This window comes from Bos grunniens, chromosome X, assembly GCF_055505025.1.
Source record: "Bos grunniens cultivar Pamir isolate PY7600 chromosome X, Bosgru_T2T1.0, whole genome shotgun sequence".
Classification (NCBI taxonomy): domain Eukaryota; kingdom Metazoa; phylum Chordata; class Mammalia; order Artiodactyla; family Bovidae; genus Bos; species Bos grunniens.
In genome coordinates, this window is record NC_141194.1 from 120655777 (window position 1) to 120727865 (window position 72089).

A 72089-nucleotide genomic window follows, 5' to 3' on the forward strand; every position below is an offset into this window, starting at 1 on the left:
TTTGAGATGCTATCTGGACCAGTTAATTGAATTTCAGAGATTCATTCAAAACATCTAAGTCCCAGTACTCAATATTTCTCCCATTAACCTACCCTATTGTCACTGCACATCAAGTATCTTAATGTAGTTAGCTTAAATTAAACCTGTTAAGTTACACAGACTAGTGTTTCTAATTTTTTTTTTTCATCTCCCCCAAACACACTATTTTAGTAGCCTGAAGACAGAAAGTCAATTGTGGCAATCCAGCTGTTCCAATGAATCAATAATCCACTTGGCATCTGGCTGTCAAATATCAAACCAACCATCATCAGAAAATATGGGGCCAAATTCTCTAGCCTGCCACTAACTAACTGAGTGGGTCATTTTTCCTTAGCAGTGGTGACAGTCCCTTCCAAGCAATGGTAGGCATGAAAGTAGTATGGGACCAGCACGCAGACAGGGGACTTACTTGAAGGTATTACAGACAGTTTCAGACTTCGGAAAAGTTTGTGAGAATGTATAACACCAAATTTAAGTAATAGAGTATTCACAGTTTTGAAAACACTAAGCACTTGTCAAAACAGCAGAGTTAATTTCTTTTAGAATTAAATGAAGGAACAATAATTAGGTGTGTAATTATCCATAACAATGTTTGTAAGATTTGTAATTATAGTTAATTGCTATAAAATGTGTTGATTTTAAAAGCTGTTAACGAAATTGAAAATAAAGTAATGGCACTGTAGATGCACATTTCCTTACGTTCGTCCAGGCACATGGGCTAGGGGAAAGCCTCAAATGACGTTGCAGCCCAGCTCACTGTAGTAGCTGCTCGGCTGGCTATATGTTCAGCTTCCCTTACTTTTGTTGCACTGCTCTTTTTGCTTTCTCACTTTGTCTCTGCACATGTAACAGGTTCTATTATTCTCTGCTCCCTTTCCCCATTCCATAGAGCTCCTGTGAAGGAGATACCAAGAGAAACTGATCCATGGATTAAGAAAAAATAAAATGAAGTCATGGAGGTGATCTGGCTTTAAAGTTGGAATACCATTGGATTGGGTTTCCCTGGTGGCTCAGATGGTAAAGAATCTGCCTGCAATGCGGGAGACCGGGTTTGATCCCTCTGTTGGGAAGATCCTCTGGAGAAGGAAATGGCTACCCACTCCAGTATTCTTGCCTGCAGAGTCCCATGGACACAGGATTCTGGCAGGCTACAGTCTACGGGGTCACAGAGTTGGACACGACTGAGTGACTAAGAGTTTCACCATGGGATTATTAATGCCAGGGTTAACTCTCTCTACACTTGACCTGATGGCAAAGCACATCACTTTTATTCTCTGCAGCCACAACTATATCTTAACACAAAAGGTTTCCAATTTCACCCTTTCTGATGTTTTGTTCAAATGTGATTTGGGTTATAATTATAGTATAAAGATGGACTTTCAGGGGGAAAAAAAAGCATGATGTTATCTTTTCAAACTTCACCTTACATTAAAAAATCTAAATTCACGGCTCTGCAATATCTCTTTGTTAAGTTAAATCACCACCCTCTTATGGGCTGTCCTTAAAAAGAAAAAGTTGGGTACTTATTACTTGTTTGTTCTGTTTTTAGTGGGGAGAAATTTTATAAGCAGTTCAGAGAATTATTTTTTCATCAAGCACTTAAAGGTTCATGTTTCAATAATATATAGTTACTAATCACCATTCTAACTATTGCTTGTCCATTTTAATAGCTCTTTACTTAGTAACATTTACTTACATTGGGCTATAAATCACCTGCATTTAACATTTTTCATATTTGAGAACAATTTGATCCCTTAAAATATCTCTGCAACATTAAACGTATACTCTGGACACTGTGAGACTCAAAGCCAACTGGCAAAAGATGCTATCTTTAGCTTTCCATCTATGTCTAGTATATCTTTTGTGAAAATACATGGGGAGTGAAGATACCCTGAGTCTAAATATTTGATTAACTAATTAGCCTTTAGCAATTTGCTCCCAATAAAACCCCAGCACTTTCAGATTGATTTGAAAAAGTGGAAAATTTCACTGCAATATTTACATTCAATAATTCATTCATCTATTCATCCCACAGACCTTTCCTCAGCTGCTATTCTGGGCACAGCATCACCGTTTAAGGTGCTGGAGATATGTAGAGTAATTCATCGCATGTCCTGACAAAGGTATGAGGTAGGTCCTACTGTGATTCCTATTTCACAAGTGGAGCTTTAAGAAGTTACTGGCCCAATGTCACATAGCTAGTAAGCAACAGAGCCACTCCATAATAACTCAGACAACATGACATCTTTTACTGAATTTTTCACTCAGGGAAGTAGTATTTAACCAAAAATCCTAGACAGAGGATTGGAAAAGCCTCAGGACACTGTGGACACCAAGGACTATTTACTGGAAAAAAATGTTAGTCACTCATTTGTGTGAGACTTTTTGTGACCCCAGAGACTGTCAGGCTCCTCTGTCCATGGGACTTTCCAGGCAAGAATACTGGAGTGGGTTGCCGTGCCCTTCTCCAAGGGATCTTCCTGACTCTGGGATTGAAGTCAGGTCTCCTGCATTGCAGGCAAATTCCTTACGGTCTGAGCAACCAGGGAAGCCCCTATTTACTGGAACTTTCCCCTTAACTCTCTACTGCCTTGACAAGACATTATCACCACTGTAAAGTGAAGTGAAGAAGTGAAGTGAAGTCGCTCAGTTGCGTCCAACTCTTCGTGACTCCATGGACTATAGCCCACCAGGCTCCTCCATCCATGGAATTTTCCAGGCAAGAGTACTTGAGTGGGTTGCCATTTCCTTCTCCAGGGGATCTTCCCCAACCCAGGGATCGAACCTGGGTCTCCTGCATTGCAGGCAGACACTTTACCATCTGAGCCACCAGGGAAGCTCCTATCACCACTGTAGGTGGCACCAAATTTGGCCATTCATGATCACAATAACTCAGCACCTCTTTTTCAAGCAGCCCTACAGTGAGAAAGTGCTTAGACTTCCCAGGATCCCAAGATACAATTCAGTAGGATCTGATTTAAAAGCCTAGAGTTTTTTGTTATTTTGCCAATCTATTCTGAACTCACACCAGGTCACCAGCCTTAGTCATCCATAGAGACTGAGCAGCCACCCAGAGCTCTATGAACTAATAGGACCTTGGAGGTGCCTCCCAAAATTTGAGGGTCAGGTTAGGAGATGCAGCCTGTGCTACTAGGAATCAATGTGAACTCAATGACTGCTCGTTCCAAAATAGAGGATGGTCCAGTTCCAATCAAGCTGCCTTTTCTATGTTACCTTCCTTAGACCCCTTACAAGTCCCCTTCAAAAAAATCCCCCCACTAAAACAAAAGCCAATGGCACCCTACTCCAGTACTCTTGCCTGGAAAATCCCACGGACGGAGGAGCCTGGTGAGCTGCAGTCCATGGGGTCGCTAAGAGTCGGACACGACTGAGCAACTTCACTTTCACTTTTCACTTTCATGCATTTGAGAAGGAAATGGCAACCCACTCCAGAGTTCTTGCCTGGAGAATCCAGGGAAGGCAGAGCCTGGTGGGCTGCCGTCTATGGGGTCTCACAGAGTCAGTCCTGACTGAAGTGACTTAGCAGCAGCAGCAGCAGAACAAAAGCCAAACAAAGTAACACAAATTTGGCAGAAGGAATTCTCTTAACCAAACAGATGGTCACACTCTTTGACCCCATGTTCCTCTCTGAAAACAGAGCAAGTAATACTAAGTATCTCCCTGGGAGGCCAAATGGAATGCAGTAAGCTGATTTTCAGAAGTAGCAGCTAAGACAGAATTAATTTAAGTTAGTGTTTCCTGTATGTTTTCTTGATTTTAACAACAGAAGAGCTAAGAAGAGGGTCCGTTCATCCTGGAAAATTAGTTGAGGGTCTGAACTAAGTCTGTTTGAATATTGCATGCCCCCTTCATCCAGCAGCTGGCCAACCTGGAGATATACATGTTTCTGGCATTCATGTCACAGAGTCCTGTATCATTATGATCACACCATCTACAGCCTTTTGGAAGGAATTCAGAGCACAGAAGAAATTATCACTATGAGTTGCATTAGGTGAATCAAAATCATTAGGAGGAATCAAGTGTTTGTGATTCCCCATGCGATTCTAAAGTGCTTCCAGGGCTGAGAACTGCAAGTTTAGATGGTTTCAACTTTGAGAGGTTTCCAAGTAACTGGAACTCAAATCACATGCAAAAGGAGTTACTCTCTAGACCAGGACTATCCAATTAAGATATAACATAGTTCATGGGTAAAATTTTTAAATTTGCAGATAACACATGTATAAAAGTGAAAAGCAACAGGTAAGTTAATTTTATAACACATTTTATATAACCAAATATATCCAAAATATTAGACACAAACATAGATCCACACTGACACTTAAACACTGATTCTGTCTTTTGTGCATATTCAGTCATTGACTGGCCACCCCCCGGCAGGCACTGTGCTAGATGCTGCAAGGTACACACAAGTCAAGGCGATTTTCATTATAGGGGACTGGAATGCAAAAGTAGGAAGTCAAGAAACACCTGGAGTAATAGGCAAATTTGGCCTTACAGTACAAAATGAAGCAGGGCAAAGGTTAACAGAGTTTTGCCAAAAGAACGCACTGGTCATAGCAAACGCCCTCTTCCAACAACACAAGAGAAGACTCTACACATGGACATCACCTGATGGTCAACACCGAAATCAGATTGATTATATTCTCTGCAGCCAAAGATGGAGAAGCTCTATACAGTCAGCAAAAACAAGACAGGGAGCTGACTGTGGATCAGATCATGGACTCCTTATTGCCAAATTCAGACTTAAAGAAAGGAGGGGAAACCACTAGACCATTCAGATATGACCTAAATCAAATCCCTTATGATTATACAGTGGAAGTGAGACATAGATTCAAGGGATTAGATCTGATAGACAGAGTGCCTCAAGAACTATGGATGGAAGTTTGTGACATTGTACAGGAGGCAGTGATAAAGACCATCCCCAAGAAAAAGAAATGCAAAAAGGCAAAATGGTTGTTTGAGGAGGCCTTACAAATAGCTGTGAAAAGAAGAGAAGTGAAAGGCAAAGGAGAAAAGGAAAGATATACCCATTTTAATGCAGAGTTCCAAAGAATAGCAAGGAGAGATAAGAAAGCCTTCCTCAGTGATCAATGAAAAGAAATAGAGGAAAACAATAGAATGGGGAAGACTAGCAATCTCTTCAAGAAAATTAGAGATACCAAGGGAACATTTCATGCAAAGATGGGCACAATAAAGGACAGAAATGGTATGGACCTAACAGAAGCAGAAGATATTAAGAAGAGGTGGCAAGAATACACAGAACTATACAAAAAAGATCTTCACGACCCAGATAATCACAATGGTGTGATCACTCACCTAGAGCCAGACATCCTGGAATGTGAAGTCAAGTGGGCCTTAGGAAGCATCACTACGAATAAAGCTAGTGGAGGTGATGGAATTCCAGTTGAGCTATTTCAAATCCTGAAAGATGATGCTGTGAAAGTGCTGCACTCAGTATGCCAGCAAATTTGGAAAACTCAGCAGTGGCCACAGGACTGGAAAAGGTCAGTCTTCATTCCAGTCCCAAAGAAAGGCAATACCAAAGAATGCTCAAACTACCGCACAATTGCACTCATCTCACACATTAGCAAAGTGATGCTCAAAATTCTCCAAGCCAGGCTTCAACAGTACATGAACCATGAACTTCCAGATGTTCAAGCTGGATTTAGAAAAGGCAGAGGAACCAGAGATCAAATTGCCAACATCCGTTGGATCATTGAAAAAACAAGAGAGTTCCAGAAAAACATCTACTTCTGCTTTATTGACTGTGCCAAAGCCTTTGACTGTGTGGATCACAACAAACTTCAAGAGGTGGGAATACCAGACTACCTGACCTGCCTCCTGAGACATCTGTATGCAGGTCAAGAAGCAACAGCTAGAACTGGACATAGAACAACAGACTGGTTTCATATCAGGAAAGGAGTACCTTAAAGCTATATATTGTCACCCTGCTTATTTAACTTATATGCAGAGTACATCATGAGAAATGCTGGACTGGATGAAGTACAAGCTGGAATCAAGATTGCCAGCAGAAATATAAAAAACCTCAGATATGCAGATGACACCACCCTTATGGCAGAAAGTGAAGAAGAACTAAAGAGCCTCTTGATGAAAGTCAAAGAGGAGAGTGAAAAAGTTGGCTTAAAACTCAACATTCAGAAAACTAAGATCATGGTATCTGGTCCCATCACTTCATGGGAAATAGATGGGAAAACAGTGGAAACAGTGACAGACTTTATTTTGGGGGGCTCCAAAATCACTGCAGATGATGACTGCAGCCATGAAATTAAAAGACGCTTGCTCCTTGGAAGAAAAGCTATGACCAACCTAGACAGCATATTAAAAAGCAGAGACATTACTTTGCCAACAAAGGTCCATCTAGTCAAAGCTTTGGTTTTTCCAGTAGTCATGTATGGATGTGAAAGTTGGACTATAAAGAAAGTTGAACACCAAAGAATTGATGCTTTTGAACTATGGTGTTGGAGAAAACTCCTGAGAGTCCCTTGGATAGCAAGGAGATCCAACCAGTCCATCCTAAAGGAAATCAGTCCTGAATATTCATTGGAAGGACTGATGCTGAGGCTGGAACTCCAATACTTGGTCACCTGATGTGAAGAACTGACTCATCTGAAAAGACCCTGATGCTGGTAAAGATTGAAGGCAGGAGGAGAAGGGGCCAACAGAGGACGAGATGGTTGGATGTCATCAGTGACTCAATGGACATGAGTTTAAGTAAGCTCTGGGAGTTGGTGATGAATAGGGAAGCCTGGCACACTGCAGTCCATGGGGTGGCAAAGATTCGGGCACGACTGAGTGACTGAACTGAACTGATCCTTAGGATGTATAAGGGAACATACAACCAGCTGACATACAACCCCCAAACCTAAGTGTGCAGAGACATGCATATGCAACACTATGAGAAGTGCATCTTTTTACTGCTTCCGACATGTATGATTTTGTCTAGCTCATTTTAACCTGATCAGGGTAAGAAAAGGACACAGAGATGAGATGGGGAGAAGAGAGAAACAGTCTCGAGAAACACCAGCACTTGAAATCTGGGCTTGAGGATCAAAGCTACAGTCTTAGTTTTTTCTGTTTTAATCACACAGTGGTGAGAAGATCACCATTTACCCAGAAAAGTCATGCATTCTTGCTTGTCCAGCTTTGCATTACCCCCAAGGAGGTGGGTGTGAATTTTTACCAAAAATGTGAAAGACAGCCTTCCCAATCAAAGATATATTTATAAGACATGAACCTATTTGCCCAGAAGAAGCAAGAGAATCTTCACTATGAGGCTTGTGCAGAGCTCAGTTAATCTGGCAGTGTTCACGAGCCTTATTGGGAAGATACAAGCCAACGGCCAGCCCTGGCCATTGGAGCAATAAACACAGTGCAAGACGGCTGATGTTAGCATCAGAGAAGCCTTTCCCCACAAGAAAGTCTAGGGCCTTGCTCTCTCCACCTCCTTCTCTTGACCTTGGAGCTGATAAGATTTTTAGGTTTTGCCATAGAGTGTGCTGAGTGGGACTACCAGAGGTCACTCAAGATTGGATTTCCTGTTTGAGGTGTAAGGGACAATAGCAATGCATTTGAGATGAGCCTTAAAGGATGGGGTGAGTTTGAACAGGCAAACTGAGGAAGAGAAACACTCTAAGTGAAGGCAGTGGCATGCAAAGGGAGAGAGGGAGAAGAGCCTAAAGAACCAAGATGAGCCAGAGTGAGGCGACCCTACACTTCCAGATCACGAATTCCTACAAGTCCATGAAAGAGGCTGAATCAAAGTTCTCTGCTGGGGCTAAATCTAATGCCATGTCCCTAGAAGCATCATCACCCAGCAATCTGGGATACGGGTGAGAGGATGACATGGAAAAAGTGGATGAACAGTTGCAAACATCTCTCTTCCCCGGGCCAAGCTCCTCTCTCTCCCAAAGCCGTTTCAACACCTCTGTCTTTCTTAAGCCCCCGTGTAATAATGAGGACTCGGGAGTTAAATGTGCAGAGGGCTTTCTGAGCTCCTACAGGGAACTCAATAATAGAGCTTTACAAACAAGGGGCTTTCAAAGTCCTTAATCCCAAGAAATTTAATAATATTCACAAACACAAGTTTAAATGAAAACCTTGAAAAGCAAAAAATGTCTGCTACATTAATACAGCATTAGTGGACTGTAATAGGGTTTTGATTTAATCTCTTTAGAAAGCCCTTAATACTCTGCATCAAATACAAAGCTAATCTTCTTGTTTCCTCTGAAACTCTACCTCAGCAAATTGTTCATCCAGCCATGGCAAAAAATTGGAGCCTCTTCAAACTTTATTCTGCTCATGGGCAAACCAGTGGAGATTTCCAGGCCTTATTTTATACCACATGCATCTCACTTTCGACTTACAGTGTATTCTGTAGATTAGACAATCCTCTATCAATAGTTATGTTTTTAAGTTGCAAAGCTTAAAAATACTTTCCAAGTAGTTGCACACAGAAAGGACTTTTCATCCTCCTTCAGTCATTCTTTTTTTCTCCTGGTGATCTGTCTTATGTCAATTTAATTATTAGACTGGCCCAAAGAACTCAAGAAGGATTAAAAGGAAACTTCCCCCTCCCGACACTGCTCAACATGCCAGTAAATAGGGATGCGGTAAACTCTAATTATCTGGCATGCCATAATAAGATGTTTCATTGCCTGGATCAACTAGATAAAATTTACAACAGGGAACTGACCCTTAACTGATTGGGTTGAGGGAAGCAAAAGAGATTGACTAACGCAGAGAAAGAGAGCTGTACCCCTCCCGGATCAAGTGTCCAAGGCTGCCATTAAACTGAAACTCAATGAAATACCTTTGCTGCCTCATGGTTTCATTTCCTCTACCCAAGAAGCAGTTTCCTGAATATTTCAATTAAATTTGAAGCTCATAACTTTAATAAAGTTTTATGAAAATGAACAGTGAGATGGTTTCTTCTAGAGTGGAGGTTAATACTTTACATTATCTCAATTCTTCATCTGTAAAGGAACACGGGGTGCCTTTAACTGTATAAGGCGTTAGCATCCATCACACACTCTGCTCCTTATTAACAGACTGCTGGCTTGGGAGAGGGAGAACAAAGTTTTGCTGCCCCTGGCCCAGTTCTGCTCTTTGTGAAGGCAGTTGGGCACAGGATCCCTTCCAACTGCCAGCTGAAAGGGGACCAGAGATTCAAGTCAGGACACCTGGCTTCGTGAGCTCACAATGACTGCAGTCCAGAGTTCCAAACTTTGAAAAAAAAACACAAAACCCAGTGCATCCCACCCTCTACCTAAATAAATTTTTAAAATTTTAATATTGCATTTCTTATTTTTCCTACTAATAAAACTCCTATGCATTTATGGTGGACATTTTTGAAAATGGATTAATTTTTTGTTTTTCAAATGAATTCAGCTTTGCATTTGAAACTTCATGATGTTTTCTGCAGAAACTAAAGGCAGGGCAAAGGCAAGGAGCCAGATTTGAAACCGTGGGAACTCCAGCCCCAAGAAGAGAGATGGGAAGAGCAACAAATATAGTAAATGCCAAGAGTAAGAGGCATTAGAATACTTAATCATGAACACATTGCAATGCAAGCAAAGTCTTCACCCACGTGACTTTTCTTTCCAGAACATTCCCAGCACCTCAGTCTGTTCTATCTCTATAGCTACATGTACAGCAATCACCCTTCTTGCCCTAATTTTGAGTTTAACTCTTGCATGGAGTGTTCATTACATAATTTTAAATGAGTCATCATTGTGATGTGTGCTGGTTACATAAACCCATCAGGAATGTGAACATTCTCATAGATGTAGTATCACACTGCATTATGAATCCACCACATCATGTCTTCTTTACATTCTACTGGGGATTATTATTTAGTTAATTATATATGGAATATATAATACTTTTCAGCCCATGTAGTAAATAAACCTTTTAGCTAAAATCTAGAGGAAGAAACAGATTAGATTGCTATATTTTTACGTGACCAAGTCCTCTTTTCCTCTCCTTGCAGATGATGTTGTATATTCCTGAGGCTGTGGTGGAGGAGGGGACATGAAGAAAGAAATTTTCAGCTTACTCCCACTTCACTGTGAGCAATGCACATGATGAATGTAATTCCTCAATCCTATCTAAGGTTCACTTTTCCGTAATTTCTCAGGCTCCCAGAGTCCATATGAAATGATATTTAAATAAACTAAGGATATGCAGAAGAAAAATAGATAACACAGCTTTCAACAGAAGATAAACTTCTACCCTCCATTTCTGTTCCCCCCTGTACCACCATAAGGCTTCCCAGGTGGCTCAGTGGGTATAGGATCTGCCTGCAGTGCAGGAGATGCAGGAGACATGGATTCGATCCCTGGGTTAGGAAGATCGCCTCGAGAAGGGCATGGCAGCCCACTCCAGTATTCTTGCCTGGAGAGTCCCATGGACAGAGGAGCCTGGTGGGTTATAGCCCATAGGGTCGCAAAGAGTGAGACACAACTGAAGCAACTGAGCACGCACGCACGTGCCACCATGACTTAACTTTCAGTGAGTAAAATACTTTGGGTTAGAAGCTTTGGTTATCCCTGGGGTTCTTAGTGAAGCAGGTTTAAGGCACCTTTCAGATGCATTTAGACTGTCTGGAGACTTTGGGTGGCCCAACACTGCAATCTGATCATAAATGTCATGCACTCAATAGACGAATGATATTCAGCTTAAGGAACAAATGGTCCAACTGCACCAGGAATACTGTCCAAACTTTGGGATCCTGGGGACCTGGACTCTCAGGAGGAAGAAAACAAGGGTAAGGATAACACTGGCTAAACTGTCAAATGGAGAACGGCAGACAGAGACTAAGCTAGGCAAAGAGAAGAGTTAAATGTCTTCAGTGACCAAAAGTGCCACATGTCAGCAGGATATAACTTGTCCCAGAGTTCAGAATGTGCCTCCCAGGGAGGCAGACCTCAGTCCAGTACAAAGCAGAACTACTGAAGATGGCCAGAGGCTGAATGGACTGCCTCAGGAAACACTGAGCTTCTCATTTCTGGAGGAAAAAAACCATTTATTGGAGGTTTCAAAATTAAGATATAATGATTGCACTAAATAGCCTTGAAGGGTTCTTTGCAACTCTATAATGATATTATCATCTTCCTATAAGTGAGGTCATCACTGAGTCCCCAACCTGCCTTCATCAACAGGTGTGGCCTCTCTTGGTTGGTGTGGGAACACACAGTAGGGATTTCAGGCAGTGCTGGAGGCAGCTCAAGAAAGCTCTGATTCCAACCTGAGCAGGGCCTTACCTAAGTCAGGTACAGGCACCTGCACAGATGGCCCCTTTCCATCTGGTTCATGAAGTCCCCCAGAGCACCTTCCCCACACCTCATCCTCTTACCTACAGGCATCGTTATGCCTGTACCAACCTTTGTGTGCAACAGCCAACTTCCCTTTACAGGCTGTCTTGTGATGAAAGTCTCTCAAAATACATGTGCCCAGTGGCAAGCTCATTAGCACATAGACAGCTGCCTAATCACCATCTTTATCCCCCATCTCCAATCCTGATCTAGGCTGTCAGGCACCCTCCCCAAGCCAAGTTGCTAGGCAGCTGGCAGTCTCAGATCTGGATCAATCACAGACCAGATGTTGGCTGCTTGTTATAGGTTTACCAGATCTGCAGCCTTTGTGGCAGACTGAAGCTGGAGTGCAAACTCTAATGCAAAAACATTAAAATAATGCTCATATCTCCTGGCTATTTCATCCCCTGCATGGGAACACAACATAGTCCCCTCCTGTTTTCTAGTAGATGCTTGCAACCAAACACACTGCATCGTCTTAGGCAGGAGATAAATAGTTTCTTCTTGGACATTCATTCCTATAAAACTACACCCCATCCTCACTTTTGCCACACACAAGAAACAAAAAGTCTTATACCTGATATGTGAACTAAAGGAAACTGTCAATCACCACACCCCATTAGTGACAGAAGACATTACCAAGATATTTCCAATGGCATTTTCTGTGACCTCCACTGCATCATAACAAAACCCTGCAGTTGTTTAAATAAGGCTGGCAGGATGTACCACAAAGTCACTATGGGCATTCTTGCATACTTCCCCACCCCACTTCCAGGAAAATGAGTTCCTTCACATGATGGAAACAAAAGTCTACTTTTCTTACTGAGATAATGGCAACTCTGAATACAGCTCCATTTTGAGAAATAAGAAAGCTCCTGTGGCCATCTGAAGTGGCTAGTACCTATGGCTGGGTCCTCCTTAACCCCAGATATAGCCCACGGGCTTCCCAAGTGGTGCAAGTGGTAAAGAACCCACCTGCCAGGTTCTGGCATAAGAACTCCTTATGCCAGGAGACATAAGAGACACAGGTTCAATCCTTGTGTTGGGAAGATCCCATGGAGGAGGGCATGGCACCCACTCCAGTATTCTTGCCTGGAGAATCCGCATGGACAGAGGGGCCTGGCAGGCTACAGTCCATAGGATTGCACAGAGTTGGACACAACTGAAGTGACTTAGCATGCATGCATGCCCTAGAAAAAGTTCTCAGGACTAGGTCCCAGGGACGCAAAGGATCTTTCCTGTCCACACTTCCTCCCATGTCTTTTCAGCCCTCTAGCCCTGTCCACATAGCAGTGATTTCCAGCCAGGAGCCTTGACCCAGTCATCTAGGCAGCAGTGTGATGTGCCTCAGCAGGCTCTTGACACGGCAGGGGTGCTGACTGTCTGGCTCTAGGACCCCCTTGGATATCTGCTATACAGTCATGGGGCAGAGTGGCCTCACTGCTGAGTGCAACTCAGGCACCAGGACCCCAGCAGATAGGTGCCGCCCAGACTCCATGCCAGGGAAGGGGCATAAATCATCTTCTGTATCTGCTTCAACCTTTAGAGATCACAAGTACTTCCATGGGCATTTCAATCTAATTCTAACAATTAACCTTATCTGGGGTTAAGGTGAAATGTCACTGCCATTTAACAGATCACAAAAGAGAAACACAGAAGATGCCCCAGGTCCTATGAATCAGTGGGGAAGGCCATACAAAGTACTGTTGAGTGATACTACCATTCCTGTGATGTACTTCTACACCTATTATTCCTAACAACAATAGTAGCTTACGAATACTGTATTTACAAGTACTGACAGAAAGGATTCAGGACAGAACATTAGAAAAGCAATGCTTCTAATTTAATGTGGCAACTTCAGTTCATTATTCTCTGGCAAGTGTCTCCTTTTGAACAACATTAGCTATATAATTTGTGGGGTTCAGGGCAAAATGAAAATGTGGGATTTCCTTTTTAAAAAGGTATTAAGGATTTCTAGACCATGACAGCACAGCATTAAAGCAAGCATGGAGCCCTTCTAAGCTCAGGGCCCAATGAGGCTGCACTGGTCACAAGCTGGGCCCTCCTTCTGAGCTTTCAAGAGACACTTATGGCTCAGTACAAGTGTAAGGACAAAAGAGGAAATATGGTTTGGATTCTCTTATTTTTCTCATTTCCTGAGAACTCTGAAATTTGTTTCCTCTTATAAATATATCATCATGAGTACCATTAGAATCAGAGATTCGCACAATTTCCGGATGATAAATCTAGACTGTGTTTTCACTTCATTGATTCTTGACATAATGGACTTCCTGTGGAGTTTTTATTCATCTGCTCACCCTTTCAAATACTATGTAAAACAAAAACTAGGAAAGCAGTTCTATCTCCATCCCTCCTTCTCTTAGACCCTTCAATCAAGAAAGGATACGGTGAATATGTTAGAACTAAGCTAAGCAGGGACAGGCAGAAAGGCTGTGTCGGTTACCCGGCTTGCAAAGAAGAAACAGTGCCATTGAAGGCACAGCCACACACAAGGCTGTGCTAAGTGATTCTTACTCCAGAGATGCTAGATATTTTTAGTTTGGAGAGAGCCAGTCTGTGCCCAGCCGAAGCCCCACCCATCACGATTCTTCCCTAACTCTCCCACTTCCAAATTCAGTTCAGTTCAGTCGCTCAGTCGTGTCCAACTCTTTGCAACCCCATGGACTGCAGCACGCCAGGCCTCCCTGTCCATCACCAATTCCCGGAGTTCACTCAAACTTCTCATGTCCATTGAGTCAGTGATGCCATCCAACCATCTCATCCTCTGTCGTCCCCTTCTCCTCCACTGCTCCCAATTCCAAGCCAGGAAACAAATAAAAGAAAACTAGGAAAACCATCAAACAACTAACATGAAATGTATATTGCAATGTTTTTTAAGTGCTCTATGATAAAAGTTTGAATAAGAGCCACATTTTGGGTTTTGTGTATCCAATCACACACAGAAAAGGTGTTTTCACTAAGCTGATGTCTTGGAGTTTGGCTTTCTGTCCTCTGTGATCCTTTCTTTCTTGACAAATGACTGACCATATTTAACCAATTCTAAGATGCATATTTTCTTAACATTTTCATGTCTCTCAAATCAGAATGTGTCTTATAATCAGGGCATTTTACAATCCCTGTCAGCCAGGAGGCAGTTGAAAGGGAAATGTCACTGCCATACATACTCAAACTTGGTTGTGGCTATTTTGGTATCATGATATATGATAAAAATATATGTCCATATATGCCAAAAAAAAGCTCTTTTGGTAAGTATAAAATTAAAATTTTATGGATATGAAAGCATTACATCACAGTTTATTTGGAAGTATTTTTTTCTTAGTGTTACATAAAAACATATTACATAAAAAATCTCAAATGTGATGAAACATGTCATATCTTCTGTAGAATGCAATATCTGCCACTAACAATTTTGAAGAGCTTGAAAAACTTCACATATATCCACTGAGAAGCCATCCAAAGTTCATTCTGGGAAAATTTCCAGGTACTAATAAAAGACTACTTTTCCAATATCTTTAGTGGAATATTGGTTTGTTTGGGGTTTTTTACTTTTTCCTAAGAAAAACAACTACAAATTTCAAGCCTAACAACTAGAAATTCCCCAATTCAGAAACCCAAATACTAGTAAAGGAACTGGTTACATCAGAATATCAACATTAGTGGACAAATCAATCTTTTCTGTGGTCATGCTATTTAGGGGAAGTTAGAGAATTTTAATCTGAGCTCTACAGTAGCACTATCATATAAAACATATAATGCAAGCCACCTATATCATTTTAATTTTCATGTTACAATATTTTAAAAAAGTTTAAAAAACAGGTGAAATTAATTTTAATAATGTGTGTTGTTTCACTCAATATAGCCAAAATATTGTCATTTCTACATGTACTCAATATAAAAATATTAATGAACAATTTCACTTATGTGTGCCCTGTCTTTGAAATCTGCTGTGTTGCATTCTACACTTAGAATATATTGCAGTTGGCACTAGTGTGTGTTTAGTCACTAAGTTGTTTCTGACTCTTTGCAACCCCATGAGCTGTAGCCCACCAGGCTCCTCTGTCCATGAGGTTTCCCAGGTAAGAATACTGGAGTGGGCTGCCATTTCCTTCTCCAGGGGATCTTCCTGACCCAGAGATCGAACCCTGGTATCTTGCATCTCCTGCATTGTCAGGCGGATTCTTTACCACTGAGCCACCAGGGAAGCCCAGTTTGCACTAGTCACATTTCAAATGCTCAATACCCACATGTTGCTAGCGGCTCCAATATCAGACAATGGAGGTCTAGTCAATATACACATTTATCAGCAAAACAAAAATAATCCCTTTCAGAACCTTTGGCTCAAACATGATCAGTCATAAAAACAGTTGGCAGAAAATCAAGAGTGGCAGCTACCTCCACTGCACTCCTGTGACTGTGAACTACAAAAAATTGATTATCCTAACTGACAAAACATTGCTCTGGAGCAATCCTGCTGAAGACAGTTTAGAACAGTGGGCTTCAAACTTGGCTACTCATCCATGAATTCTTTTCAGAAAGTATGAGAGCAGGGGTAGTTTGCAGGGAATCCACACTCAGCTTCTCAACATCCATGCCTCTTCTTGCCTAAAACTGATCTGTTCAAGGACAACTTTTTCCCACTTGCTTAAAATTAAGCATTATTTTGCAGCTATTCTCAACACTAATCACTTACATCTGTCATTAACTGGAAAGAAAACACCTCCTAATAGCTGCATATACTGTCCATGCTGATTCTTTTACATATAATTGAAATGTTTTTTGTATTACAAAATGTTTACATTGGTAAAACATGTACAGAAATTGTATGTGATTTTTTTCAAATAAGGTACATCATTCAATTAAACTAACTAAAACGTGTTTTCTCAGATTGTATCTTGAAATATCTTTCCCAATGAAAGTCAATCCTCATTTCATTTTATAATTACAGATTTTCTAGTACTTATTATCAAAAAATTAAATATGGTTGTTGCCAGACCAGTTATTTTTTAGCTCTATATACTTTTCTCTTTTATAAAATATGGCTGAAAAGTTTAATCCTGTGGCCTAAAAATATTAATGTCTTTAAAATTTTTTATACATTATTCTTAATTATTTCCAGAAACCCAAAATTGGGATATTTGTTTACCAAAAGAAGCTATGCATGCCATTCAATTCCTTGTTTTATAACATGTTAGCTACATATTACACTGTTTAATTTTAAATTACATATAAGAAAAAAATTATTAAATTTTTATTATTTATTTTTATTTTATTAATAAATTTTATCATTAAAATTATTATTAAATATTAAAATTAAATTTTCTTTATTCTGAAATACATTAAAATCTCATTTTAATCTTCTATTTACTTTGCTAGTGAAATATTTAACCAGAGGTGCCCCCAAATTGATTTCTCCATGGTTTAAATAAGGCTCCTCAAAATGCATATTATTTCATATTCTCCATTGAAAAATTAAATTGGACACTTTATCTGAAGATAAAGCTGATTTGGCTGATTATTTTGATATGAACATTGCCTTTGTCAACTGAGTTATATTATAAATGTTTTCTATGAAATCAATAATCCAAATCAGTAGCCTCAAAGTTTCATATTTAGGGTAAATAATAAACTAAAGGGATTTTATCAAAATTATTGTATTAACTAAGTGACACTTATCTAAGTATTTTGATTTTCCCAATCTTTGTAAGTCCACTGAATTAAAAACAATGTCTCAAAATGAAAGAATGATATATAATAGTCATTTGCTAAACCTCGGTAATAAGGTTATTCTGGTAAGCCTCCCAGAAACACTAAAATTAATGATTCAGCAACAAACCCTTTTATAATTCGGGCTTCTTTTCTTTCAAACAATTAAAGATAGGCTCAGCCAAATTGTCTGTTAAAAATAAAAAAAATTTAATTTAAAAAGTTTGTCATTAAACTTTTTTTTATGACTGGTCACCATGTGATTTTTGACCTGTGACTTGGACACTCATTCCATTCCCTTCTCCTTATTTATGGGAATAAAATTTATACTGTACTCTGTTTCATTAGAAGTAAGAGTCATCCTCCAAGTCATGAACTAACTTGGGGAAAAACAAACAATCAAATTCACTTAGGAAAAGCATTGCCAACCAAATTCTAGTTTTCATTTTTAACTTTTCAAAATGTGTAATATTTTATACTCTTCTGATAAACTGTGTGCTACTAATAATTTAATAATAAAAGATTTAGTACTTAGAAGCTTAGCATTATGGGAAAATTTATTTCAACCTATATTTTTGCAGAGATGTATGGGTGACCAATAAAAGGTCTTTGAACATTAAAATAAATTGCATTAGGATAAGTTCTGTGAGGGAAGTTGAATGGAACGGCAATTTCCAGGAAATAATAAAATCATGTAAAATTTCTAGCTGTTCGTGGTTTTTTCTTATTTGTTTGCTCTTAATTAACAATGATGAGTGTCTTGTTAACATGATATTTTTAGCTCATTGGACAGATTAAGGTGAAAGTCAAATTCACTCATTCGACTCTTTGCAACCCCATGGTCTATACAGTCCATAGAATTCTCCAGGCCAGAATACTGGAGTGGGTGGCCACTCCCTTCTCCAATTAGCAAGGTATTTTTAGCTCATTGGACAGATTAAAAATGTGATTAAATCATTAATTAAAAGTATAAATATTTATAATATGCCACAAATGATAACTGTACAAATAATTAAACTGATGATAAGAAATTTCAGATGCTAACTTCAAGATGTTTGACAGGGTAGACAGTTTCTCAAAATTATTTTAGGTAGCCTATAATTAGCAAGTTTGAAGACCACCACTATAAAACATAGTCTCATTGAATCCCAGAGGAAAACTGAGTGAAGGAAAGAATTTTAGAAACAAAGACTTCTTTTTATTTTATGACTTTTTAATTTCTGAAGAGTTCCACCTTTATTCCCAGGTATATGTTCGGAGACCCCCAGTGGATACCTGAGACCGTGGATAGTACTGAACCCTATATAGACTATGTTTTTTCCTATACATACACATCTATGATAAAGTTTAATTTATAAATTAAGCACAGTAAGAGATTAATGATAATAATGAAAAGAGTAAAATAGAACAAATACACTGTAATAAAAATTACGTGGACGTGGTCTCTCTCAAAAATATCCTATTGTACAATAAAATGCTTTTTCCATCATAACTAGGCACTTATCCTTCACTGTGGCTGTAATTTTCACAGTTTGAGATGCAACAGCAAATCTGGCACCAATTTCTTTTTCCTTTTTCACAATTTCATGGGTAGAAGATGCATTCTTACCGTAAATCTTAGCAACCTCAGCATACAACGTGGTTTTCTTTCTTTATTAACTCAAGAACTTTTAACTTACAGGAGCACTTCATGCCTTCTCTTTGGTGTATCCCAATGGCCAGCATCACTACTCTTGTACTTTGAGGTCATTAAGCAAAATAACGGTGACTTGGACACAAGGCTGTGATAGCTCGACGGTCGATCTGATACTAAGTGACTAACGAGTGGGATGTGCAGGACTAAGGGATGCTTCACATCCTGGGTGGGACCGAGCAGGACGGTGCAATATTTCATCATGCTACTCAAAATGGCGTGCAATTTAAAACTTATGAATTGTTTATTTCTAGAAATTTGTATTTAATATTTTCAGACCACAGTTGAGTGCGGGTAACTGAAACATTGGAAATCAAAACAGCGGATAAGGGTGGGGACTATGGTATAGCAGAAACCACTATAACTTGATGTATACCAGCTTATTCACCAGGGCAGTTATACAATCTTGCAAAGGTGAAATTTTAGGGAGTATTTCTAAGCAATACACAAATACTGTACTTACTCAAAATGATCACTAGGTGGCGAAAGACACCCTCTTCCCCGCTTCCGTCAGCTCTCTCAATCTTCCTATCTCCTGCCAAAAGGAAAAGGAGAGGAATAACGTAGAACGGTGACAAGGACACACAACAATAGCAAGAAATATTTGTTTTAGTTGTTTCCATTTCCCAAGGACAATAATAAGTCCTTCTCATCTCTGAAAATTTCAGAAATAGCCTTGTCTGGGAAGGTCATTTATTCTTCATTAATATCACTTACAAATATTGTTAACTAATACATCTCTCTGATATAACCATGCACTTTAACTACAAAACTCAAACCCTGTTCAGCTAAGTACTTCAGCCCTAGAAAAATCAAAAAGCAGCAGCAGCAGTGGCCTCTGGGACATTCCAAGCACGAGGTTAAGCCCTTCATTGCACTGAATCTGCAAACAGCTCTAAGAGCTAGGTGTTAATATCATCCCCAGGATACAGGTGAGAAAGCAGGAAAAGAGCCCCAGCTCATTGAGTCAGTAAGTGCCAGATATGGGATGCAAATGCAGGTTTGGTTTTGTTCAAGTTCAATAGCCACACCCTTAAATATCACACTCTGTGATACTTTGGGGTTGTGTGTGTGTAACTGTCTATGGGTCTTTCTATATTTGTCTATTCATATTTATATTTCTGTGCTTCTGTGTGATTTTTATGTCCATGATTCTGTGCAATGTGGAAGTGTGTGTCTGTGTGCACACACACAAACACGTGCAATCCAGAGCTTTCAGAGATATTTCTTGTAATTTCCACATCACTTTATATACTTTAGCCATCAGAGGGAGCTCCCTAATTTTCATTTTCTCTTGAAGAGGCTAAGAAAAAGATACACTAAAAGTCACATTCTTTTATATGTGGTTGAGTCGATTTTCATATGTTTAAGTCTGCATGTGTCTCTATGTCTATGCATGTGGAAGTCTGTGTTTCTGTCTGTAACATGATTAAGCCCATGGATACACCTATATGCTTACACTGACAGATGTACTAGTGTCTGTACATTCTTATATTTTATGTACATTTAGACTTAGTGTTGTGTGGGCATAGAAGTACATTTGTAGATCATTTGTGCATATGCACACATGAGCACGAGTCAATGTGTGTATATATTGACATGTGAGGGTGCATCTCTGTGCATCTGTGCATTTGTGTGCCTGTGGGTTTGTCTCTATTTCTACATGTATATGGTAAAGAACCTACCTGCCAGTGCAGGAGACTTAAGAGATGAGGGTTCGATTCCTGGGTTGGGAAGATCCCCTGGAGGAGGACATGGCAACCCACTCTAGTATTCTTGCCTGGAGAATCCCACGGACAGAGGAGCCTGGAGGGCAACAGTCCATAGGGTTGCAAAGAGTTGGGCACAACTGAAGTGACTTAGCACACATGCATGCATATGTGTATGTCTCTTGCTTTTATAGGGTGAAGATGTTCTGTGTCTGTGTATTTCTGGATGGGGATGCCTGCCATCTGAGTGCACATTTGCATGTGAATTTGTGTGTCCATATAGGCAAGTGCATTTAGCGTGTCAGCATCTATGTGGTTGAAGTCTTGTCTTCAGTGTGTATATCTCTGCATGAGACCGTGTGCATAAGATAGCACCCATGCCTGCATGGACATGTTTAGTCCTCATGTTTACTGTTTGCAAATATTCATCTGTGTGGGCCTCTGCGTGTCTCTGTATCTGTGTGTACATGACATAGGTGTGTGTAGGGGTAGGAGTCCATGTGCCTACATGTGTACATTCTTGCCTATAAGCCTCTTTATCTGTGTCTCAGGGCTTCTCTATTCACACATGCATGCCTTGGTGTTCATACATCTGTTCCTCCACCTCTGGTTGGATGTGTATGTCTGTGTGACCATCCTCATGTCTGTGGGTGCATGTGTGTGTGTGTGAGTCTGCATAAGTCTGTCTGCATGAGAACTAATGTCTTTGGACGACTCTCTGGGTGAATGCATCTGTGTGTCCAGGGGCAGGTGTTTATGTTACTGTGTGCATTTGAGGACTCTGTGTTTGGGAATTTTCCCTATGTGTTCTGCTATGTCTCTGCTCCTCTTGGTTTGTGTATGCCCCTGTGGTACCGATGCCCACTTCTGTTTGCATACATACATATGACAATACACACACGTGTCTGTGCAACTGTGTTTGTGAAGGCGTGCCGGGCTCTGCCAGTGTGGGTGCATACCTTTCTGTCTGTGTGAAAGACATGCATGCTTGTGTCCCTGTGTGCCTCTGTGTTTGTCCGGTATATCTGTGGGTCTCCGTGTCCATTTGTACATTCGCGTGGAATGTGTTCACGTGTGTAAATCTGTATAGATGTACCTATACCAGCTTTGGTGTCGATACCTTTGTGCGTCTACATGGGTGTGAGTCCATTATTTCTCTGTCTCTGTCTATATGCCTGTGTCTCTGTGAATCCAACTGAGATTCTGTGCATGAATGTGACTTTGTTCCTCTTGTGCATCTAAGTGAGTGTGTGTGAGTGCAGACGTATTTGCCCACGTATACCTCTGCGTGGGTCTCTAGGCCTGTGTGCCTATATGCCCATATCTGCAGGTATACACTTCTGCATATGAATCAATCTCCCTCTCTCTTCCCTGCCTCATTCTCTCCCCTGTATCTATATATAATGCTTATATCTCTATATATAAAAGTTTATGTCTCTATATGTATACAGCATTGTCTCTGTGTATATATGCATGTAGAGATTTCTTTATGGATTGTCTCTGTTGTGTCTGTGTCTGCATGGATATGTCTCCACTTACAGTGCATGTATGTGTGCACACCTACATGCTTGTGTGTTTCTACGTGCACACCAACATGCATGAACATTCCCATGTGCATCCCCATGGTCATTTCTATACATATGCATGTGTGCACGTTTATATGTTTTCATGGTGAGCATGAGCATGTAGGTTGCATGTACAGGCAGGAACATGTATGCACAGGTATGTTTTAATAACAACTATGCCTCTGTGTGTAGATTCATGTACTCCTGTGAGCATGAAAATGATAGTAAATACATATTTAAAACACATGTATCTACCTATGAATAAATCTCTGTACTTCAGTGTTTGCGTAAATGTCTCCGTGTCTCTGTGTATCAATAAAAACACATACAGCTGTGTCTGCATATGGACAGCTCTGTGCAGCTTATGGGTGTGTGTGTAGACAGGCCAACACCCATGTGTCTGTGTGAGCTTCCATGGGTTTGTCTACGTTTCTGCATAAACATCTGAAGTGTCTAAGAAGAGACATGTATCTCATCAGCCTCTAGAAGCATCTATATGTTGTCATATGTCTGTATGTGTATGTATCTGTGTTTTTGCAACTTTGAGGTTATGAATTAGTAAACACATCCTATGGATGCCTAGGTTGGCGTACATATGTCTCTGCATGCTTCTCTGGGCCTGTGTGAGTGTGGAGTGTATATTTCTACCTACAAGGTGCTCTGTGTCTACCTACAGAACTGTGTACATTTGTATGGATCTGTGTGGATGCATATGTGTAGACATGTGTATGCATGTGTAGACATGACATGATCCTTGTTGGGAATCTGGGTTATTTGCTCATATTTGTGCAAACACGTCTTTGGCTGTGGCTGAAAGAATGTATGATCTGTGGGATGATGACACACCTGTAGGTCTATGTCAGTGTGAATATCTGTGGCACTATGCATGTGTGTGTGTGTTCTGGTGTGTAGGTACTTATCTGTGATGAATGTTATGTATGTTGACTACTTTATTGGACAAAGACTTTTCTACTCATTTCTTCAGCTGCCTTTCTACTGTTTGGCCAGCAGAGAGGGCTCAAGATTTTCTTCCTGCTCTTGAAATAGCCACAAAAATAAGCATTAAAAGATGGCCTTCTTTGGAAAATGTGGATTATTAAAGACAGTAACTATGGTGTAATAACACAGGGTTTATAATCTGAAGGCCAAATATGGTGGCTGCTCAGATCTTCCAGTCCTGATGCCATCAGGGACCTTTTTGCCAGAGACCCTGGCATGCACCTACCTATCTTCCTCCTCCCCCTGGGCCTAAGCAGGGCCCACCTGCTGCAACCTTTTCCCCATTCTACTGCTTCTCTTTGACTAGAAATTCAGATTAAGATACCTGGTGTCACATAGTCCAACAGTCTTGGAGGCAGGAACCAGCATCATCCACAGTTGACAAATGAAGACTGAGGATCAGAAGATTAAAGCACATCATGAGCACCATATGACTAATAAGTGGCAGAGGCAGCATTCAAAGCCAGGCCTGATTGACATGAGAGCTTTCTGCCTTCTGCTCCACCCTGAACCACTTCTACTTTCGAGTGTGTCCCGTCCCCAGTGCTGGAGCCAGGACTGGGAACAGGCACAACTGCATTCCCAAGCCTGTGTCCTGAACCTTGATTCTTTCCCGAAACTATCTCATTTCATCCTTGGAACAGCTGAAAAGGAAATATTTCACCCATGTTTACAAATGCTTATACAGAGCCAAAGAAATGAAGTCACGTGTCAAAATCCTGTGTGAGCATGCAGGTCCTCAGTTTGTGTGCTGCTGCTGCTAAGTCGCTTCAGTCGTGTCCAACTCTGTGTGACCCCATAGACGGCAGCCCACCAGGCTCCCCCGTCCCTGGGATTCTCCAGGCAAGAACACTGGAGTGGGTTGCCATTTCCTTCTCCAATGCATGAAAGTGAAAAGTGAAAAGTGAAAGTGAAGTCGCTCAGTCGTGTCTGACTCTTAGCAACCCCATAGACTGCAGCCTACCAGGCTCCTCCGTCCATGGGATTTTCCAGGCAAGAGTACTGGAGTGGGGTGCCATTGCCTTCTCCACAGTTCGTGTGCTACAGAGTAACAACTTGTTGCTGAGGCTTAAACGTGATAGCATGGATGTCTCATGAAGTCAATCTGAATGTTCCAGAGGACACACACTAACTACCCTGCTTTTCTTGTGAGGCCTTCTGAGTATTATGTAGCAAGTCTGGGTGTTATGAGGGTATCTGTGAAGTCTGGGGCCAGGCTGGGCTTTGTGGGATGAATATGTGTGCTGTGGATTGTGTGTCTCTTGGTATGGCTCTTCTGTGAGGACCATGGGACAAGTCTGAGTGCCCCAGGGCTAGTTTCTGAGTTTAGGCGGCATGTCTCTGTGTAATTGGAGTGAGGCTAAATGTTGTGTGTTGAGTCTGTCTGAAGGAAGGTGAGTCTAGCTGTTGTGGGGCAAGTGTGTGTGAAGTATATGGAGTGTTAGTAAATGGTAGGGCCTATGAGTTTCTTGTGGTGTCAGTCCATGACAGGTATGATTCACATGTGCACTGTGATGTTGTTCTCTACATTAAGGGAGGAATAGCTATAGGGTGTGAGGTGAAGCTGTGGATTATGGGTTATCGCTATGAATTATGGGTCCTGTGAGGTCTGAGGTTTGGAGTGAGTGTGTTTTGCAGGAGTGATTCAGAGCATTGTGATTTTTATGACTATGATTTTTTGGATTTGTGTGTGTGTTTAGTCACTCAGTCATATCTGACTCTGTGCGACCCTATGGACTGTAGCTCACCAGGCTCCTCTGTCTATGGGATTTCCCAGGCAAGAATACTGGAGTGGCTTGCCATGCCTTCCTCCAGGGCATCTTCCCAACCAAGAGATTGAACCCGTGTCTCTTGCATCTCCTGCATTGGCAGGCAGATTCTTTACCACTAAGCCACCAGGGAAGCCTTTTTTGGATGTACCATCAGGTACATCTATGGACTGAGGAACATGTCCTCCCAATGTAGGGCATATCTAGCTGTTGTGGTATATACACTGCAGTCTGTGTGTTGTGGGATATATGCTTGAGTCACAGGGTGAGACAACATGTCATGGGTTGATTCTGCAGATTCTATAGTAAGTTGTTATGTCATAGGGATAACCTTTGCACTGTAGGATATGTCTATGCCTCACGGGCAATCTATGTGGCTTCATAAAGAGGGACAGTCCCATAAGTAAAGTTGTGTCTTTACATAGTATGCCATTTCTGGAAGACATGGTCTGTGCTGCACACTGTATGATTAGACTGTTTCTGGATGGGGTGTTGGGTATATTCTGGTGTTTTAAAAAGAGTGCATATTATTAGGGGTGAGTCTGGGTGTGCAGGAGCTTGTGTATTTGTGTTAAGATTACCCTGTGTGCTGTAGGCATATCTGCTTTATGAAGTAATTCTGTGTTGTAGCATATGCCAGTGTATGACTGAACATGTCTTGAGTTTGGAATCTTTATGCTGGGTAAAGATTTGTTCTGTGAAGGATGTTTGTGTGGTAGGTCAGTCTATGCATTATAGGGCGTGTCTCTCAGAGGTGTAGGACACGACTGTGTGCTGTGAGGCTTGTCTGTAGTATTGTGGCTCATGTATTGAATTGTGAGATTTTGTGCAGGCAGGTAAGTCTGAATATTGTGGCGCATGTCAGTGTGTTATGGGGAGAACTTGATCTGGAGTGCGCTTCTAAGTTGTGATTTTGTTCTAGGTGTTTCCAAGTGAATTTGCTTTGGGGAGGAAGTCTGAGCCTGATGTGGCCATTCTGGAACTGTTGGGCATGTCCCTGCATTTGCAAGGTGTTTTCTACATTGTAGGATGCACTTTTTCACTGGAGGTTTTGCTAAGGTGTAGGGATGACAAAGTACACTAGAGATTGTGTCTAGGTTGTAGGTCAAGGGTATCTTGTGGGGCAAGGCTGTGTTGGAAAGTACATCTGGTGAGGAGAACAACTCTGTAATGGGGATCATGTCTTCCTCCTGTAGGGAAGGTCTGTGTGTCCTAGGGCAATTCTGGGGGTTGGGGACACATGTTTTCTTTGAGGGGTAAGTATTTGCCTTACGGAGCAATTGTGTGTGTACATACTGGGGTGAATCTGTGCATGAGAATGCAGTTTTGTGTTTGTGGGAGAAACCTCTGTGTCACAGGGTACACTTGCTCATCGTAGGTTAGCTGCAGCTAGGGATTATGGAGCTAGTTTGTGTGCTGGAAGACACATCTGGGTGTTGTGTGGCAAGACTGAATTGGTGGCTGGATATTTTTTAAATCTATTTTTACCATTGGGTAAAATTGGGTGAGTTGATGTTGTAAAGTGAGGCTGTGCAGTATCGGGAGAGTTTAGCTTTGTGGAAGTTATCTGTGGGTTATAGGGCATGTCTTGGTGTGGTGGGGTAAGCCTGGACATGGTGGGGCAAGTCTGTCCATTATAAGGTCATTGTGGATATTGTGAGACATTTTGCAAGTACTGTGGTGCAAGACTGATTCTGAGGCAAAGCTAAGTGTTATAGAGACGTTGGATGCCTCAGGGAGCAAATCTTGGCTTTTTTGGAGAATTTTTGCATTGTGAGAGAAACCTGTATATGGTGATACTATTCTATGGGCTGCAATGGGAGTCACGTCGTGGATCATGTGTGATATCATCAGTTGGTCTAGGTCATTGAGAGCTGAGTTTGGAGTTCTGGGAGAGTTTAGGCACTGTAGGGCTCATATACATATGGCAGAGTGGTTTTTGGAGTTGTGGTGCACATTCTGTGTGTTTGGGGGCATCTGGTGGTTGTGGTGCATAATGGGCTCATTGTTTGCTTTGTAGATGAGTTTCTGCCCTATGGACTTATTCCATGTGTAGGGGGAAAGCCTGTGCATTGTAAGATGAATTTGGAAGTTGTGTAAAATTATGTATGTACTATCAGGCAGGTAGGTTTTCTGTCACACGTTTTAGAGCTCCTGGACAAGACTTTGCTGGTGGGGGAGGGAGCAAGTCTTTGCATTTGAGGATGTGACCAGATATGGTGGAGGAGTCCAGTTGTTATGAAGTGCATGTTTTGAGAAGTATTTGTACCTTGTTATGCAGTTCTGTGTGTTTCTGAGGGGGTCTTCATCTTTGGGGACATATGTATGGATTGTGGCGTGTATACAGGATGTATAGAACAGCTATGGGGGAAGCTGCCCACTTTGTGTAATTTGGGCTGCTGTGATGTAAGTCTGGCCAATGTAGCGAGAGCTCGGTGGTGTGACTGGATTATGCCCATTGTTTTGGCAGTGTCTTAAGTTGCGACTGTTGGCTTGTACATTCTATTGTGTGTACGGGCACTGTGGGACACACATGAGTGTGTGTGCCATGCTGGGCTTGATGCAGGGTGGGTTTGTGTATTTGGGGCTAATGGTGAGTGTTTGGTACAAGTTTGGGAGTAATGTGGTTAAGTGTGTGGTGGCACGAGTTTGTTCTCTGGGGTAGATCTGTGAGTTGTTGGTTGCGATTGTGCAGTATGATGTAATTCTGTGCATTGTGGGGTGACTCAGAGAACTGTGAGCCGAGTTGGAGTGCTGTTGCTCTTTTCTATCCATTGAAACTCAACTATGGGCTTAATGAGGGTGTTTCTATGGGGGCATGCTATTATATTTTAATGTGGTTTGGCAATTATTTTTAGAGTCTGTGTGTTGCACTGTGAGTTTGAGACTCCAAGGGGCAAATTTGCATGTTTTGTGACAAGTCTGAGTTGGGACAAGTTTGTGGAGTTGGTGTGGTGTGGGACAAAAGTGTGTGTCGAGCTCATCCGTACCCTGACTAGCAAGCTGATGTGCTGTAATGTAAGTCTGTGAGTTCTGAGAGGAATCTCTATCTTGCATGTGTGAGTATATTGTAGGTGTTTCTGCACGTTATAGTGCATGTGTGTATACTGCTTGAGCAAATCTTCGCATTATGAGCTAAGTGTGTTAACTGTGAGAGGGTTCTACAGATTGTATTCAATAGAATGGGTGGTATCCTAAGATGCTATTCCATGCCTTGTTGGGAGAGGAGGTTGTCTTGTCATTGACTGCAAGTGTTAGGGAGCACTCATTTTGCTGAGGGACATGTGTGTACAAATGCATGTATGTGTATTTGGTGTCAACTGTGAGTGTTGTGTGACACATCTGTGTGTCTTGAGTCGACCCTCTACAATACCCGGGGAATCTGCCCAATTTGGGCTGGTTGTGTGCTCCTTTGTGTGGGTCTCTGAGTGGTGAGCACAGTTTTGGCACTGTCTTTGGAGAACATGTAGGAGAAACGTGCGCTGGGGCACATTTCTGCATTGTAAGAAGAGTCTTGTGGCATGAGTTGTGTCTCCTCATTGTGACTTGACACTGCACCGTGCGGCATATCAGGGCTTTGTGACACGATTCTGTGCTTTCTGAGAAGAGTCTGGGTTTCGTATTTGTATCTGCCTGTTGGGTTTTGGCAATTCTGCACACTGTGTGCTGAGCTCAGAGTGGTGAGGTGAGTCCTTGTAATGGGTTGTGGATAAGCGTTGCAGGGTGTGCCTTTGTGCTGCGCATGACAGGTCTTGGTACTCTGTTGCTGCTCTTGTTTTCCCTGTAAGCCAGGTGTCTGCCCAGCAAGGTGCAGGGTGTGTGTGTATGTGTTGGGCACCACGTCTTGGTTCTCGGCCACATTTGTGCTCTGTTGTACAGCTATGTGTTTTGAAGGCAAGTCTGTGTGCTGTGCATTTCTGTCTGCATTAAGGATACGGGGTTTAATGGTACTGTGAAGTGAATCTGGGCATTGTGGGGTTGTCCTGGATGTTGCAGCCCATGTCTGTGTGCTCTAGGATGTGCCTTTGTGTACAGGGATGAGCGTGTGCTCCATGGGGTAAGTCTGTGCACTGCAGGGAACCAAGTATGTTAGCAGGCATGTTTGCATTGTATACAAGGTGTTCTCCTATCTGTCCAGACTGGTGTGTGATGTGTGCCTTGCACAGTTTGTTTGGGCAAGCCTGGGAGGTAAGGGAGCATACCTGCACATTATAGGGCCTCCTTTGTGCTAGGGAAACTCTTGGCAGTGAGCCTGGGTGTTGTGGGTCTAGTGTTTTCATTGTGGAGTGTCTGTGGAGCAAACCAGGTTTGTAGAGTGAGGGTGTGCATGGTGATCCCAGCCCATGCACGGTATGCCTTTTGTTATGAGGCAGGTCTATGCACTGAGGGGTTTACCTGTGCTTTGTTGGGGTCGTTTTTAGGCCACACTGTGGACATGTGGGATGTCACTTCCCTGACTAGGAACTGAACTCGTGCCCTTGCAGTAGAAGTGCAGAGTCTTAACCACTGGATCACCAGGGATGTCCCTTTGTTGGGCTTTATACTTGGCATGATGGTGCTATGAGATGAAGGTGTGTAGGACATGGCAGGCAGGTGTTTGTGGAGCACGTCTTACACTGTTATCACTCTGTGCATTATGGAGTGGGTTGTGTGGGTTGGGGTTGTGTCTGTACTTCAAGATGAATATCTGTATGTTGTGAGGCATGGCTGTGCAGCATGGGGTGGTCTGTCAGCAGTAAGTTCCCTCCAGATGTTCTGATGTGAGTGTGAGTTAGGCAGGCAGACATTTGCATTACCAGTCACAGGTCGTATTTGAGGGCTCTGGGCCTTGTGTATCTGTTGGAGGACTAGGTGGACACAACTAAAGGTGTTTGGGGCCCTTGCACTGTGATGTAATTCTGTTCCCTTGGGGGGGGGCGCTGTGGGTTGTGTGGACGTCCATACCCTGTGGAAGACTCCCAGGATTTCAGAGACTAGACTGCGCAGTGGGACAAGATGGTGTGTCATGATGCCATTCTCTACTTTGTGGGAGGAGTCTGCAGTGAAATCAAGTCTGTATGCTATAAGGCATGTCGATATGGATCAGCTCTCCATTAGAGAAGTCTATGTGTTATGGATTGTTTCTAGGGATTTTAAAGTGAGTTTTCTGTGTTGTGGGGCCAATGTGTTCTGTGGTATGTGAATTGTAGACCCCGTGTGTGTGTGTGTGTGTGTGTGTGTGTGTGTGTGTATGACAAGGTGCATTTAGTTCAATGGGATGAATGTTTGCATGGATGAGTTTGTGTATCATGGGTGTGTTTGTGCACTGCCAGGTGTTGTGTGATGCGTCTACGTGTTCTGCACAGTAGGTGCTTCCTAGTGTTGTGGGCTAACTGCAGTCGATAGGGAAATTGTAAGGAAAGGGTGGTGGGAGTGAGCTGTGATGTGATTCTGGGCTGCATGTTGTGTGTTAATTTGAATTATTTTAGGTCGAGTTGTACCATTATGGTCCAGTTGCACGTGTAGAAGCAACAATAACAACAACAACCAGATCTGCTAACATCTGTAACACTAATTCTGTGCCAGGCACTCTTCTAAACACGTTATAAGCAGTCACGCATTTATTCTTCTTGACAGCCCTAATAAGTAGGTACCATTATTACTCCCAATTTATACCTGAGAAAAATAAGGCACAGAGACATTAAGACTCCTTTCCAAAGGCACATGATTAGTTAACAATACACATGTTCTTGGAAGCCAGGCAGCCTGAATCCTAAAAGTAAGTTTTAACCACAATCTACACCGCTTCTTTGTTTGGGGATGTGCATATTTCCGGACCTTGTGGGGTTTGTGTCGGTGTGGTGGTATAATATAGGGTGCAGAGCCCCTACAGAGAGCAGAAATTCATCCAAGTGTGTGAGGCTTCTCCCTGAGTTTCGGGATGGGTCTTGTGCAGAGGGGGCATTGTTTATATCAAGTTTGGAAGCAAAGATGCTAATGTTTTGCCCTGTGTGGCAAGGCTTTCCACTGTGCACTGACTGTGGCCACTGTGCTGAGCTCTTGCTTTAAAGGACAGGTATGTGGTGATGCAATTTTGTGAGCTGTCAGATGAATCCCGTGTGTTTGCTGGAGTGTCGATTTGGAAAGGTGTGTTTACATGTTGTACATCTAGTCCCTGGACGATGGGTATTGCTGTCCTAGACTGAGTCATGTAGGGGAAGTCTATAATTGTGATGCAGTTCTGTGAGTGATGAGGGGACCGCGTGTGCTGTGGGAAACGTGTTTACGTTGCAGGGGTCTGCAGGTTTTCTGAGGTCATTGAGGAGGGAATGTGTGTACCTGTTCAGTCATGCCCAACTCTTTGTGACCCTATGGATTGTAGCCTGCCAGGCTCCTCTGTCCATGGAATTTTCCAGGCCAGAATACTGGATTGGGTTTCCATTTCCTACTCCAGGGGATCTTCCCAACCCAGGAATCGAACCCCAGTCTCTTGTGTCTCTTGCATTGGTATGCAGATTCTTTACCACTGCGTCACCTGGGAAGCTAATTGAGGAGGGGGGGTCTGTGCATTTTAGGATGCCTCTGCATAGGGTGTGTGTGTGTATTGCTGTACAATATTTCTGCGCATCTGGGGCCTAGCTGTGCTCATGTTACGGGAAGCATCTTTGTGTTGTTGGGGCATGCTGGTGCCTTGGAGGCAGGTGTGCATTTGGGCTGAGGACACTGTGTTGGAGAGTGAGGGTGTGTGTTACACAATGCTGAGCACTTACACAGTAAGCACCCTAGGGGTCTGGGAGGTGGGACACGTATTATGGAGTGTTCTCTGTGCTCGTGAGGCAAGCTGGGTGATGCTGTATGCTGTGGGATGAGTCACAAGGCACAAGACTTATTCACTGAGGAGCATGACCTTAGGAGCATAGTTCTGTGCTATATCCACACATGATGGGACAAAATCTGTGCATGGTAGGGTGTGTTCATGTGACAGAGGGCACATCGCTGAGCTGGAGGATGCATGTGTGTGTGCATGTGTTGTGTTGTGGGTCTGGATACTGTGGGGGTGAGTGTGTATATTAAGCAGCAAGCCCATGCATCACAGAGCACACTTCTGAACTGTGATGAAGCTCTGTGTGTGGCGAGCAGGATCTGGTTTAGGATCCTGTCCGTGCTCTGTAGGGTGTGTGGCTGTTGTGGCAAAGCGCCTGTGTGCCGTAATGTTCCCAGATGTTCTGGGGTTGACCCTTTTCACATTAGCAATGGTACTATCAATTACATTGTTAATTACATTAACAACTGAAACAGTTCCTGTGTGCCAGGCACTGTATTAAGCACTTAGCGTATCCTAATCCATTCAATACTCACAACAACCCTTTTTAATAGATACGGCTGTTATCTTTGTTTTACAAATGAGCAAACCAAAGAATAGAAAAATATACTTACCCAATGTGCACAATTAGAAAGGGGTGGAACCTGGATTCGAACCCAAGTAGTCTGGGTCCAGAGGCCTTGTTCTTAGCCATTACACAAGTGGTGTGTGTTGAGGGCCAGGGCTGCAGCTCAATGGGATGGTAAAGCACATCTGTAAACTATGATGGAAATCTTGGCATTGCACAGGTAATAGTGTGTGTTGTGTGTCTACATATCGGGGAAGGCTCATGTACTTTATATAGGTGTTCTATCTTAGGGTAAATGTGTGTTGTGTTGCAATTCTGTGCATTGAGGGAGAAATCTATGTATTCACAGGCATTTCTGTGAATTCTAAGTTTTGTGGGTGTGATTATGTCGTGGGGCAAATCTATGACTTGAAAGGCTTGACTGAGTATTTGGGGTGAGGCTCAGGGTTCTATGGTATTTGTGTGTGTTGTGGAGCAAGTCTGTGTGTTGATGGGAGAATCTGTGCATCTAGATGAAGTTCTGGGCCTCCTTGGGCCGACTTCAGTGTGAAAGCCATCTGTGTGTGATGGGTGAATCCACAGGTTGTAGAGCAAAGGGTGGTGAGTGTTTGGGTGTGTATGTGTGCACTGCGTAATCACCCTAAGGAGTGTGGTTTGGGTGAAGTGAATCTGCATGACAAGTGTGTCCTGTGACATGACTCTGCATCATCGAGTGCAGGGTTGTGCTTTGTCATAGGTTGTATCGAGGTTGTGAGGTGACTGTGAGCTGAGGGGAGAATCTGAACATTTCACGGAAAAGTTAGGTGCTGCCATGGCATGAGCATGTCTGTTGTGGAACAAGCCTGTGCACTGTAGGGCCAGTTTGCACACTGGGAAATAGTGCTATGAGTTGTGAGGTGTGTCTATGTATCACAGAGTATGTCTGAAGAATTTGACAGGGGCTTTCTTGATCCAAGGCCACAGTGTGCCTTATGGAGAAGTGTATATTTGGAGGAGCTCTGGATTCTGTAGGGCACATGAGGGTGCCATAGGGTGAGTGTTGGCATTGTGTGGTGACTGTGTTTGTTGTGGAGTCAACTGGTGCATTGGAGGGAAAGATGGTGCGTTGTGCCATAGTCCGAGGGGGTAGGGGATACATGTTAAGATGGTCTTTGCATCTCTCTGTGATGGGATGAGCTTGTCCAAGTGCAGTGGGGCGAGTCTGTGCTCTGGATTTAATCTTGGTGCTGTGGGCTGAGTCTTGGAGCTGTGGGGAGGGTCTAGGTGGTGAGGGCACATCCTTGTGCTGTGGACACGACTGTGTTCCACCGAGAGGCTGTGTGTCCTGGGGCCAGTCCGCTGAGTCAGAGAGGGTCTGTGTGCCTGGAGGGAGGGCCTGGGTCCTGGGGAGACAGCTGGGTTTGTGGGGTGAGCCTAGATACTGGAGACAGTATACTGTGTGCTGTGGGGAGCATCTTTCAGCCAAAAGGAGAATCTGTGTGTGTCCGGGAGACTCCGTGTGCTGTCAGCTGGCGGGGGTGGGGGGTGGTGGGCTGTGTTTCATGGGGTGAGTCTGTGTGACTTGAGTCATGTCTGTGTCCTGCGGGCCACGTCCGTGTCCGTAGGGGCGGGCTTGGGTCCTGTGCTGCTTGTCTGCGTGCTGTGAAGTTCGCCTGTCAGCGGAGAGTCTCTGTGTCTCTCTGTGCGGGTTTTCAAGCTGTGTGGTGAACTGTGTTCTGGGATGGGGGAGGCTGTGTGCCTGGGGAGGGAGGCGAGGTCCTGTGCCCGGAGGAGGGCCTGCGTGCTCTGCAGGTCATCTCTGTGCCCCGGGAAAAGTCCTCTCCCTTGGTGGGAGTCCGTGTGCTGGGTCAGGGAGATGCAAGTGGAGTCTGCGCCCTACAGAGGACCTCAGCTATGGGTTTAGTGGGTGGGGCATCGGAGAAATCTAGGTGCTGTGGGGACAGCCTTTGTTCCATGGGGAGCCTATGTGCTACAGACTGAGTCCCTGCTGTGTGGTGAGAGTGTTGTGTTGTGGGGCGTATTGGGGGTAGGAGGGCGTGTCTGTGACCTCTGGAGTGAGTCTTTGGGCCTTGAGAAGATGCTTGGTTTTGGAAGAATCTGTGTTCTGTGGGCTGTGTCTGTGGGCTCTACGTGTGCCAGGGAAACGCTCTGTGTGACATGGGGACAGTCGCAGGGGCTGTGATGGTCTCTGTGTCTGGGGTAGAGTCTCTCTGTGTCACGGGGGGCACAGATCTGCATGCTTTAGTGAGACTTTTGGCTGCGGGGAGGATATGTATGCCTCTGGGTGAGGCTGGGTGATGTAGTGAAATGTGTGCTGTGGGGCACGTTTGTGGCCCTGGTGCTTCTCCACATGCAAAGCAAAGAGTCTTTGTGCTGTAGGGGTAACTGCAGTGCTTGTGCTGTTTGGCCAGGGGACATTAGAGGGTGAGTTTGTACATTGTAGCACCAGTCTGTTTCAGGGCAAGTCTCCTTTAATATCTACAAAGAATAATAGCCAACACTTATACACTGATTATCATTACCGGACACTGTTCTAAAAGTGCTATTATTACCCCCATTTTCCATCTGAGGAAATTGAGGCACAGAGACATTAAGTAAAATTGTACCTGTGATCATGCAACTAGCCACCTGTGGAGGTTTGAAACAAGGCAGTCTGTTACCTTTGCCCACACCATTATGAATGCCCTGGGGGCCCTGAGGCGTAATATCCCCTTGTGGGTGAGTGGCCTCAAAGATTGGGAAGACTTCATGATCTCTGGTGGACATACTGAAAGCAGGTAATATAGGAGGAAGAAAAAGGGGGTGGCTCAAAGCCTTCCGAGGATTAAAAAAAAAATTAAATGCTCTGTATACCATAATGGTGGCATTTCAGCCCAGAAGAACTGACATCAGGACAGCAAAATAACACCTTCAGCGTCTGGAGCCCCCATGACCCCTCCCTCGCCTCCACAGCCGCATTCTGCCACTGCGGAAGAAAGAATGCGCATGCCCTGGTGAGCTGCCGTTGCCATGGAAACCAACCTCCAGTCACAAACAAATCATAGCCTAATACAGCAAATCTAGAAATGATTGGGGCTGCGGCTGTGAGCCAAAGGAGCCCCTTGCAGTAAGGGCAGGCAAGGCATCCTCCCACCCACACCCCCCTTTTTTCTTCCCGAATCAGTAAAGGCTAGAAGCAAGTCAGAAGTCAATAGCGAAAAGAAGACTGTGTTGGGAGTGGGGGTGGCAAGGGTCAACAGTGGGTGGCGGGTGATTTTAATAGTCAAATATTTCTTTCAGAAACATTTAGCCCACCACCCACTAAAAGACTCCGTGGTTTATGCTTGAGCCTTTCACCTGCAGTAAAAAGAGGCGAATCACAGGGGTATGTCCCTCTCTACAAGAGATGGTGGCAGTGGTGGCATGGATTGGGACTCATCCTGCCTCCTTTAAATCCCTAGATCAGACTACCGCCAGCAACAGGCTGCAAACATTATTTATTTTTGTTCCTTATACATTTCTTACATTTTCCACTTCTACCATTCTAGAAAATTCCAGGAACTGAGTCCAGTCAGCTTTAATTCTCCGAGTACCTGAGGAGTAGAAAAAGAGGTTGAAGGAGGAACTTTAGGAATAACACTAACCCCAGGAGTATTGTTTGACTACACAATTAGGCTGTCAGCTGTGTCTAGGAGGAATAGCACATCTGGAACAGTGGTTTAATATATCAGGATTCCTCGATTTTCACTTGTAAAACGCATCTCAGAAAGATAATTTTTTGACTATTTAAAATGTTTAAATCCTGTTTGAAAACCACTGCCCTAAACTGTGTGTGCCCTGAATTTGTGAAAGGCATCAGCAAGAACGTGATGTTATAGTATAGAAAGCTGTCAGAAGCTGCAAGAAGGTACCAGTGCTATTGTTGGATGTAACCTTCTTGGGTAGAGAGAAAATGGCCGACCTGTGGAAAGCTACACCCTATCTAGTGGGAGGACAGTTCTTGCCATTTCAAATCAGTGGAAGAAGGTTGGATTATTCAATAAATGATGCTGAAACAATTGGTGACCTATTTGGAAAAAACACAAAATTAGATCTACTTCATATCATATGCCAAAATGAATTCTAGATGAATTAGAGTTAATTGCAAAGAATGAAACAAGTAAATGACTAGGAAAAATGCAGGTGAATACACTCATAAAAGAAAGAAATCACAAAATCAAAACTTGATAGTTATGATGTCTAAAAATGTAAAGCTGCAACACGTTTAAGAAAACTCACCATAAATGATAAAACATAAATAGGCAAATAAACTGAAAAATAATGCTTTTACCACATATGATAAATAAATGAGGCGATATTGTATGGGGTTGGCGGGGTAGGGGAAAAACCTTAAACTGGTTCATACCATTTGATCCAGGAATTTCACAGCCATGAATTTATCCTAGGAGAAAAAAACAAACAAAAAAGCTCACTGAGGTTTATATGGAAAGATATTCCTTAAATTATAACAGCAAAAATTGCACATAATTGGACATTTAGTGGAACACTTATATGATCGAAAATTAAGCATCCACAAAACATCGCATTCTTGTGGGATATGTTAAAATATGGAGAATTTCTCTCAATATATTGCTTAGTGATTAAAGCAGATTGAAAAGGATATGTGCGTAGGATCTTCATTTTATATATAAATACATATTTTATGCATAGATTTGCATGTTTCAGAGAAGAGGGACTGACTATATTAACAGCAATTAGCTCTTGGTTATAGGATTATAAGTAATTTGTATAGGCATCTTTAGGTTTTCCCCAATTTTCTACAACAAATATGTGAATTTTTATAATAAAGGGGAAAGATGGCAAGATATTTTAATAAGATATTGGTTTTAATAATGGCTATAAAAGGGATGAGAGTATGGAAAAGAAAGTCTGGGATTAGAGACATTAGAAAGCAAAGAGTATATCTGTCCATGTTTATCAACAATGGAGCAAACCAGATAAACTCAAGATGTGTTATGTAAAGATTATAGTCATATTTGTACGTTAGTAGGTACAGAATTTCTTATACAAGATGGACTCCTGGAAAATTTTCTTCACTACAGCAGAGGATGGTCACGTGTCCCTGGATGTGTCAGTCATCCTCTTTGCCGCAGTGCTCTGTTCGAAGCCCCCCTCCCTCCTATGGCTTCATCACACTCTCCCCACCACCTCCTGCAAAACATGCCACCAGCAGACATTTTCAGCTTGGAAAAAATGGCCCCTCTTACCAACTTTCTTTAAAGCTATTTCATTCTTATCTTTTCCTCCTTGACTGCTATTTTGGCATCTAACTCAAAAAATCTACTTATCTATCTTTGTCCTCCTTTGCTTCCTATTGACAAAGCAATCTGAATTTCAGAGAAATAAAAGACCCAGCACTTCAGCTTTTTTTTTTTCTTTTTTTCTTGCAGAAACGTATGTACTAAAGCAATTTCCAGGTACAAGGAGACACTAAAGGGTAAACATTTTCAGGCACGATTCAGAAACAAATATAAAAGCTTTGTTGATAGGAATCTGCTATTTTTTTCACATCCCTTTCCCAAGAAAGAAGCACTTATCATATTGTCTTTACTGTAAAAATCGATGTCCACAAATACAAATGAATTATTTTCCAAATAAAGGCACAGTCACAATAGTCATTATTTCTCTTTCATGATGTTTCATCCTAAAACCAAATTTAAATCTTTCTCATTCAACACACGTTCATCTCTCATGTGAAGCAATTAATCTGAACATTACAGGGTACCCTCCTTCTCATTTTCTCTCCTGTACAGACATCTAGTCACATGATTTTCTTAATTAAAAAAAATGAGCCATGGTATTTTTTTCCCCATTGCAAAATAACATTTTTCTCATGCTCTCTCCATACCGTGAAAGGAAATCAGATCTTAGAACATTGTGAATCGTCATCCATTTCATCACATCTAATGCAAACATCCTAAAGCTGCCATAGCATTCCCAACGCAATTTCTCATTTCAATAACATCTTCATCGAGTCCTCTTTGAGGTACTATCTTAACCAGAATCACAAGAGGGAAGTTTCTATACTTCCTTCTAAAAATTCATTCACTTTTTCAGAAACGAGCTTTAAACTAGAAAAGTGACCGTGGAATGTTTAGAATTGAATTAAGCCATTTTCTCAATGCCATGGATTAAAATCAGAAATTCCTCCACAGTTATGTATTATTTTGATCCATCAAAACATGTCGCTTGCTATTAAAAAAAAAAAAAAAACGTTTCAGATATCTATGTTACAAAAGATTTCTCCGCTACTTACCAGCTGCCTTCGCTCTGCCTCTCCACCAGCTCGGAGGTTGTCGCACTGAAGGGGTGGGGGGAAGAGCTGCAGCGGCTGCTGGAAAATGAGCTGTGCTGTGAAGAAGGGATTAGCTGGAGCGAAAGGAAAAAAATGCCTTGGCATTATCCTCAAAATTCCTCTCCAAACATAAAATCATATTAAACATTACATGCTAAAAAGCGCATGCTCAACAAAGGGCGGAATTTAACAGTGAAGCTGCTGATCTAAAATATACCTAAATTGCCTTGCTTTCCAGTGAAACCCCTACCAAGCCATGGTCTTTGGCTCTCCCATCTCCTAGCAACAGTCTCATTAATATTTTTCTCTGCAATGGTCCTACTAGGCATCAGAGAACATTCACAAGGTCTGGTCTCTGGTGGTGAGCATTACCATTTTATTGTTCAAGATGCGTGCGTTTTCCCCAGTAAAGGCAAAGCAGGCATTCAATAACAAGTTCTCCCTGGAAAGATTTCAGATTCCAAAGACATTCTAGTCAAATGACAGAGATTGTTCTTGTCTGGCCCCTGTCCCTTGGTGCAGTGCTGTCACTAGACCCCTGAGCTAAAGATGGGCATTAGCAAAAGATGCCTAAACTTTCTGTGATCGCCAAATTACAAACAGCAGCACAGCTATAAATCCAGGCTCTAAATCAGTGTTGCTACCCACTGTGCTCAGAGAAAAAAATTAATGCACAGAATTCGTTCGTATCCTTAGCCCTGTAACCATGCTCCCACCCACCTTCTTGGTTACTGGAGGTACATGTTGCAAAAATAGTGGATGAAATATAACCAAATCCAAAACAACCCACTTATCTATTATTAACATGGAAAATATTAACTACATGTTAAGAAAAAGAGGGTGGGTTACTATACAGTATATATAATATGATCTTTTTTGTATCTTATATGGCTAGGAATAAGTATACATAAATAAAACTGAAAGGATATTTACCAAAATGTTAGGAATAACTATGTCTGGGTTTTCTATGGATGGCAAATTTGAGGGGTGTTTAGATCATTTTTTTCTTTTTGATTATCTATTTAATAACTTTTCTATAATTAACATATATTCCTTGGGTTATTAAAAGAGAACCATGCACAACAATGTGAATATACTTAATGCCACTGAACCGTTCACTTAAGATAGTTAAAATGATGCATTTTATGGTGTGCATATTTTACTACAGTAAAAGAAGAGAGAGAAAACCATTCATTCATCCCTCAAACATGTATTGAGTCTCACCACATTCAAAATACTGGGGGTAGAAAGTTACAGTCTCCCTAGACTGAACCAGGAAGAAATAGAAAATATTAACAGCACTGAAATTGAAACCATGATTAAAGACCTCCTAATAAACAAAAGTCCAGGACCTGACAGCCTCACAGGCAAATTTTATCAAACATTTAGAGAAGAATTAACACCTGTCCTCCTGAAACTGTTCCAAAAAGTTGCAGATGAAGGAAAATTTCCGAACTCATTTTATGAGGCTACCATCACTATGATACCAAAACCAGACAAAGATACCATAAAAAAAAAAAAATGGAAATCACAGGCCACTATCAATGATGGACATAGATGCAAAAATCCTAAACAAAATACTAGCAATCCATATCCAGCAATACATTAAAAGGATCATATACCCACCCTGATCAAGTAGGATTCATCATAGGGGTGCAAGGATTTTTCAACATTTGCAAATCAATCAATCAAATCAAACCAACCATATCAACAAACTGAAGAATAAAAACCACATGATCATCTCAATAGATGCAGAAAAAGCTTTTGACAAAATTAATCACCCGTTTATGATAAAAAAAAAACTCTCCAGAAAGTGGGCATAGAGGGTATATACCTCAACATTACAAAGGCCATATAGACAGACCTACATTTTTCACAGAACTAAAAGTCTCAAAATTCATATGGAGACACAATAGACCCTGAATAGCCATAGAAACCTTGAAAAAGAAAAACAGAGCTGGAGGACTCAGGATCCCCGACTTCAGATTACACTATAAGACAAAGCTAGTATCATACTCAGTGGTGAAAAGCTGAAAGCCTTCCCTCTAAGATCAGAAACAAGACAAAGATGTTCACTCGCACCATTTTTATTCAACATAGTTCTGGAAGTCCTAGCTACAGCAATCAGAGAAGAAAGAGAAGTAAAGGGAATCCAAACTGGAAAAGAAGAAATTAAGCTATCACTGTTTGCAGATGACATGATACTATACATAGAAGATTCTAAAGATGCTACCAGGAAACTGCTAGAACTCATCAATGAACTTGGTAAAGTTGCAGGTTACAAAATTAATACACTGAAATCTGTTGCATTTCTATACACTAACAACAAAAGATCAGAAAGAGAAATTTAAGAAGCAATTCCTCTTAGCATCAAAATACTGGGGGTAGGGAATTATACAAATGAATAAACACAGTCCATTACCTTTCTAAAAAACTCGTAATCTAACAAAGAGCTAGCCCTCAAATTTCTATATGAGTTTTTATTATACATGACATGTACAATTGCCATACTTAGAAGTATTTTATTATTTTTTTAAATGTCATCCATTTGGGATAACATTTATAATTAAAGTTGTTACATTATCTGCCTAAAAATATTGGACACTCAGTGGTGGAGGAAGAAATACATAAGAAATATTTTTAAAAGATGTGCATTTTCATATTTGTATAGAATTGCTACATTTTAAAAAGGAGGGGCAGGGAAACTGTTTTGGATTAAAGATTAAGAAATATGACCCTAAAAAAGAGCTATGACAACCAAATGCAATATGTGATCTTGGATTGGATCCTCAGTAGAAAATACTATAAGAGTCATTTGGGGAAAAATTGGGATATTTGAATATAGGCTAGATATTAGGTAATATTAGATCAATATAATAGTTGGTATGATAATGTGGGATGATGGATTTGTTCTCATGAGACACATGTTCAAGTATTCAGAGGTGAAGTGCCATGACGTCTACAAATTACTCTAAAATGCTTTAGAAAAAAATCAAAGAAAGGATAGAGCAAATTAGCAATATGCTGGTGGCTCAGTGGTAAAGAATATGCTTGCCAATGCAGGACATGTGGGTTCAATGCCTGGATCAGGAAGATCCCCTGGAGAAGGAAACGGCAACCCACTCCAGTATTCTTCCTGGGAAATCCCATGGACAGAGGAGTCTGGCGGGCTACAATCCATGGGGTCTCAAAGAGTCAGATACGACCTAGTGACTAAACAACAAGTAATTGGTAAATCTAGATTGAGTACATGCAGGTGTTTACTGTGTTGTTCTTTGCTCTAAATTTCAGAAAATAAAGAATAAAATGCTTTAACAAAAATAGTATTGCACAATAATTATATTTAAAGTTATTACAGGCAGATTCTTAACCGTCTAAGCCACCAGGGAAGCTGAAATGTATACACGTTTTAGAACTAATGAGAATTAAGTTTGTAGTCCCTCCATACGAACCAATTGAATGATGAATATTTGCCATGCGCCATCTACTGGTAAAATCCTGATTTACCAAGACTGAAGGATTTCTAAACACAATATAATTGACTCATTAAGTATTGTTGTTTAGTCGCTCAGGCGTGTCCCACTCGTTGAGACCCCATAGACTACAGTATGCCAGGCTTTCCTGTCCTTCACCACCTCTGAGAGCTTGCTCAAACTCACGTCCATTGAGTCAGTGATGCCATCCAACCATTTCATCCTCTGTCGTCCCCTTCTCCAGCCTTCAATCTTTCCCAGCATCAGGGTCTTTTCTAAAGAGTCAGCTCTTCACATCAGGTGGCCAAAGTATTGGAGCTTCAGCTTTAGCATCAGTCCTTCCAATGAATATTCAAGATTGATTTTCTTTAGGATGGACTGGTTTGATCGCCTTGCAGTCCAAGGGACTCTCTTCTCCAACACCATAGTTCAAAAGCATGAATTCTTTGGTGCTCAGCCTTCTTTATGGTCCAGTTCTCACATCCATATATGACTACTGGAAAAACCATAGCTTTAACTCGATGGACCTTTGTTGCCAACATAACGTCACTGCTTTTTAATATTCTGTCTAGGTTGGTCATAGCATTTCTTCCAAGGAGCAAGCGTCTTTTAATTTCATGGCTGCAATCACCATCTGCAGTGATTTTGGAGCCCAAGAAAATAAAGTCTGTCACTGTTTCCATTGTTTCCCCATCTATTTCCCATGAAGTGATGGGACCAGATGCCATGATCATAGTTTTCTGAATGTTGAGTTTTAAGCCAGCTTTTTCACTCTCCTCTTTCACCAAGAGGCTTTTTAGTTGCTGTTTGCTTTCTGCCATAAGGGTGGTGTCATCTGCATATCTGAGGTTATTGATATTTCTCCTGAAAATCTTGATTTCAGCTTGTCATATTAGTACAACTTTATTGTAATAATAAAACATATATTTATTATAGTGTATTAATATAGTTAAAAGGCTCCCTTAATTTTCAGGATTTGTTCATGGTTGTAGGGGAATGCCTCTGCTCAGGTGTGCTACCAACCTGCCACCTCTCCACACAGGCAAGGCTCAACCAACAGCAAGTTGACCTAAGTCTTGGTGAAATGCTCTGTGATCCTCCCTGGAACATGTTGAGATAAGCAGCCTTGTGAGGACTGTTTCTCACCTCCTCGCTGTCTTTTGGAGGGCTGCCAAGAGGCAGCCTCCCTCATTCTAGTGAGGCATGGGATTTTCCATCTTGCTTCCTCCCTTAGGGTACCACTTCAAGCTATAAAACAAATTAGATGTAACATGAAAATAGCTCCTCCATGATAGAGTGACTTGCTGCTCACGTCACCTGTCATCTTGTCCCTGTGGTTCACTGTCATTTTGTGGGACGAGGGACATGAGGAGCTGACACCATGCTGACCTTCTGATCTTGCTTTTGCTGTCCTTGTATGTCAGACTCCATGCATCCATTTGGCTCATTGACTTCTTTTTTAATATTTATTTATTTGGCTTTACCAGGTCTTAGTTGCAGCATGATGGATCTTTAGCTGGGGCATGTGGGATCCAGTTCCCTGATAAGGGATCGAACCTGGGCCCCCTGCATTGGGAGCACAGAGTCTTAGCCACAAGTGAAGTCCCTTGGTTCATTGACTTCTTACCCACTGTATATATGCAGGCTAGCAAGCCAAATTTAGCAGCTCTTTTGCTAAAGACCACCTCAATGTATCAACAAATTGTGTGTGTGTGTGTGCATAGAGAGAGAGTGCACATATTTTATATGTTCTGTGAAACACTGGAAGCTTTCTTTTTGAAATTGGAAAGAAGATTAGTGATACCTGCTTTCACAACTTATATTAAAAACTCTGCCAGAGTGCGGATGTGGTGAAGGGTGGTTCCCAGTATAGTAAAATTACATAAAGGGGTAAAAAGGAACAAAAGGTAGTATGAAAAGATTAACATAGGCACCCAAGTAAGCACTTAGTCATATGTGAAAAAATAACAAAACACAGAGAGAAAACTATATGGCTTCATTGTGAGTCCAACAACTACTTTAGGCCAAATAAGTAGAGATGGCCCTCAGCAACCAGCCCTCTTTTCTTCCAGGCATCTCAGTGCAATGGCTCTTGATTTGACCTGCCAGTTTGGTCACCTAATGGGAACTTCCAGTCCTATTCAGGAGCCAACATTAAGGGATTCCTAAGGAGCATCAAAAAGCACCTGCAATTACTGCAATGCATTAAATATATAAAAATCATACTTAACTCCCCCATCAAAGTATTGATCACCATTGGTAGTTACTAGGGTAATGACCCCATATTTTGAAAATTGTTAAGTAAAGGGAAATACTCAGGCATTTACCTCAACTTTCCCGTGCAGGCTATATTTCAACATAGTCAAGTAGCTAAGTGGAAGCACTTTAAATTTCCAACTACTACATGCAGAAGAAATGAAAGAAGTAGGAAAAAAACCCACCATTTTGTAACTCTCAACAAAACAATGTGTCTAGGCAACAATCTTCCATGATTGTAAAAACCATTTAGTGAATGATTGATGAGGAATTTCTTTTCAAACAACAAAAATAACTTCCCAGGCCCAGCTTCCCCAATATCTTTTGAAATGTTAGTATAATTTGTGATAGCAAGTCTGGTAAAGGATACCAGGAAAAGGGAGAATTGTGATTTTTTTTAAATTTTATTTTATTTTTAAACTTTACATAATTGTATTAGTTTTGCCAAATATCAAAATGAATCCGCCACAGGTATATATGTGTTCCCCATCCTGAACCCTCCTCCCTCCTCCCTCCCCATACCATCCCTCTGGGTCGTCCCAGTGCTCTAGCCCCAAGCATCCAGTATCATGTATCGAACCTGGACTGGCATCTCGTTTCATACATGATATTACACATGTTTCAATGCCATTCTCCCAAATCTTCCCACCCTCTCCCTCTCCCACTGAGTCCATAAGACTGTTCTATACATCAGTGTCTCTTTTGCTGTCTCATACACAGGGTTATTGTTACCATCTTTCTAAATTCCATATATACGCGTTAGTATACTGTATTGGTGATTTTCCTTCTGGCTTACTTCACTCTGTATAATAGGCTCCAGTTTCATCCACCTCATTAGAACTGATTCAAATGTATTCTTTTTAATGGCTGAGTAATACTCCATTGTGTATATGTACCACAGCTTTCTTATCCATTCATCTGTTGATGGACATCTACGTTGCTTCCATGTCCTGGCTATTATAAACAGTGCTGCGATGAACATTGGGGTACACGTGTCTCTTTCCCTTCTGGTTTCCTCAGTGTGTATGCCCAGCAGTGGGCAAAATTGTGATTTTTATCTTAAGTTCTAAAGTGGGTGTTACCATTTGCAAATAATGTATAAATATTTTCATTGGAGAGTTCAGAGAAGAATGTTTATACAAAGGAATGACTTTAGTTTAGGCCTGATCTAAATGATTAGGGCTTCCTTGGTGGCTCAGACAGTAAAGAATCTGCCTGCAATGCAGGAAACACAGGAAACCCCGGTTCAATCCCTGGTTCGGGAAGATCCCCTAGAGAAGGAAATGGCAACCCACTCCAGCATTCTTGCCTGGGAAATTCCATGGACAGAGGAGCCTAGAGGGCTACAGTCCATGGGGTTGCAAAAAGTTAGACAAGGTTGAGCAACTAACACAGACACACACAAATGATTTCCTGATGAAAATGCAATCCAATTGAGATAAAATATTGGAAAAGAAATAAACTGTTTAGGAAGACTCTTCAAAGATACTAAATTAGGACTCTGGATTCTTTCAGAGGCCACCATCACCCTGATACCAAAACCAGACAGAGATATCACACAAAAAAGAAATTACAGGCCAACATTAGAGATGGACATAGATGGAGTATAACTGATTCACAATGTTGTGTTAGTTTCAGGTGTACAGTAAAGTGAATCAGTTTTACATATACATATATCCAGTCTTTGTTAGATTCTTTTCCCATATAGGCCATTACAGAGTATTGAGTAGAATTCCCTGTGCTATACAGTAGGTAGGACTCTGGATTCTTAAGGCAGGTCATCAACAGCACTGTGTATGTGAGACTTTGGGTCCCCATTTGGGAAAAGAACAGCACTGCTGAACCACAGCAGACACTAACCAGATGCAACAACAGAGCCATGCTCGCCACTCTTGACAGCAAGGTGAGATCCTCAGGACCCATTTCAGTGGGAAAACAAGGAACAGTCTCTGGCAGAAGGACTGGCAGAATTGGAACCACATTCACCAAGACTGGTATCCTGAGCTGTTGATGTTTCCATGCCTGAAACTGCTATGAAAAATCACCAATTACTTTTAAATCAGGAGATAGAAGAAGATAGTGTTTGCAATGTAATGCCCAAGGAACCTGAGAATATAATGCATTTAATTAATTTTCTTTGCATAAAAAGAAAGCCCATGGATTTTTCTAGCCTTTTTTGCATCTATCAGCACACAGTCTTTAGCAGAGATTGTACTGGTGTCAGTACAGCATAAATACAATCACAGAAGGTCACCTAAGAAACTTGACTTTTCTGCCAAGAATGTGAACTGAAGTGTGATTTCCATCTGAATTCAGAAGCTTGGATTATAAGGAGAAAAAAAGGCCCAGAATTTGAGCTTATCTTTAACCCAATAGGAACCATTAATGACTTAAAACTAGGTAGAAAGCCAGAGAGTACAAATGAGCAAAAGAGGATGAGCCTTGGTGATGAACCTGAGATAGCTCTCTTCAGATAGCTCTCTTCTGCCCTTCTCCAGATGAAACATGGAAATTTCATGACCTACTCCTCATACAATTGAAATTTCAAAACTCTTCACCTTTCTAACTATCCTCCTTTGCAGATTGCCTTTCAGAGAGTAGTGCTACAAACTCGTTAAAATAGTCTTGATTTTAGCTGAAGGACACAAAGAAGACTAATGTTACTTCTTTTATTTCCCCCTCAGAAAAGTTTTTTATATCAGCATACTCAGAATACACTTTTTGTGAAAATAGTATTTAATTAATATACATTATAAAATCATTAATTTTATCATTTCCAACTGTCTAAATACCAAAAGAATCTCACGTTCTGACAGAAAGAGGAATCATTTTCTATATTACACCAAAATTAAAATTTATCTGGACTCCAACATCAAGAAATGAGATTTTTTTTAAATCAACATTATGAAGTCTACCTAGAAGAGATCAACAATGACTTCATAGACTTACTGCAAATATATATAATATTTTTTATTTTAGTTTTTTGAAACACATGACCTGTCCTATTTTAATGATTCATATATTCTACAGAGGGTTCTAATGTAGAGGTCAGAGAAGAGGATTTGGAGGCTAAAGACCAGTGTTCAATCTAGAACTTTCTAGATTACTGCATTTCTATCCCTTGTGCCAGCTAACACATTATAAATGTCTGAACGAACACAGAAATTACACTAACAATTATTTCTTCATCTATAAATTGGAGATAATACCACTTACTACACAGAATATTTGTAAAGAACAAGTAAAAGAACTAATGGAAGCCATAGCGCTTTGTTAACTTTAAGACTCTGCCTGGAGAAGGAACTGGCAACCCACTCCAGTATTCTTGCCTGGAGAATTACATGGACAGAGGAGCCTGGAGGGCTAGAGTCCATGGGGTCATGAGGAGTCAGACACAACTAAGCGACTAATACCACACACATTTGGTGTTTAACAGCTGAAGGCTACCAGCAAATCCCAGGTAGGAACAGATCCCCTAGAATGATAACAGCAGAGGAAGAGGGGACTTTCAGGCTGTCCTAACTGCACAGATGGAAAGGCTTCCTATGAACCAGGGAGCTTTGCAGCACTGCTTATTCAAAGTATTCTCTGGCTGTTTACAATGTTTTCCTTAGTCTGCTATGTGCAATGATTTATTTCCTGCGTGTCTCTCTAGAATTGGCCAGTTGTGGATGCTCAATGTAGTTTTGATGAAGGAAGAAAAACTGGGAGAGAAAAAAAAAAAAAAAAAGACTCTGAGTTAAAATTATTTTTTAAAACATTTGTGATAGTAGGGTTTGCTGTTTAATAAAAATATCAAATAAATAAACTCTAATCTTGGCTTTGATGTAATAGTGTTGTGAAGACTAGCTAGGCAAGTCTACCATCTGTAGAGCATGCTGACTGGCTGGAAATTCTTGGGCAGGAGCTGATACCACAATCCAGTGTTACTTCTGATGATCAGAACTGGACACTATATAGGCAATCAAGGCGGAAAGAGGAAAAAGCCAAGCATTGTACTAGATGCTGTGGTACAACAGTGAATAAGACAGATGAGGTCTATGCTTTAAAAGAGCTTACAAGTTTCAGACAGAAAACACACCAATATGAGGAATCAAACACATAATAAGACTGTAAGATAATTATGAGTGCTACAAGAAATTAAAACAGAGTTACATGATAGAGTACCTTAGGTCCTCAGGAAAGACCACTCTGAGAGACTGACACTTGAAGCATGAGCTGACTGATAGGAGGAAACCGAGAAATGAAAGGTAGAAGAGCTTCCTGAGCTGACAGGAAAACTAACGTAAAGGTCCTAAGACTGAATAAGCCTGACATGTACAGAGACAAAAACATGGAAATGGGTAGGAGGTGAGGCCATAAAGATTGACAAATGTCAGATCACACAGGATTCTATTGGTAATGGTAATAAATGTGGATAGCTAATTGCAATGGGAAGCTATTGCAGGGACTTAAGCAGGGAAATTACATGATATAATTTATATTTTAAAATTTTAATTTTGGCTACTGTTTTGAGAACAGACTGTATGTTGGCAAGTTGTAAAAGCAGAGAGATTTGTGAAGAGTGTCTTATAGAAGAGGAGTCCAGGCAAAATATGATGATGGCTTGATTCAGGTAGAAGCAGAGGAGATGGTGAAAAGGGATAAAATTCAGGATGTATTTTGGAGGTGAAGTCAAGAGGGTATATTATTGCTGCTATAACAGAGAAAGAAAATCCAGGTAAGAGAAAAAGTCATTTAGGATGAGTTATTAGTTATTAGATTAGATATTGACCTAAGTAACTGGATGGATATATGGTGGTGCCAGGCAATTGATGGAGAGATAGAAAGAGGAAGAGATTCTGGAGTGAGGCTAAGCCTGTTTATGGGAGGTGGTAGCCCAATTAGGAAGAGTGACAGGAAGGAAAAATGTAAAATGTTATGAACCCCAAAGGGCACCCTTTCTTAGAAATAAGAGAAGCACTTTGAAAGACAAGATGGGTAAGTTTATAGATCCGCTGAAAGATTATGAAAAGAATTTCTTCATCAGTCACACAAGAGGACTAGACTATTTCAACAGTTTCCAAACTACCTGTGCATCAAAATCACCAGGAAAAATATTTTCAAATGGAAATATGCAGTATCTCCCTAATACAGAATTAGTAGATCTTGGGGCTTGATACCTAAGAACTGGGATTTTTAAAGTTCCTTAAGGGATTAAGATGTTTAGAAATCACTGGACTGGAAGATTCTCAACATACTATCACCTGAAATGTGCTGTTTAATAAATCACCAATATAGCATGAATTAATTTATCTCAAGCCTAATTATTTACTAAGGGTTTCCAGAAGGATTAGAAGATGAAGGGATAGAATTAAATGGCCCTCTAACCTATACTTGTCTCTACACCTCTGTCAACATCATTCAGGAAGAGCTGAGTCCTTGTGGGTGGGTAGCAGTAGCCAGCTGGACTGGGTACGTGGCGTATTAAAGCCAAGAATAGAGAATAACTGATGCTCATTTGTGTCTGACCCTTTGTGACCTCATGGACTTTAGCCTGCCAGGTTCCTCTGTCCATGGGATTCTCCAGACAAGAATACTGGAGTGGGTTGACAATGGAAGGACCAAGTCTCAGGGGCATTAGATGTTCACTAAAGATTAAAGGAATTCAGAGAAACTGAGTGTGATGTTTAGTTTGCTTTATGTGTGGCCACATGGCTAGTCTATAGTAGAGTTATCTGATCAAACACTTCTTGAGGTGCTACTGTGCAGATATTTTGTAGATGATGTTAACCTTTACCATCAGTTCATTTTAAGTAAAGGAGATTATCCTCAATCATGTAGGTGGGCCTCATCCAATCAGCAGAGAGACCTTAAGAGCACAACTGAGATTTTTCTGAAGAAGGAAATCTGCCTATGGATTGCAGTATCAGCTCCTGCCCAAGATTTTCTAGCCTGTTAGCATGCCCAAACTTGGCTTCCAAAACTGTATAAGCCAATTCCTTGATAAATAGAAGGATGGGTAGATAGATAGAGATAGATAGATAGAGATATCATAGGAGATATATATGTATGTGTGATATCTCATATATATATATATATATACACACAGATATAAGATACTTGTGTGTATATGATATATGTGCTATATATATCTCTTACTGGTTCTGCTTCTCTAGTAGAATCCTTACTTAAACAGTGATTAAAGCTTCAGTGCCATGGACAGATTGACTGTCCAGAACTAAAACAAAAGAGAGCAAACATCAGGGTCCAAAGACAAACCAGTATGGAGGGACTGAGTCAGAGATGAAATTCAGAGAACTCAGAAGAGAGACAGAGTGGGGCCAACGCCCCACAAGATCATTTGCAATCACAGAATGATGGGAGAAAGACAAGAATGGGGTCTTACAGGAATAAAGCAAAAACCTGCCATAATCAACTGCTTAGGGATATTAGGTAACTACTAGATGGGCTTTGCAATTATCCAATTTGTCTCCATAAAGGAAACTCTGGGAGGCAGCCACTTGGGTTTGGGTCTCTGAATAGTATCCCAAAGGTTAGAGGTATACTGAGCTGTTGATTTACTACGGATGTAAATCTGTGGTTTCAGACACTACCGTGAACTTTACACTGATGATTTTATTTAACCATCACAATAACTCTGTGAAAGAGGTGTTATTTTTACCCCCATTTTTCAGATAAGGAAACAGCTTCAGAGATCAAGTAGTTTGCTCTACATCAACAACTAGTAAAAGAACAGGACTGGGGTCCAGGCATTTTGATAACCAAATCCCTCCTGTTTATATTCTACTGTCTCCTCTATTTTATTTGTGTGATTAGTGTCATCCTGAATTGTCATAAATATCTTGTCTGCCTTTTGTTACTAAACTACAATCTCCCTAAGGGCAGAGATCTAGTCTGAATTCACCCCTATGCCTACACTCTCAGGACTACATTCCATTCTAAGCAGCCCTCTAGGCCCGCCCCTTCATTCTCTTAGTCACCCCATTGGCTGGCTTGATTCTGTGGAGTAATACCATTATGATGATTTGAGTGACTTCATATTACTGGCTTCTCTTCAGAGTTGTCAAGCCAGCAGAGGATCTTGGTTCAAAGGCCAGAGAAAAGACAGATAATTAGACTTAACTCTCCCTTTTCTTCATATAACGAGAGAGTTAAAATATTTAGATAATGAACAAAGTTGCAATGTTCTTTCTTCTTTTCATTTTTGTATTTTTAATGGAAAGTCCACTTCATTTGAACATGATTTATTCAGGTGAGTAAAAGTTAACTGAACAACTGGTAGGCTTAAAAAGTTACATTAGCCACAGGGGAAGTAAAATTGTATACAAGGGTAATTATTTTTCACTGTTAGAGGTTTTAAAGACAGTTAACCATCTCAAATATTTTGCAGCACCCATAAAATTGAATCAATCATCAGCCAAACCAAATGAAAACAATAGCGGTCATCAACAGAGCGGATTTCCATCAAAGTACTCAGGTAACTCAATACAATATTCACATTCGGTGAGATTATAGTTATTTCAAAAGAAAATGTGGACTAGGCTTCTTTCACATACTATATGATTCTGTCTTTGCCTGTGTATTGGCTATCAGCACCGTCTATAAAATACAATAAATTAGATAATCATTTGCTCATAAATTAAGTACTATAATCTTCTATGTCTTTAAGATGAATATTCTCTTTAAGGATTGTTGCTTTATTTTCTTTGACTATTTTTGCTTGGCACACACAAAATCCTCCTTCTTAAGCAGATCATATGAACATGGCTGTATGACTTTAATTGTAATTTGAGGCATTTGTTTTGGTGATAAAGGGTATTAGTCCAGACACATAATTTACAAGGATACAGCTTTCTTTAAAGCTAGTTTCTTTAAAGCAAGTTTCTTTAAAGTCCCTTGTTTTACTTTGGGTTTTATTGTTCAAATGCTAGTGGGAATTCTGTTTATCTCAAATGAGGAGCCAACACCTGAAAAGCTATAGTAAGAAAATGAATATTTGTTGGAGACATATGTTGCATATAATGCAACATGTATGCAAAAATGATTCAATTTCTTACAAAGTGACTAATAGCTATATAGCAGAATAATTTATAATATATTATATATAAATATATAATATCATTTATGTTAGTCTTAGTTCCTCCCTGGCACTGACTTTCTTGGCTTCCTAACCTGTACTACAGCAAGGCAGATGAGAAACCAAATGGAATCTTCTTTTTTTTTCTTTAAAGTATAGCTGATTTAAAATATTGTGTTAGTTTCAAGTATACAGTATAGTGATTCAGTTTTTTGCAGATTATATTCCATTATAGGCTATTATGAGATTAAAAATATGGAATACTTCACAACTTGCATATTATCCTTAGGCAGGATCCATGGTAATCTCTATATCAAAATGGAGTCTATTATTAGTGTTCTATGTTAATGACAGCACGCATTCAATGTGAATAGTTCCTCATAATTTTGTAAATACAGTAAATTATTCTGCTGGATATGGAGTACATTACATTAATTTTATTAACATTCAGCATTTTGGCTATGGAAAAAGCACATTTTCAGCTTCTTGTATAATTCCAAGTTATGTCCTTATCTCCCTAAACCTATCTCTACTCAGTCCCCTCCCTCTTAACTCCTTCCACAGCTGTGTAACTGCTAGTCCTGACTCCAGTCTTTTCACACAATTCTTGGAACTTGAGGGCCTGGGAAGGTGTGTGAGGGCCCACAGCCATTGTCAGGGACCTTTTGCTGCACAGCCTTTTTATTCAAATTAGAGAAAGGCACCCCCTCAGGACAGACGGATGTGGAAATGAAGTCTCTCTGGGGTAACAAATTGGTAAAGCTCCCTCTGGCTGGACATAGGAGAAATGCAAATCCTCTCTGGGTTTGCATAGCCTGTGGGCTCATGACACAGCAAATGGAATCCGAGGCTGATCTTCTGGCCTTCCTGCCGGCTCTCACCCACCAGGGTCCTCTGTGCAACACAGAGATTACATAGTCAGACACTGCAGTCCTGTGCACTTCTGCAAGTTTTTCCTTCAGTCTTGGCTTTCTCTCCTGGAACCTATTAGACCACTTGAGTTGACTCATTGGAAAAGACTCTGATGCTGGGAGGGATTGGGGGCAGGAGGAGAAGGGGACGACAGAGGATGAGATGGCTGGATGGCATCACTGACTCAATGGACGTGAGTCTGAGTGAGTTCCAGGAGTTGGTGATGGACAGGGAGGCCTGGCGTGCTGCGATTCATGGGGTCGCAAAGAGTCGGACACGACTGAGCGACTGAACTGAACTGACTGAATGAGCCAGAAGGCCACTGCTGTGTTCTGCAAAGCTCTCCCTTCTTTCCCTTCTGCATGTTTGCTAAATGCCAGCTATGAGCAGACCACTGCTCCTCAGCCATCCTCATCCATCACAAACACATGGACTGATTCATCCTCCAAAAGCTCATGTATGAATGTTTCATCACTTGTCTTCTCCAAGACCACAGAACTTGAGTCCTGGCCAGGACACTGGAAATCCTGGCTTATGGTCCTTCTTCTAACCCTCACTTGTTTCTTGTGAGCTTGGACAAAACTCCAGACCTCTTTTAAAATCTTTCGTGCCCCTAAGCTTCTGTGGTCTGGGGCTCTGGGGCTCAGTATAGGTTTAGTCATAGAGATGAAAGAGAATTGTTTACCTCTTAAGATTGAGAGGTAGTTTCCTGGAAAAATCCTCTCACCTTTTAATCATATGAAAAGATGCTTACTTCAGGCATAAGAAGAGATATATAAATAAAAGTACACTAAAATATCGGTTTTCAACTATCAACCAAAATGTTTGATAACATACTGTGTTGCCAAAGAAACAGGTGAACAGATAAGCTCACATATCAGTTGTAGGTGTACAAATGGGTTTAACTTTTATAGTAGTACGTTGTCAATATCTATCAAGAGAAAAGAATGCGCATGTAATTTTTGACCCAGAAACTCAATTTCCAGGACTTGTTTCCTAAAACATACACTATTCCATTTCCCTAGTCCATTTACTCTCCCATTCTCCTAGAATACAGTCTAATATATTTTCCTGCCCCCTCAAATCCCTAACATTTTCCACAGCCTCACACCCAGGTGATGATCTCGTTTCTTCTTTCACTAAGAAAATACCAAAGGTCAAAAGAGAAATTCCACCAGCTCCCAGCGCTACTTCCCCCTTCTACCTGCATCTGTAGTCATCTCTGCACTCCTGCCCGTTGCTACCACGTTAAGGCCAACCCCTCCACCTGTGCACAAGATTCTACCCATCACCAACTCAAGGACACCCTCCTGTCCTTGAGGAGGACATTCCCATTTGCATACAAGCACATGTCATTTCTCTCATCATCTCCTTCCCTCAGTCCCCTCCCGCTGCTACTCTATTTACAGTGAATTTGCTGTCCCTTTACAGTAAAGCTCCTCAAAAGAGTGGCTCAAACTCACTGTCTCTAGTTCTTTTTCTCCTCTGTCTCTCAAATCCATGCCAACCAGGTTTGCATCCTCACCACTCCACCAAAAACTTCTCTTGCTGACGTCTCTGATTACCTCCACATTATCATTTTGTGGTCAATTCTCAGGCCTAATCTTACCTAAGCCACTTTTCTTTTGTTACTAACATTTTATCATGAAAATTTTCACATGTACAGAAAAATTGGAAGAATCGCATATTGAACACACCCATCATCTAGGTATTAAAATTAAACATTTTACTATACTTGCTTTTCACAGTCTGTGCTATTTTTACCAGGCCACTTTCCCTTTCTATTGGTGACATGAACCTTGAGGCATTTTTCAGCTCTGGTTGGCTAAGCCACCCTATCCTGCACCAGTGAAGGGACAGATAGTGAGGAAGGATAAAGGGACAGTAAATTCAGGTTGTCAGATTTAAGAAATGAATGAGTAATATGGTGATATCACTTGTTGTTCTTTTATTCAGTTTATACCAACAATAATTTCTTTTTCTTTTTAATTCCAGCCATGATGAGAAATGAGACTGTTGTTCTACAGAGAAAAATCTGGAAAGATTCTGATGTAGCCTATGCTATACCTAAACGATACATCAAATGGGATATAAGGAATATGGCCTTATAAAATTCACAAATAGCCCTCTAATCAAATCCCTCTGAGATGGTACCACACAAATCAAAACAATAAATGCATCATTTAATTAGCAAAGTATGGCTACTCTTCTTTCAACCAAATAGATTGCAAGTGTCATACTGAGCCAGAAATTCAGATTCTTCACAATACAGGAGAGAGAGGGGAGAGGTTCTTTAACTAAGCACAGGAGGCAGGTGAAATAAGGGAGCCAGGTACTCAGTAGGTATTTAATTTGTACTTGTTCTCACAGACTGTGCAATCTATTCTCAGGGGTTTTTTTTATTTGCTTAAAATTACATTTCTGATTTCTTTAGACATATCTGATTTTCTTTTCTATTCCTCTATGGGAAAACAATATGATTGACAAATATGTCATTGATACATAAAGTTAAAACACAGTTATAACAATTTCTTTCTTTCCTTTTCATTTTAAGCAGTGATTCCACATGGATCAGCTCTTGCTAAAGTAATTTTAATTGTATATGTAGCCAGTCTCCTGCATTTCTCTGATACGTAGAATGACTATTTTTTTGTATAAATATTTGTATAAATATATGTTTATATGAAACAGCATGCACTACCATTAGAAAATCTATTGCATATTAAACTGAGGTGTTATAGAGTGCCAACTAATGATGATGGTGATCAGTTCAGTTCAGTCACTCAGTCGTGTCCGACTCTTTGTGACCCCATGAATCGCAGCACGCCAGGCCTCCCTGTCCATCACCAACTCCCGGAGTTCACTCAGACTCACGTCCATCAAGTCAGTGATGCCATCCAGCCATTTCATCCTCTGTCGTCTCCTTCTCCCCCTGCCCCCAGTCCCTCCCAGCATCAGAGTCTTTTCCAATGAGTCAACTCTTCTCATGAGGTGGCCAAAGTACTGGAGTTTCACCTTTAGCATCATTCCTTCCAAAGAAATCCCAGGGCTGATCTCCTTCAGAATGGACTGGTTGGATCTCCTTGCGGTCCAAGGGACTCCCAAGAGTCTTCTCCAACACCACAGTTCAAAAGCATCAATTCTTCAGCGCTCAGCCTTCTTCACAGTCCAACTCTCACATCCATACATGACCAGTGGAAAAACCGTAGCCTTGACTAGACAGACCATTGTTGGCAAAGTAATGTCTCTGCTTTTGAATATGCTATCTAGGTTGGTCATAACTTTCCTTCCAAGGAGTAAGCGTCTTTTAATTTCATGGCTGCAGTCACCATCTGCAGTGATTTTGGAGCCCCGAAAAATAAAGTCTGACACTGTTTCCACTGTTTTCCCATCTATTTGCCATGAAGTGATGGGACCGGATGCCATGATCTTCGTTTTCTGAATGTTGAGCTTTAAGCCAACTTTTTCACTCTCCTCTTTCACTTTCATCAAGAGGCTTTTTAGTTTCTCTTCACTTTCTGCCCTAAGGGTGGTGTCAGCATATCTGAGGTTATTGATATTTCTCCCGGCAATCTTGATTCCAGCTTGTGCTTCTTCCAGCCCAGCGTTTCTCATGATGTACTCTGCATAGAAGTTAAATAAGCATGGTGACAATATACAGCCTTGACATACTCCTTTTCCTATTTGGAACCAGTCTGTTGTTCCATGTCCAGTTTTAACTGTTGCTTCCTGACCTGCATACAGATTTCTCAAGAGGCAGGTCAGGTGGTCTGGTATTCCCATCTCTTGAAGAATTTTCTACAGTTTATTGTGATCCACACAGTCAAAGGCTTTGGCATAGTCAATAAAGCAGAAATAGATGTTTTTCTGGAACTCTCTTGCTTTTTCCTTGATCCAGCAGATGTTGGCAATTTGATCTCTGGTTCCTCTGCCTTTTCTAAAACCAGCTTGAACATCAGGAAGTTCATGGTTCACGTATTGCTGAAGCCTGGATTGGAGAATTTTGAGCATTACTTTACTAGCGTGTGAGATGAGTGCAATTGTGTGGTAGTTTGAGCATTCTTTGGCATTGCCTTTCTTTGGGATTGGAATGAAAACAGACCTTTTCCAGTCCTGTGGCCACTGCTGAGTTTTCCAAATTTGCTGGCATATTGAGTGCAGCACTTTCACAGCATCATCTTTCAGGATTTGAAATAGCTCAACTGGAATTCCATCACCTCCACTAGTTTTGTTCATAGTGATGCTTTCTAAGGCCCACTTGACTTCACATTCCAGGATGTCTGGCTCTAGATGAGTGATCACACCATCGTGATTATCTGGGTCGTGAAGATCTTTTTTGTACAGTTCTTCTGTGTATTCTTGCCACCTCTTCTTATGATGGCGGTGATAAAGACCATTAATCATTAAAATGAAATAAATGTTTCAGATCAGTGTTTTCCAAAATATGGGGACGTGCTCCTGAGTTGCTTCACTGTACCAATTATTTAAAAATGATTCAGAACATAATGCAACTTAGTAGAATAGAAATACCAGAGTGTGTCACATGTAATAAATGTTTTATGACACTTTTAAGCTACACAGACACACAGCACATAGACACACATAGTGGGTTGTCATGTAAAACATATTTCGTATCGTAAGTCGTCAAAAAAGTTTTGAAAGCCACTGTTCCAGATGCTGGTCACCTTCTCAATAACCTATCCAAAATGTGGTGCCATGAAATGAACATACTATTCCAGTTGAAGTCTTAACTGTGCAGATCAGAAAAGGATGACTACCCTCTTTTTTCTTCTAGATACTTAGTCTCATCAGCCTAGCCTGTGATAATATTAGAGGTTTTGTTTTTTTTAAATATAGATCACACTCTTTGCACATATCAAACTTATGGTCAGGCTTAAGCTCTTTCACGTGGTATTATCAAACTGAAATTGGTATTAGACAAACTGAGTTGTGATGCATCATATTACTGGCAAGAAGAGGTAGAACTCAGAACAGAACCTACATATTCTGATTCCTACTCCACTATTCAAATATATCACATCATAAAGAATTTGAAGAAGAACAAACTTATTTGTTCTACTAAAATTAAGTAGAAATAAAAGGACTATATTTCTATGTAAGTGTAGTTATTTTTTCATATAGCATTTTAGGAACAATTTGAAATAATCAAATATAGGCAAAATGAAGCAGAAAACAAATATTTTTAAATTTGCTATTGAGAATAAGTAACTGAAATGCTTCTTTCTAGGTAATCGAGTTCAGTCACTTAGACATCTGAGTTATCTCAATCTGAACTGATTCAATATAATCAAAAGTGTACACAAATAACAAAACAACTATAAGTTTTTTAAAAAGTAATTCTTTACAATCTAAATGGAAAGAACATCCCCTTGACCATTCAGAGAGCTGAAGTATTCTCCCACAGTTTCTATATGTGGTTTACCCAATTTCTTAAGGATCTTTAACAGTGTTTAATACTGCAGATGGTGACTGCAGCCATGAAATTAAAAGATGCTTACTCCTTGGAAGGAAAGTTATGACCAACCTAGATAGCATATTCAAAAGCAGAAACATTACTTTGCCAACAAAGGTCCGTCTAGTCAAGGCTATGGTTTTTTCCGCTGGTCATGTATGGATGTGAGAGTTGGACTGTGAAGAAGGCTGAGCACCGAAGAATTGATGCTTTTGAACTGTGGTGTTGGAGAAGACTCTTGAGAGTCCCTTGGACTGCAACCAGTCCATTCTGAAGATCAGCCCTGGGATTTCTTTGGAAGGAATGATGCTAAAGCTGAAACTCCAATACTTTCGCCACCTCATGCAAAGAGTTGACTCATTGGAAAAGACTCTGATGCTGGGAGTGATTGGGGGCAGGAGGAGAAGGGGACAACAGAGGATGAGATGGCTGGATGGCATCACTGACTCGATGGACGAGAGTCTGAGTGAACTCTGGGAGTTGGTGATGGACAGGGAGGCCTGGCGTGCTAGATTCATGGGGTCGCAAAGAGTCGGACACAACTGAGCGACTGAACTGAACTGAACTGAACTGAATACAGTCCAAATTCTTCCCATGAACCAGCATGGGCTCTCTCCTCCCTCTTCTGGCCCTTGGAACAAATAAAATAAGTCAAAAATCAGTTTTAGTACATGAACAGAACTAAGAAAGTCAATATGTAACATAGGACACGAGTCAAAAGACTGTTCTACACATCTATGTCTCTTTTGCTCTCTCGCATACAGGGTTATCGTTACCATCTTTCTAAATTCCATATATATGCGTTAGTATACTGTATTGGTGTTTTTCTTTCTGGCTTACTTCACTCTGTATAATAGACCCCAGTCAAAAGAAGCCAACTTCATAGAGTCCTGGGTTGGCTTTCTAAAGGCACAGCTGAAGCACTAGTTTGGGGACAACACTCTGAAAGGATGTGGTGCCATTCTGAGAGATGCAGTGTATGTATTAAAGGCCCCAATATGGTGCTGTGTCCCCACCAGGAAGAACACAGAGGTCTGAGAACCAAGGAGTGGAAGCAGTCGTGGTCCCACTTAACAGTACCCCTGTTGACCATTCAGGGATTTTATGCTTTCTGTTCCCTCATCTCTGAGGTCCACCGCATTGTAGGTCTTGTTCCCCAAAGGGGGCACAGTATTTCCAGGGATACAATAAGGGTCCCATTAAACTTTAAGTCAGAGCTGATGGAACTATAAGTCAGTACGCTGAAGTCCGTGTGCCAAAGGACTAGCAGGCAAGAAGACAAGTCACGATGATGGTAAGAATAATTGACTCTAATCAGCAGAAAGACGGGAGAAGGCAATGGCACCCCACTCCAGTACTCCTGTCTGGAAAATCCCATGGTCGGAGGAGCCTGGTAGGCTGCAGTCCATGGGGTCGTGAAGAGTAGGACACGACTGAGCGACTTCACTTTCACTTTTCACTTTCATGCATGGGAGAAGGAAATGGCAACTCACTCCAGTGTTCTCTCTCCCAGGGACGGGAGAGCCTGGTGGGCTGCAGTCCATGGGGTCGCACAGAGTCGGACACGACTGAAGTGACTTAGCAGCAGCAGCAGCAGAAAGACGGAGGACTGCTTTTACACCAGGGGTCCAGGAGGAATTAGGTGTGGAGACCCACTTGGGTATTCTTGCCCCGTTCTAACTGTGAATGGACAAATGCAGCAAGGCCAGATTGAGAAGAGTGTGATTTCTAAGTGTTTAAAGCATTCAAGAATAAAGGTTTGGGTCACACCACCAGGCAAGCCACCATACCTGCTGAGGATAGACAGCTGAGTATGAGGTGAATTTAGAATGCAGAGTGGAGGAGGGAGAGGAAGAATGCCAGTTGTGGTCCCAAGATCAACGACAATGGGTAGGGCTGCGTTCTTCTCAGAAAAGAGGTCCACAGGAACCATGGGGGCAGTTGCTCCTTGAATTGTGTGGAGAAGTACATCTGTGCAAAGCAATGGAAGCCCTCTGGTGATCATGAAAATACACCATTCAGATTCTCATCCCCAGATAGTAAAAGGGACCAATGGCCCCAGCTGCTATGCTCTGAATCCATCACTATGTTCAGGCTGAGGCTACACTTCCAGTGACTTAGGGCAGCAGGCCTAGAAAGACAGGCCCATTCCCGGAAGATACAGATCTCTTTGGGCTATTAAGAAAATCCCATGAATAGCTTAGAAAATATTCTAGGTCCCTGAAATTCAAACTGTTGTGTAGATCCACCATACTGAGCCAGAATGATAAGTTTTTTTTAGGGCTCAGAGTTTGGCCAGCTTGAGAAACACCCAGAAATCAGCCCTATTTCTCCCTTCCACCCATTAGAAAACACCACCATCACCCTGACACATACACACGTAAGTGATTTAAATTCTTCAGAGATGATATCAAAATCATATAGTGAAATTTCCCAGGAATTTAAAACTTTGATAATTTTGAGTTCTTTTCTCCTATAACAGTAAAAAGTCAGCAAATGGGACAAATTATAGTAAAAGGAGCAACAGGCAAGAGGTCAGAAAAAAAAACTGATCCCAGCTCTGTTCCTAAGAAGCTGTGTGAGATGGAACAGAGACAACCCACTCTCTGGGACTCACTTTCCTCGTGTGTAAATTAGATTAGATTAGATTAGATTATCTGTAAGATCCCTCCTTTTAGCTCTAAATATAATTTTGTGGAAATCCATATACTTTCAGTTCAACCAATGGAATTCTAACATCATTCAGTTCAGTTCAGTTCAGTTGCTTAGTCGTGTCCGACTCTTTGTGACCCCATGAATTGCAGCACGCCAGGCCTCCCTGTCCATCACCAACTCTGTTCCCCAAATCCAAAAAATAAAGTCTGACACTGTTGCCACTGTTTCCCCATTTCCCATGAAGTGATACATACCCTTAAATGACCACAAGGTGTCAGAATGTGCTCATCTAACATTTAAATAGTCCTCAATTCTGTTTGCATTGGACTTGACTAATTTTCATACATCTCACACATTTTAAGAACCTTTGTAACAATCCTTTCAAGGAGGTAAAGTGAAAGTTTTAGTCACTTAGTCGTGACTCTTTGTGATCCCATGGACTGTAGCCCGCCAGGCTCCTCTGTCCATGAAATTTTCCAGTCAAGAATACTAGAGTGGGTTGCCTGCCATTGAAGGAGGTAAGGCAAGTATTGTTAGTAAAACTTATTCTACACACAATACAGAGCCACCCATAAAGTTTTTACCACCCAGTAATTAACCCTTATACCTTCTCCCAGACATTACATGCTTATTTTCTTCACTAAGCCCTCAAATGTGCTATTTTTGTTCCCCAAATCCAAATTTCACCTATCCTTCAAAAACTAGCTCTACACATCCACAAGAGGAATGATAATAATCTCTAGAAATAAACCCAACAAAATGGGTAAGTCCTACATTAATGCAACCATCATACTTTACTAAAGCATATGAAAGATGATGGGGATAAATAAAGATATCTACCATGGTCCAGAAAAGTCAATTTTCCACAAATTAATTTTAATTCTATACATTTTTTCCAATTACATTTGAAACTCTCAGTCTAATATTCACCCAGAAGAGAAAACTGGCAAGAATGGTCTGGACTTTTTAACCTCTGGAAAATATTAAGGAAAAATAAAGAAGCTATGTATGCTTTGCAAAATATCAAAAGATTTTAAACTACAGTCATTGACACAGTGAAATAGCACAGGACTAGGAAGACAGAGCAATGCATCAGAAAACAGAGTCCAAAGCAGTTCTCGTATATATAAGAATTCAGTATATGATAAAGGTTATATTTAAAATAAGCCATAAGAGGGGACTTCCCTTGTAGTCCAGTGGCTAAGACTCTGAGCTCCCTGGTCGCTGAACCAGATCCTACATGCCACAACTAAGACTCAGCACAGCTAAATCAATAAATCATTTTTAAAATAAAAATAAAATAAGTAAAAAGAGGGAGTTCCCTGGTGGCCTAGTGGTTAGGATTCCAGGCTTTCATTGCAATGGCCCATGTTCAATCTCTGGTGGGGGAACTGAGATCCCATGAGTCATGTGATATGGCCCCAAAATAAAGTAAGTGATAAGAATACTGAGTAAACAGTAACTTTATTTGGAAAATAAGATTAGCTGAAGTTCTCACTGGATGCCATGGTGAATTCAAATGAAGTAATGGCCTTTTTTAAAAAATTATGTAATAACAGAAAAGAACAAATACCTTCCTTTTATGTGCTTCATTAACCTTTTCTGAAAGGAGAGGTAATAATACCTACCTGACAGGGCCACTGTGAATGTTTAAAAGGCTGATGAATGGCATATTGATAAGTATTGAATATGTTTTAGCAGTATAACAGAATCACAGTAAGTAGTAATAAATAAATATTTTATTACAGTGGAAAAACACAAGACTGGAGAAAAACTCCTTTGCTCCAAATCACTCACTATATAATGGATCCAGAATTTATAACTGAGCCATGATTAGAAGCTGGGTCCTCTGAGTTCCAATTCATTTCTTTTTGCTATAGATTCTCTTTTTTATATATTAAGATATCATTCTCACTCTGAAATGCTTCATTGATTTCCACATGTTAGGAGTATACCTGTACATTTAGAAACTTTTAACTGATAAACTATGACTATCAAGTCAGTATTATCTTTAAATCAATTTGTATTTAGCCAGATATAACAGTATTCACATACTTTTTTTAAATTACAGTTTTTAATTTTCTGAGATACTATTTATTCGATCCACAGTAAACGCCTGGTGTGGCCCATAGGGTAGGAACCACTGAACTATGGACAATGCTGTAGTTTATTACCGAAGAGAACGTGCTGAATCAGAACAACCAAAAGACTGGTTGCAACCCAGAGGAACAACAGAAGAGCCTACAGTCCTATGCTGCCTCTCAATAGGGACCTTAATCCTACAGGCAGAGAGAAAGCTGTTAGCCATTTGGGAAAAAGGGATCAAGGCTAACAGGTAAATTTAGTTCCACTTATGGCATCAGCACAGCAATTTACTCTAGTTATCAAATGATGCATTTCTCATAGGATAAGCAAGTCTTTTCATTTCGCTACACAAAGAGGAGAATGGGTCCAAACCTGGAAAGGGCGTGTCATAACTCTTTGGGTTCTGAGCCGAGGAAAAAGCTGGTAGTGGCTTCCACAGGAGAAGCAGGGGAAAGGATGAAAGACACTGGCCAAGAACTTTCGAACAGAGTTGGAGGGTGGTAAGAAGAGATATTAAGAAAGGGATGGGGATTCCAGGGGAAAAGATGGTGCTAGTGCAGGATGTGCACTTTAGGGGGATTTCTTATTTCAGAATCCTCCCAGAGCTAAATGCTTTTATGAAGCCTTTGAAATGACAGGTTCTGGTTCTATTCTGTGTCTTTCATGTTTCAATCCAGTGACTTTTATGCATGCCACTAAATTTCTGTACCTGTTTGCTCATCTGTAAAATAAGCAAATACCCACGGCTGCCACCACTTCCCAGGCTATTTGGGAGATGTCAGCATACCTTGGTATTACACAAATAGAAGACACTGCTGTGCTTCAAGTTATCTGGCCAGCCTGGATTATGCAGAAACAGGAAATAGATTAACACCTAGTCTCACCCTGCTGCTGCTGCTAAGTTGCTTTAGTCATGTCCGACTCTGTATGACCCCATAGACGGTAGCCCACCAGGCTCTCCCATCCCTAGGATTCTCCAGGCAATAACACTGGAGTGGGTTGCCATTTCCTTCTCCAATGCATGAAAGTGAAAAGTGAAAGTGAAGTCGCTCAGTTGTGTCCGACTCTTTGCAACCCCATGGACTGCAGCCTTCCAGGCTCCTTCATCCATGGGATTTTCCAGGCAAGAGTACTGGAGTGGGGTGCCATTGCCTTCTCCGAGTCTCACCCTACCACATGATTATGCTCATGAAGACAAGAAAAATAACAACTCACTTTGGTTCTACTTTATAGTGTGTAGAAATGTGAGGATATTGACATGATGGGTACTACAGAGTTCTTCAGAACCTGCTCTCACCTTTCTCCAATTTATGATTGCTTATGAGGTTCACAAGCAGGTAGACTATAGCCAGGAAAAAAATTTCACCTGGTGAATTTTAGAGAGAAAGGAAGATACAATTCCCTAGGGTCATAAACATAAGGACCTTTTACCTTTGTCAAAATGAAAAGTGAAGTCGTTCAGTCGTATCTGACTCTTTTCGACCCCATGGACTGTAGCCTACCAGGCTCCTCTGTCCATGGGATTTTCCAGGCAATAGTACTGGAGTGGATTGCCATTTCCTTCTCCAGGGGATCTTCCTGACCCAGGGATCAAACCCAGGTCTCCCGCATTGTAGACAGACGCTTTACCATCTGAGCCACCAGGGAAGTCCTGAAAGATGATGCTGTGAAAGTGCTGCACTCAATATGCCAGCAAATTTGGAAAACTCAGCAGTGGCCACAGGACTGGAAAAGGTCAGTTTCCATTCCAATCCCAAAGAAAGGCAATGCCAAAGAATGCTCAAACTACTGCACAATTGTACTCATCTCACATGCTAGTAAAGTAATGCTCAAAATTCTCCAAGCCAGGCTTCAGCAATACGTGAACTGTGAACTTCCAGATGTTCAAGCTGGTTTTAGAAAAGGCAGAGGAACAAGAGATCAAATTGCCAACATCCACTGGATCATTGAAAAAGCAAGAGAGTTCCAGAAAAACATCTGTGTGGATCACAATAAACTGTGGAAAATTCTTCAAGAGATGGGAATACCCGACCATCTGACCTGTCTCTTGAGAAATCTGAATGCAGGTCAGGAAGCAACAGTTAGAACTGGACATGGAACAACAGACTGGTTCCAAATAGGAAAAGGAATATGTCAAGGCTGTATATTGTCACCCTGCTTATTTAACTTCTATGCAGAGTACATCATGAGAAACGCTGGACTGGAAGAAGCACAAGCTGGAATCAAGATTGCCGGGAGAAATATCAATAACCTCAGATATGCAGATGACACCACTCTTATGGCAGAATGTGAAGAGGAACTAAAAAGCCTCTTGATGAAAGTGAAAGTGGAGAGTGAAAAAGTTGGCTGGCTTAAAGCTCAACATTCAGAAAACTAAGATCATGGCATCTGGTCCCATCACTTCATGGGAAATAGATGGGGAAACAGTGGAAACAGTGTCAGACTTTATTTTTGGGGCTCCCAAATCACTGCAGATGGTGATTGCAGCCATGAAATTAAAAGATGCTTACTCCTTGGAAGAAAAGTTATGACCAACCTAGATAGCATATTCAAAAGCAGAAACATTACTTTGCCAACAAAAGTCCGTCTAGTCAAGGCTATGGTTTTTCCACTGGTCATGTATGGATGTGAGAGTTGGACTGTGAAGAAGGCTGAGCACCGAAGAATTGATGCTTTTGAACTGTGGTGTTGGAGAAGACCCTTGAGAGTCCCTTGGACTGCAAGGAGATCCAACCAGTCCATTCTGAAGGAGATCAGCCCTGGGATTTCTTTGGAAGAAATGATGCTAAAGCTGAAACTCCAGTACTTTGGCCACCTCATGCAAAGAGTTGACTCATTGGAAAAGACTCTGATGCTGGGAGGGATTGGGGGCAGGAGGAGAAGGAGACGACAGAGGATGAGATGGCTGGATGGCATCACTGACTCGATGGACCTGAGTCTGAGTGAACTCCAGGAGTTTGTGATGGACAGGGAGGCCTGGCATGCTGCGATTCATGGGGTCGCAAAGAGTTGGACACGAATGAGCGACTGAACTTAGTGACCTTTGTCAAAGAGAAATTAGAAGTCTCCCTCCTACTCTTGCAGCTACTCTGCAGCCCTATATCCCAAACCATTCCCACAATCTATAATTCCATTTGAATCTCTTTTCTCTGAGCCTTATTTTTACCTGGAGGACCCTCTCATCATAAAACCATCCCAGCACAGATATTATTCCGAACCAATGAAATATTGGAAATTTTCCTGCCAAAGATTTTGAAACCATTGCAACAAACGGATAGCATTGCTTATGTGTGAATTCCTGGAGCCCAATTTTGCATTATATTTGTGAAAGGTGCATGGGCTTTGGCTCTCAGATAAGATACAGGTGCAGAGCATGCTCTTCTGCTACTGTGTGTACTTGCTATCCCAAGAGCACTTTGACTTCCATCGCTCAAAAGTGTGATCAGCTCTACAGTAGAATGAGACTCTCAACCATGCCTGGAAACAACCTCTGCAGAGAGAAAAAGCACCACTGCCTTTTAAAACAGACAGCAGAGGTCAGCAAAGCCCAGTACACTCATTTACTCCTGGCAAGCCTCGCAGACTGACATTCACTTTGCAAATTTCAAGTCCATTAGCAACCAGACCTCTCTTACAAGGATCCACATGATAATTGAGAGGTTTCTCCTAGATATACAGTGAACACTAATCGATTCAGTATTGGTGTAATGAAGACGAACAAAGCCACAGCTCTCACGAATATGCAGTAAACACAAACAACATAGCTGGTTTCGGGAGACATTATTTTCAAATGAATAGACTCCTCTCAGACTTAGGAAGGAGCAGGTGATATAATTTACAAATAAACACAAAGGATATATATGTATCACACTTGAATAAGAAGACTGCAATTAAGGAAAGCCATTTAAAACTATAATTGATAATTTTTAAGTAAATATACCCTTGTAACCTAATGCAGATGGCAAACCCACTATACAGCTGACCCCTGGGCATGAAGAAGAAATAAACAGGAGGTGTATTACATGCTATTAATTATTTTCACTGCTACAGTTGTTTGCTATATAATATAGGTCAAGGGGTTAGCCTGAAGCTTCTCCTAATATCTTAGTAAATAAATTTGAACAGATTTTAATTTGCTAATGGAAAGGTCTGGGCCAGTTGCAAATAAGAGTGAGGCTACTTTGTCTCCCTCATTAGCATGCAACTAGGCTTACCCTTTCCATTCATACAAAATGTTACATTTCCATAAAGTGTAGTGTAATTTGTCAGAAAAAAACTCTGTAAACTATATTAGAATAAAGATAAATTTGTATCATGTGGACATCCTCTTCACAGAGTCTTTATGATAATTGCATGTCTAACACCTGCCTCCAAATAATACTGCCTGCCAAATAATACCACTCTGAATCTTCATACTACGTAAAAATGACAGGAAATGTAATAGCTAGTCCTCTAACTTAAGTCTAAGTAGCTATACTTATGGCTATAGTCTTTTTTTGCTGTTCCCTAGTGTATCCCAGGTTTTGTTTTGTTTTTCTCACAGAAGACCCTCCTTGGCAATTTTATTTTTTTTTGACCATACCACACAGCATGTGGGATCCTAGTTCCCCAACCAGGGATTGAACCCGTGCCCCCTACAGTGGAAGTGTGGTGTCTTAACCACTGGACTGCCAGGGAAGTCCTGGCAATTTTAAATAGTCAACATTATGGATTATGATGTTTTCAAAAGCTGAAGTTAAAATCACATAATGAATCATTGTGTGCTATGTGACAAAAGCCGGATTTTGAAGTGAAATAACTGTTTCAAAGTTATATGGTGTAGACAATTTATTCCAGTTGTAGTTCATCTTTTTTTCACCTACCACCATCCCCAATCATTTATTTGACATACTGAAAATAAGATGGACATTCCAAATAAGAAAGAGCCAACATGGAAAGTTTAAACCTGTGAAAGTGATTTTTAATTGTCTGTCTCATCTTCATTCTTCCAAGTGTATCCCAAGTGAACTGTCTCTCCCCCTCTGGCTATCCCCTCATCAGCCACAGCCCTTGTTCCTGAGATGCCTTCAGCTGAGGTGAGATCTCTGCCATTGTTATCCAAGTATGACTAGAGTTTCCTAGATCTCCATCCCCTCTCTGGGGCAGATCTTTCCCTGGTGTCCATGGCGCTGGGCAAGTCCTTTCAGGTGTCAGGGCAGAGGGGTCAGCAGCTCTGGCTGGCTCCTCAACTTCCCTTTGGAGGGTCAGGAATAGATGGCCAACAATAAGAGGATGGAGTGGCGAGACTGAACAGCAGACACTTTTTGAACAGATCAATGTACAGCCTACCTGCCAGGATTTTGGTTTCATAAGGAAAGGGTCCAAATTCACCCTCAAGGGTAGAAAATGTTAAAGAAGGTCAACACCAGGAGAAGCACAACTGATATGAGAAAATTTAGATTTACAAAATCTGTTAATTTTAGGAGTTAAACTGCCCCCAAAAAATCTCATAAGAATTTCTGCAGACTTTTATGGCAATGCTTGTATTGATGGCTCAAATCCACATTTCCATTCCTGAGCTCTCACACAAGTAACATTGATTTAGGGTTTAGTGGTTTCAGAAAGGGCTTTCCTGATAGCTCAGCTGGTAAAGAATTCAGCTGTAATGCAGCAGACCCCAGTTCGAACTCTGGGTCTGGAAGATCCCCTGGAGAAGGGCATGGCAAGCCACTCCAGTATTCTTGCCTGGAGAGTCCCATGGACAGAGGAGCATAGCAGGTTGCAGTCATTGTTGGACTGGATGTTCACTATAGCCCTGTGAAACTGGCAGGGCTCAGAGAGGTACCATGCTGCTGCTACTGCTGCTAAATCGCTTCAGTTGTGTCCGACTCTGTGTGACCCCACAGACGGCAGCCCACAAGGTTCCCCTATCCCTGGGATTCTCCAGGCAAGAACACTGGAGTGGGTTGCCATTTCCTTCTCCATGACTTGCTTCAATTTGCACACTGAGCACAAAGGTACTGGGCCAGTGACTCCAAATCTCAAGCTGTCTCCGCACCCCCATGCTGTTTTCCCCACCATTAAAGTGCCTGAGAGCTATGCCACATTTTACAACACTGCCCAGGAACACAGCCCAGGTGACAGCAGACTGACATTCTGAAATCCCTCACCACATTTTCCTCACACCTTCCTCCCCCCTTTTCAGAATCCCTGGCTGAGTCCCGAAACTGCAGAAAATACTTGGGTGGTCTAGACCAAAGAATGACCTCCCACATCCACCTGCTGGCCCTCTTCCTGCAAAGTGGCAAATGCCCTCTCTCAGCAAGTGGCAAGTGTCTTTTGCACCTGGAATGGGAAGATACACCATAGATCACAGGACTGTTTCAGGAGTAGGTGGGCAGGTACTAGCTCTGACTCCCTCTCCTCTCAGGCGCTAGAGCTGTCTAGGGCATAGGCCAGCACTCTGGAAGCTGAAGTCAATTTAACCAATTCCCCACTGTGGATGGCAAGACAGACCACAAGATCCTCTGCTCAACCATCAGAGTAACCTACTCCACATCTCCTCTGCAAACTGAAAAAAAGGAAATTGTGACTAAAGTCCCCAGCGAGAATCTCCTAATGAGATACAAAATTTCTGGACAAGCCATCTCACCCATGTCACCCAACAGTGTTTTGGATTGAATTTGGGTGGGGGAGAAAGGAAAAAAAAATAAGACAAGGGTTACATGACTTAATTATTGCAACAGAGACAGAAAAATAAGTCCAGGTAACCAAACACTGTGAGACTGGGCATGCACGGGCCTCATTCATCTCTTGCACGCATGCTAAGTCAATCCAGTCATGTCTGACTCTTTGCAACCCAATGGACCGTAGTCCACCAGGCTCCTCTGTCCACTCATCTTTTAGTGCTCATCTTTTCACCTGAACTTCATATGAAAATAGAAGACCTTATTTTTAATACTCTCAATCCATGTCTTTCTGGACCATCATCTCCATATTAAATAAGTACAACTCTCTTCTTGAAAAAGAAATCACTGCAAGCAGCTATAGCAGAAGGCACCTCTGCTTCTATTACTGAGATCTCCTGAGTGGCAATCCCTTCTCTATTCTAGATTGTCACTCAAAATAAAGTGTATATTAGATTGTTCCTCATACTGTTTCATATTAAAATAACGTAAGGAAATATCTCCACAGTCAAGGTGGGCTCACGGCTCAGATCCAAAAGCTACTGCCTACCTGCATGCAACATAGACTGTATACGTATTAATATTAAATTCAACGGTTGTTACCTTTTTGGCAATACTTTCATTTTATTCAGTGCAGAACTTTGGCAACCAGGCACAAGAAATGGCAGGATGAAGTGTATATGTTAATCCTTACTAATTTCCAACCCTTTTACTTTCTTTTGTGATGGAAAAAAAATCCTATTTGGTAACTGGGAGGAATGGAGGAACACAAAAGTCAGTTCCCTTAATTACAATAATGCTTCAAGAATTTGTCAAACCTAGGCCAAAGTCGGGTAGGTACATTGAATTCTAAATATCTTCCTTTGTGTGTAGTGTAGAAACACTAGCACCTTGCATTTCGAGGCATCATTGTATAGGTTGCTTTAAAATCCTAAGTATCTACTAATTGCATTTTTCCTAGGAATACAGGCAATTATTATGAGCTTTGCTGGTATTCCCACTATACAGATGAAATACTGAAATACAGCTAGGAACGACACTGAATTCAGAGAACATAGCTGATACTTCACTTTATAGTGGAGAAATAAACTTGACTTGATTAAGGGAGCCCAGAGCATGACACTCAAGGAGGGAAGTAAGCAAACCTTGAAACAAAATAATTGACATAAATATGGGACTTTCCCCCCTTAGATAGTTGCTTCAACTCTCCACCTCATTTTACTTAGAAAGATAAAAGTTATGTGATCATTTTAATAACCAGCATGTGAAATTCTAAATCACCACTCCATTTCTTTGCCTTTATAAAATATGGATTCATTTTCTCTCTTCAATTGTCTTCCTTGCCAGAGCTATAGAAAGTTTGGAAATCTGAGAAAACTGGCAACCTGGGAAGAAAAAATAAACCATCACATGGTAAATCTGACATCTTGGTTGGTAGCTTGTTCTCAAATTCTACAAAATTAAAGTTAATTAAAATACAAGTTAAATGGATTTTGCCATTAAGCTTGCCTAATAAAATTCAACAGTGTGCAAAAACATAGACTGGGTTATAATTTGGGCTTCCCTGGTGGCTCAGAAGATAAAGAATCAGCCTGCAATGCAGGAGATCTAGGTTCGATCCCTGGGCTGGAAAGATCCCATATAGAAGGGAATGGCAACCCACTCCAGTGTTCTTGCCTGGAGAATCCCATGGACAGAGGAGCCTGGAAGGCTACAGTCCATGGGGTCACAAAAAATCGGACATAACTGAGTGACTAAGTATAGCAGCACAGCACAGGGTTATAATTTAAAGTATCACACATAACCAGACTCCATGCCAGCTGCTTTTATTAGGAGGAAAGAAAAAAGCTTAGAAAAATCTATTGCTGGAAAAAGTGACAGGATTAAGCCCTCCAAAAGTCACTTTATCAAACCATTCTTCTTACCACTTTCAA

The 72089-nt window shown here is 41.2% G+C and overlaps 2 long non-coding RNA genes across 3 annotated transcripts; one reads left to right on the forward strand and one right to left on the reverse strand.

Moving 5' to 3' along the window:
- Positions 1 to 19031: 19031 nt before the first annotated feature.
- LOC147341257 (uncharacterized) lies at positions 19032 to 38632 on the reverse strand. Of its 2 annotated transcripts, XR_015159193.1 has the most exons (5): positions 38518 to 38632; positions 36607 to 36642; positions 35727 to 35794; positions 23409 to 23475; positions 19032 to 19345 (listed from the first exon to the last, which is right to left on the reverse strand). It is a non-coding gene; the product is annotated as an uncharacterized LOC147341257 (long non-coding RNA). The 2 variants fall into 2 exon arrangements; XR_015159192.1 differs by lacking the exons at positions 19032 to 19345; positions 23409 to 23475 and having other exon boundaries at positions 35682 to 35794.
- Positions 38633 to 51262: 12630 nt separating this feature from the next.
- Positions 51263 to 55472, forward strand: LOC147341258 (uncharacterized). Its single transcript, XR_015159194.1, has 3 exons — positions 51263 to 51540; positions 51679 to 51765; positions 55273 to 55472. It is a non-coding gene; the product is annotated as an uncharacterized LOC147341258 (long non-coding RNA).
- The last annotated feature ends 16617 nt before the right edge of the window (positions 55473 to 72089 follow it).